This window comes from Martes martes (assembly GCF_963455335.1).
Source record: "Martes martes genome assembly, chromosome: 9".
In the NCBI taxonomy this organism is placed as follows: domain Eukaryota; kingdom Metazoa; phylum Chordata; class Mammalia; order Carnivora; family Mustelidae; genus Martes; species Martes martes.
The window spans coordinates 32,548,829-32,620,917 of record NC_137896.1 but is presented as its reverse complement, the minus strand read 5'-3'; the positions used below and the strand labels follow the sequence as shown (position 1 = coordinate 32,620,917).

General features: G+C 39.1%; 1 protein-coding gene across 1 annotated transcript; it reads left to right on the top strand.

Moving 5' to 3' along the window:
* The first annotated feature begins 16,161 nt into the window (after positions 1-16,161).
* TMX4 (thioredoxin related transmembrane protein 4) lies at positions 16,162-57,165 on the top strand. Its single transcript, XM_080813183.1, has 8 exons — positions 16,162-16,547; positions 28,234-28,349; positions 35,472-35,517; positions 37,134-37,262; positions 39,706-39,751; positions 49,278-49,379; positions 53,440-53,503; positions 54,672-57,165. The coding sequence occupies exons 1-8, from the start codon at positions 16,375-16,377 to the stop codon at positions 55,034-55,036; spliced, it is 1,041 nt and encodes a 346-aa protein (XP_080669309.1). The 5' UTR covers positions 16,162-16,374; the 3' UTR covers positions 55,037-57,165.
* Positions 57,166-72,089: the final 14,924 nt, after the last annotated feature.

Genomic DNA, 72,089 nt, shown 5'->3' with positions numbered 1-72,089 from the left:
CCAGAAATAAGGAAAATGTGTACACAATTGGTTATTTCAATGTCATCTGTGAATATATCAAAGCATTTATGAATTTCTGGGAATTATTATTTTTAAATAATTTTAATATTTAAAAACAAACCATGACAGACCTTTCTTATCCTTTAGAGATAATTAAGTTAATAGAGGAATAATTGAAAGAACTACATCAAAGGCTTATGAAAAAATTTGGAAGACATTTTCATTATTAATTTGATAGCTTACTGCTTTTATAGAACACAGCTGCAACAGGGAAATGGATAGATATTGGTTATAATAATGATGGTAAAACTGTAGACAGTTTTCTTGGTACAATCAAATAATACTTTATAAAAGAATGAATTCCATATCTTATATGACTCAGTGCCCCAAGACTGAACATACATATCTCCAATAAAAATCATTTGTGATAAAAAATATGTGTGTGGGGGCACCTGGGTGGCTCAGTAGGTTAAGTGGCTGCCTTTGGCTCAAGGGGTCATGGGTCCTGGGATCGAGTCCCCTGTTGGGCTCCTTGCTCATATGGGGACCTGCTTCTCCCTCTGCCTGCTACTCCCCCTGCTTGTGCTTTCTCTCTCTCTCTCTCTGTCTGACAAATAAATAAATAATATCTTAAAGAAATACGTGTGTGTTCTTTGGTGATGGGCCAAGATATTTTATCATATAGGAGTATTTGCATCTTAATTTGATAAACTTGAAAACCAAAATCCCTTTAAGACCAAACAAATGAGAAACTAATGTTAGAATTTCAGGCACTATAATAGGTTAAAGCACCTTGTTTAATGTCCCTACGTTTTATCACATGGGTCATTGTCTGCTTCTTGTGCAAGAATAAAAGGACCCTGCCGTCAGCACAAATAGATGTATGAGCTTCACCTCCAGGAACCTTGGGCACTCTCCATGTCACCCCAAGTCTTCTCCAGCTCATGTCCCCTTCCTGGGGCTGACAGTCACGTGTCCCATGAAACTGGAAACTTCCTCATGGCCACCATAAAGCAGGCAGGCAGGCTCATCAGCAGTTCTGACTCCTCCAGTCACCTGAAGATTTCCATAAAACTTCACACCACATGGCTTGGATTATGGCATCCCAAGAGGCAGTTGTAAGGGCCAAATGATGCCACTTGGCAGCATGGGGGGGTTAAATTCCACTGATGCAAACTTCAACAGTGGGGAAAAGATGTGTGAAGCACAACCTATGTTTTCTCTCTTTTTCCTCTCTCTGAGGGACTGGTCTGATGCATGGATTCTCTTTTCTTTGGCCAGCCAGGATATCCCATGCCAGGTAGATAGATCTGTTGCTTACTGTGGTTCTGTACCACTTTGTGCCTGATGTCCTGCCTTTCCCTCCCCCTTACCACTCCAGATTTTCACTACCCCTAAATTAAGTATCATTGCTTTCATCTTGGCCTCAGGCTCTGTTTTCTAGGGAATCTGGGCTGAAACAGTCAGCATTGACATTCCCATTTCACAGATGAGGATAATATCAGTAAAACTCAGAGAAGTTGAATAACTTGGAAGTCACATAAATAGCAAGTGGCAGGCCGAGTCCAGCCCAAACGCTAGGCCTGTAATGTATTACATCTGCATCAAAGACAAATTAGTTATGTCTCACAAAGGCAGTACATTGACAAAGCCAGGCCTAGTCTGATAATGTCCTGAAACCTAGACATCATTCCGGAAAGCCCAGTAATATACAATGGTTGAACTTAAAAATGGAAAAGTCATTAATACATTCAGAAAGAACATAAAATCCACTAATATATCTCAGAAGGAAAAAGAAAATAGGCTGTTATTAGGCAGAACTCCAAAACCAAACACAAGGATCTGTACTGTTCTTCACCCAAGGGTTTTAATCTTATTACGATCTCTCACCGGCTCCCAGTTTCCCTGTGCCAAATATTCCATTACCAAAATTAAACTGGCCATGTTTAAGTATAGCATAAAAGCATTTTTCTATGAATGTGGATGAAATAAGAATCCAGATATATTACATTGTACTTGTTATAAATTGCATACTTCTCATTTATCACTTTTGCTATTTGTGTTTATATAATCATTTTTAATCGGTGATACATTCATACGGACCAAAAGGACATTCAGTTTAAAATCTCCATCTTACTCCATTCCCAGCTATCTAACTTCCCTAAGACACTGTATTGGGTCCTTCTGGGAGGAAGACGTTAAATTAACAGCTTGAAATCTGCTTAGTCCTTTAAAGAGGACATGGGAAAGGCAGGGGAGTGGGTCTAACTTCTATCATCTGGACCTGCATGTAAATAGACCTACTGATATTTTTAGGAGAAAGAGGTATTATCTCGAAAGGGTTCTTAGCAGATAGTCCCTGGCTAAGGATAGTCTATAGGAAGCAAAGTCCACTGAGGTGGGTCTCCAGGGAGAATGTCAAGTAGGCTATCCCTGGGTATAAAATAGGGATGTTTCATAACTAAATGCTCCCACTGTGGGAGGGGATTCTGTGAACATAGAGAGCATGGATGATGTCTGGATGATGCGGTATCAGCCTCCGTGACTTCACAGACCTCTTTCAGCTTTGTTTGAACATGTGGCCCATTGCCACTTTTTTTTTCCAAAGTTTTTATTTGTTTGTTTGATGGACAGAGAACACAAGTAGGCAGAGAGGCAGGCAGAGAGAGAGGAGGAAGCAGGCTCTCTGCTGAGTAGAGAACCTGACGTGGGACTCGATCCCAGGACCCTGAGACCATGACCTGAACCGAAGAGGCAGAGGTTTTAATCCACTGAGCCACTCAGGCGCCCTCTTTTTTTTTTTTTTTTTTTAAGGGTTTATTTATTTTTTATTTTAGAGAGAGAGAGCACATGTTGGTGAGGGGGCAGTGCAGAGGCTGAGAGAGAATCCCAAGCAGACTCCTCACTGGGTGCAGAGGCCAACTCAGGGCTGGATCCCATAACCTGAGCTGAAATCAAGTATTGGAAACTTAACTGACTAGGCAAACCCCCCTCTTCCCGCCAAGACCCCTGCCATTCTTTTTTTTTTTTTTTTAAGATTTTATTTATTTATTTGACAGACAGAGATCACAAGTAGGCAGAGAGGCAGACAGAGAGAGGAGGAAGCAGGCCCCCCGCTGAGCGGAGAGCCAGATGCGGGGCTTGATCCCAGGGTCCTGGGATCATGACCTGAGCTGAAGGCAGAGGCTTTAACCCACCAACCAGGTGCCCCAAGACCCCTGCCATTCTTAATAAAGCTTGATGCTGAGAAATACCTCCATGACTCATGGCCGTCTATGGGTTACCACGCCTTCTAAAGAACTTCTATGTATACTTATAATACATACTTCCATTTGAACATTTTTAAATTCTATATGATACATACTGTTCTGTAACTTGTTTTTCTGTTAATTTGAAAATCCAAAAAAAAAAAACAAAAAAAACCAAACCACCAAACAAAGCAACAAATGAAAAACAAAAAACAAAAACAATAACAAAAGGAGAAGAGATCACTTATAACAGCACCAAAATCTGTTGGTTGTGTGTGTGGTTTTTTTTTTTTTTTTTTACATTTTCTGCATCAAGCAAGTCTTGGGGAAGAGAACGGAGTAAACACAAGCTGTGTTGACAGGGGTGGGTGGAAACAGGTGTTTTCATACATCACTTAGGGGAGCATAAGCTGAGACAATCTCTGTGAAGGACCTTCGGGCCGTGGCTGTCAAAGTCACAAACACATATTTCCTTTAAGTCAGCATTTCGGCTTCTAGCCAAAGTACAGACGTACTTGCATATATTCAGTACATTATGGGTGCAAGATTACTCACGGCAACACGGTTTAAGAAAGTAAGTTTAGAAACAGTCTAAATGCCATCAACAGAAAACCGATTAAATTTGCATAATACTGAAGCTGTAAAAAAATGAGGAGGCTCTTTATACGCTGCTCCAGCATTATCTATAAACTATGTTAGTGACAGCCACAGACGGCAGCACTTCTTTATGGACTGCTAGGAAATTGTGTGTATATACACACACACACACACACACACACACGTACATAATATATCTATATCTATATATATCTACATATATCTACATAATATATCTATATATATATGTAGATATATATAGATATATATAGATATATAACTTAAGGGTTTTGTGTATGTGTGCGTGACCACACATTTATTTTTTCCAATATGATACCCTACTACATGTGCTATTTTTTTTTAAAGATTTTATTTATTTATTTGACAGAGACACAGTGAGAGAGGGAACAGAAGCAGGGACAGAGGGAGAGGGAGAAGCAGGCTTCCTGCTGAACAAGGAGCCCAACATGGGGCTCGATCCCAGGACCCCGGGACCATGATCCGACCCAAAGGCAGACACTTTACGCCTGAACCACCCAAGTGCCCCACACATGTGCTATTTTATAACCTATGTTATTTATTACATTTTCTAAAAGGGGCACCTGGGTGGCTCAGTAGGTTAAGCCTCTGCCTTTGGCTCAGGTCATGGTCTCAGGGTCCTGGGATCGAGCCCCGCACCGGGATCTCTGCTCAGCGGGGAGCCTGTTTCCTCCTCTCTCTCTGCCTCCCTCTCTGCCTACTTGTGATCTCTCTCTCTGTCAAATAAATAATAAATAAAATCTTTAAAAAATGCATATATATTTAAAAAAATGCTGCTGCTCTCCCTGCTTGTGCTCTCTCTCTCTCTCTGTCTGAGAGAGAATTACTATTAAATATTCTGTTAAATATTTCAGAAATTTCTAATTTCTGTTAAATAAACTTCAGGAATATGGCATTTTCAAGTGCTTTAATTCAAGTAACACACACCTATGGAAAAGCACACAAACCTTGAGTGTATGGTTCAATGAGTTATCCCCAAACGAACAAACCCACTTCTGAACACCAGTGGCAATCTCTACATACACTCTCCTGATTTGTTCATGAATTCATAGCCTTTTTGGAATGAAATCCCATTTTAACAAATGGACGTGTTATCTGTACATTATAAACTTGGTATTTCAGAGATCGCAAAATAGGTTCCATTAGAAATATAGGGCCAGTTATGACTTTAATTTCTGACAATAAATCAACTGGAACGCATTTTACAGTGGCTTTCTTGCTGAAACATCACTAGATCATTTACAAATCTGAGCGTGTGAAGGGTCTACGATGGGATAATACATCTGAAGCTGAGACTATTCATATAAACTCACATGGCTACAAGTGATAAAGGTTTTTGAGGAATTAAGGGCCATGATTTCTGAATATCTTCTCAATGGTTATACCAAGCTACCATCTACTAACTTTATCATTAAATACGCTTTCAACAAGGACATATGTAAATCACCATAAAGATGGCAATGCGAAAGAAACGATTAAGGAAGGTATTTAGATACTAAATGGGACTTAAAAAACCAGTGGTGAAAATTATATGTCTTGAAAATTTAGTATTCTATAAGTATGTAAGTGTATTATTGGAAGAAAAAATCGAACATAGGGAAATTTTTTCCTAGAAGTTCTTCTCAAATTTAAGTAGTTATATTCACAAATACAAGTGATAATTACCAGATAGGTCCATGTAAGTGCTCTTGTTAGCATACTGTCTTTCTTTATGACTGGTGTGGTCTGTCAGTGTGCAGGAAAAAGCCCAAGGAGCCCATGCTTGTCAGCAAGGTTCCGATCTTCTCCCTGCCTGCTGAGGCGAAGCTGGGCTTGTGTCTTCCAGTCTTGTTTTCTCTCCCATCCTTGAGTGTAACTTTACCGACCCTTGTGAAGGAAGACAGGAGTAAGGGCTGAATCTAAGAAAGGAAGATACGCCTTTCAGGTACGTGTGTGTACCAGAGAAAGACTTGGGAGCAACTTTTGATGTATGAAGAATTGGGTGGGAGGAGATAGCCAATTTTATTTTTATTTTTACTTTTCTAAGAAGAAGTACTATGTGTCTTAAGTTTCCCTTTCTTAAGACTTGAGAAATGCTAACAGGGTTATTTTGACATTGCTTTTGGGTATGGCGCTGTACTCTTGCTTCACACATGAACCATGTGGTTTATACCTTTGCATAAATCATGAATGCAAACGCTGAACTTTATTATAAATGTAGCATTAACTAACAAATCTTTTGCAACCTAATATTTAAATTCAGTGTATATTTGTCATATCATCCAAGATATAGTGCATAAGAAATATTATACAGTATGAATTCTTTCTCTTGGGTCTTGACTGAAAGTTTGTTTGTTTAAAGATTTCATTTATTTGAGAGAGAGAGAGAGAGAGCATGAGCAGGGGTTTGTGAGGGGCAGAAGGTAGGGGGAGAAAGAGTGTCCCCACTGAGCAGGGAGCCCAATGTGAGGCTTGATCCCATGGGATCATGACCTGAGCTGAAGGCAGACTTAACCGACTGTGCCACCCAGGCACCCCTGAAAGTTTTAAATCAACAAAATATACTCTATTTCACAAATTAAGATTGAAGTGAGAACTGGTGATGTTCCATTTCTTCACCTGGGTGCATTTACATGTGTGTAAATGTTTGCATATAGTCAAAGGTTTCTGCGACATTTTGGGTCTTGACTGTGGGAGGCTGTCCTATGCTTGTAGAATTTTAGCAGCAGCCCTGGTCTTTGCCTGCTAGGTACCAGTAACATCCTCGCCCCCTCAAATAGTGACAACCGAAGCGTCTCCAGACATTGCCTGATGTCCTCTAGGGGACAGAGTCACCTCCATTCTCCATCGACAACCACCATTCTAGTAATTTTCTAGCAAAAATCTCCCCTAACAGAAGAATGCTTGTTTATTCCTTCCTAATAGCCCACACAATTTTTACTTGAGCCAGCCCCCTTTCAACCCAAGTGAAAAGTGGTGGGGTGTTTGTTGCACCTTCTCCTAGGAGGAGTATTTTCTGTCACTCTTCTGAATCCTGGGTTTGAGGCTGCTTTCATTTCTTTGTTTCTTATCCTGTAGTTCATAGACTAAGACTTTTTATTTTTTAAAATTCCAGTATAGTTAACACACAGTGTTATGTTAGTTTCAGGCCTACGATATAGTGATTCAACAATTCCATACACTACCCTGTGCTCATCGTGACAGGTACACTCCTTAATCCCCATCACCTGTTTAACCACCACCCTCCCCCCGCCCCCTGTGTCACCTTAGGTAACCATCAGTTTGTTCTCTATACTCCAGAGTCTGATTCTTGGTTCTTCCCTCTGTTTTTCCCTTTGCTTATTTGTTTCTTAAATTCCACAAATGAGTGAAATCATATGGTATTTGTCTTTCTTTGACTGACTTATTTCACCTAGCATCATACTCTAGCTCCAACCATGTTGTTGCGAATGGTGAGATTTCATTCTTTTTCTTAATGGCTGAATAATATTCTGGTGTATATATACCACATCTTTATCCATTCATCAGTGGATGGACTCATGGGTTGCTTCCATAGTTTGGCTATGGTAAATAATGCTGTTATAAATATAGGGATGCATGGATCCTTTTGAATTCGTGTTTTGTATTTTTTTTTTTTTTTAGTAATTACCCAGTCGTGCAACTACTGGATCATCGGTTAGTTCCATTTTTAATTTTTTGAGGAACTTCATATAGTTTTCCACATGGGTTGTACCAATTTGCATTCTGGAGAGGAATTCTTTTTTTTTAATTTTTAAAATTTTTTATAAACATATAATGTATTACTAGCCCTAGGGGTACAGGTCTGTGAATCACCAGGTTTACACACTTCACAGCACTCAACATATCACATACCCTCCCCAATGTCCATAACCCCACCACCCCCTCCCTACCCTCCTATCCCCATCACCCTCAGTTTGTTTTGTGACAGTAAGAGTCTCTTATGGTTTGTCTCCCTCCCGATCCCATCTTGTTTCATTTATTCTTTTCCTACCCCCCCACACCCCCCACGTTGCATCTCCACTTTGGAGAGGACTTCTTAATCACCTTCAATGGCATGATGAAATTCTCTCTTTGTGCGGCACAGAATGAGATCAATGGAGGAAGTCTTATACTTTCAAATTAAACATCTAAAAATAAAACTAGTTCACTATTTCTGGCCCATTAGTATGGGAAAAACAAGCATTCTTAAGTGTTACTTAGATTTATTTCCATTTTTATTGGCTAAAAAAAAAAGGTAGAAGCTGAAAACTTGACAACAGTGCATGTTTTGTATTACAGATGTTTTCATTACATGTTGTCTTTTATATAAGTGCATTTTGAGAAAAAAATTAACTTTGTAATTCACTAGGGTTTAGGCAGTGTCATAAATCTGTCATGGAACATAGGAAAAACGTCATTTACTTACGTTGGAAAAAGGATTGTTGCCATAGCCCAAACACCTGCACTAAATCCACCCATTTCAAAACTCAAGGGCGTGCGTGTGTGCGTGCAGCAAGATGCAAACAGTAACTCAACACCAGTTACACTTATAGGTAAGAATTCACTTAAAAGCATATATATCCTTTGGTCATTTTTTTTAAAGCTTTAAACAAAAGAAATTTGGTAATGCCTAAAAGCATAGGATTCAATCAAGTGTAGTATTTTAAGTTCATAAATATGCAAAACACATATACAGCCACTTACATTCATATTTTTAAAGTATTTTAGAGTTTTTAAATGTGTCTTTAGTATTTAGAATATTAAGTTAAGGGGACACATTTTATTAAGTGGTAGGAGAGTATTATTTATTAGTGTTTGCAGTGGGGGTCCTTGAGTCATCTTGTATCAGATTTTACAAGACAAAATAATATGTTTTCTGAAATTTTACCAGCTGGTGGACATCAACTCGGCCATCTGAAATTACTCGTGGTGGCAGAACGCAGAAAACAGAAATGACCAAACTCAACAAATCAGGGCTTCCCAGCCTCAGGGTTGTGGGTTATTAAAAATCTACCACCATACCACTGAGCTTAGCCTAAAGACCATCTTAATATATTTATAAATTTAAAGTATTCTGTTTATTCTTTAGTAGTAAATTGTATTAATGATTTATGTGAAATATAGACATTTGTTTTACTTACATTTTGATTACATTTTCTCTTACAGAGCAGACCTTGACTATTTTTTCCAGTTCCTGTCAGGAACATTCAAATTACTGCCTAACAATTTTTCCAAAGCACTTTATTGGGTAAAATGCTAGATGTTGAATTTTTGACCTGCATTATCTAATATTATAATGCTTACCTCTGTCTACTTTCGGATGTCAAATTTTTATATGATGGCAAAGGAAGAGGAGCTTGACATAGGGGAAAAGATTAAACATTGGGAGTATAAAATTAAATTTATTAATGGTGGACAGTTGTTTTTCACCTTCACCGGAATGTAAACAAAACAAAATTTTTCTTAAAAATCATGATTGTCGTAACTTGGGAAATATTTGTTTTGCATATCAAGATATATTTGCCAAAATGAGATCTGTAAAGTGAATTCTCGTATAGATATACAAGCGCTAACAGGTTAGTTAACATGTTTTCTGCCTTGGAGCAGAACAATAAACGCAATGGACATCTTTGTTCCTTTTAGTTTCTTCTCTATAGTAAAAATAAATCCTGACTTAATGTGTCAAGCAACAAATGCAGTTCCTGATTTCCCAACATTCAAATGCCTGAAGATAACGGATATTTGTTCATAATAAATATGGTTTGGATTTATTTTATTTTATTTTATTTGACAGAGAGAGATAGTGGGAGAGGGAACACAAACAGGGCGAGTGGGAGAGGGAGAAGCAGGCTTCCCGCTGAGCAGGGAGCCCTATGAGGGACTTGATCCCAGGACTCCGGGATCATGACCTGAGCCGAAGGCAGTTGCTTGACCAACTGAGCCACCCAGGCACCCCCGGATTTTTTTTTTAAGGTTGAGAGTTGAACTTTGGGGTTCTTAGTCTTTCGAGTTGTGTCATTTTCTCCATCTGCCCCTCGTGGTCATCTTTTCTATTCCTACATCCATTTCAGAGTAGCACTAAAGCTAATTGTCTTCCTCAGTATATTCTCAGCCTTCCTAATCTGAAATACTCTGGAGTGTCCAACAGTTAGTATTTTCTGAACATTATTTAAATTTTATTATTTAATGTGTTACTAGCCAATGCCTTGCACATTAAGAAGAGAGACTCTTGCCTCTCTTGCTCTCAAAGAATCTAGCACAAGGCATGCACACAATATCCACTCCAAGAAATTTGTTGAATGAAAAGAAGACACCAGCTGGTGTGCCTCAATCTCCAGGGCCTGGGGATTACTAGAGATCACCAAGCATTATGGGTAATTTTCATACTTGGATTCATTAAAGTTATTTTTCCCCTTTGTGTACCCTTTGCTAGATTTGTGCCACACAATTGCTATAGAATAAAATTTATGCCTCCCTCTTTTCCAGTTTTCATTTAATCCTACTTTAAAATTTTCATGCACATGCCAGGTTCGTGAATATTCTCTAATCAGAGAGTATAATCAAAAAGTGAGGAGGAAAAAAAAAAAAAGTGAGAAGGGCAAGTAGTTACAGAAGGAAAGCTCTTGTATTTAGTGTCCACTGAGGATTTTATGAAATCGAGGTGGTTCATCCTAATCACAGTTGGTTGAACCCAAAGGGGAATCATAGAAAATCATCAAATAAACTGTATTTGTAACTATAAAATATACTTTCCTGATCAGCATTGTACTGAAGCAAATCTTCATATTCATCCATCATTTGTATTTTTTCTTCTATAGATATTTATAATCTTTTCTATGTCCCTATTGGGTTGATGTCTTTTTCTTAATCAGTAGAACTTTGAATTTTAGGGATATGAAAACTTTGGGCATTATGTGAATTTCAGATCATTTTCCCCAGTTTGGCTTAATTTTATTTTCACTGTGTGGCAAACTTACCAGAATTCTTTTATGGCCTCAGTGTTTCATGTGTTACTGGAAAAAGCTTTGCCTGCCAGATGATTACAAAAGTATTCTCCCAAAACTTTTTATAGAGCATTCATTATTTTGTGCTTTTTTTCATTTGAAATCTATTTGGTATAGAGATTAAGGTAGAGATATATATATTTTTTCTTGATGAAAAGGAAATTGTCCTAACACTACTGAGCATTGTAAGTGTACATCAATCTTTAGTCCTAAGGACAACCACCTTTCCTAGAAATTGAGCTGTCTTAAGATTTGTTCTTGGCCAACGGACTATGAGCTGAACTGGTATGTACTAATTCTGGATTAAGGAAGCCAAAAAAGCTGCTTTTTTTTTTTTTCTTTTAAGATTTTATTTTCAACGATCACCTGGGTGACTCAGTCAGTTAAGCATCTGCCTTTGGCTCAAGTCATGATCCCAGAGTCCTGGGATCAAGCCCCACATCAGACTCCTAGCTCAGCGGGAGCCTGCTTCTCCCTCTCCCTCTATCTCTCCCCCTGCTCGTGCTCTCTCTCTCTCTCTCGCTCGCTCTCTGTATCTCTCTGTCTCAAATGAATAAATAAAATAAAATAAAAAGATTTTATTTTCAAGTAATCTCTACAACCAACTTGGGGCTTAAACTTACAACCCTGACATCAAGAATCTCTTGCTTTACTGACTAAACCAGCCAGGAGCCTCAGGAAGCCAAAAAATCTTGAAGCCTTTTACTTTTCTCTTTCTCCGCTATGATCGTGGCGGAGGCCTCATGTTGACATGAAGAGCCATAAGACTGAAGCAGCCTGTATTGTGTGGACCCTGCCCAGGCTTCAGCTTCTCTAGCGTCTCCTGGATCCAACGTGGAAAGTGCCTGGTGGAGACATGAGCTTTCTGAGTTAAGCCTTTGAGATTTGCAGGTTGTTTGTTACTGCAGTCTAAATCTACCTTTTCCTGACTAATATACTAACTTTCACATACTTATGCATGAACATATATTGTTTCTTGAGCCTTCACTCAGATCCATTTACCTATTTGCTTCTCCTTATACTAATTCCTCCGTTTTATTGTCACTTTATAGCATATTTTAATGCCTGAGGGGACAAGATTCATATCATTGATCTTTTTCAAAATCCTGTTGCCTAGTCATAAGCTTTAACTTTTTAAGACAGACTTTTAGAATTCTGTATAAAAGATCTTGGCTGTATTTTGAATTATATTGCATCAGATTTACAGATTAATTTGGGAAAACTGACATCTCTACCCTATAAGCCTATCCTGCTTTTTCTATATGTCTTGCATGTTTCTCCAGGTTTCCTTTTTTTTTTTTCCTGATAGTTTTTGTCGTTCTTCAATAAGATCTTTGCCCATATTACATTTTACAATTATTCTTACTGCTGCATAGGAAGAGAATTGGTGTGTCTATATTTCTCTTGTACGTAGCCTTCCTGAGCTCCCTAGTTTTTAAGAGAATTGGTTGATTCTCTTTTCCCAGGAGGCGGTCCTGGGATTGCTATTTCTTAGAGACTTAATCCTTCTTCTGAATTTGTTTCTAGTTACTAGCCTGGGACAATTCAGTGTATTTCCATTCTTCATGGCTTCTCCTACCATCTGTTCTAGGAAGTGTCCTATTTAAATTCTCCCTCCATCTCTTGTTCCTGTAAGGCATTTAGCAAATCTGTTTGTGTAATTAAATTCCTGTACTATTATTACTTTGTGGACTAATTTTACAGCACTACCTAGCTTATTTAACATTTCTGTATTGGTTTCACCATCCTTAGTAGGAAAACTATTGCATATACTCTTACTATGGAGTTTGTAATCTGAATATAATCTCTTTACCTCTCATTGATTATCCTCTTAATACCAAGTCCCGAGTTACCAATTTTAGCAAGGTCTTTGCTTGTTACTCTGTGTTAAAAGTTTCTAAATATATGGAATGTATGGATTGGAATATATGTTCTTATATTTTTTTCTTAAGTTCATTATTCAATGTGTAAAAAGTGTTCAAAGTACAAAAGATACTTTACCCTTAGGAGTACATTTATATAAATCTTGCCACATTTTTTAAAAAGTCTTTTCTGAATAAGTTTAACAAAAATCCTGTGAAGTCCCATGAGTCCTTAAACACTATGACATCAAAGCATGTAGCTTCCCAAAGGCTTGAAAACCATTTTTCCCAGTACTTTTTGCCCAAACACCGAATAGGGCAGATCTACTCACAAAAGGTAAAAGGGGAGAGGTAGTTCCCATGCTACTTTCTGGAAATGTCATCCCAAAATAACACCTAAGCTATTCTTGACAAAGTCATAAAAAGAAAATACTGGGTTGGTCAGTATGGGTTAGATGATCCATTAGTGACAAACAATTCCAAATTTTCAGGATGACTTTTTGATAAATGGAAGATAGCTACAATTTATTTTGGCTGTTTCTTGTTAAGGGGTAAAGTCTGATTCCTCTTCCCTTTAATCTGGGCTGGCCCTTAGTGATTTGTTTAACCAGTAGAACATAGTGGGTGTGACAAGTGTCTTCCACCATATGCAGGAATCCAAGCAAAAACCACCCAACCAATCTCCTCAGCCCCCAGAACCATGAGACTTTCTATTGCAGTAGTTATGTAGTAGTAGCTAACCTAAATAGGTTTATTATCATGAAAATGTATATCTTGCCTAGGCAAAATCCACTGAGAATCCAGGGGACCATCTAAGGCAACTATTCTCCATGAGGCATCTTATCAACCTAGCCTTCTCTCTTGTGTTGTATAATCCTAGATCATGTCTTTTCTCTAAATGTTTCATAGGAGGAGCTTCCTGCTTCCACTGGAAGGTCTCACATTTGTGATTAAAAGCTTCAATCTGCAAGTGGTACATACAGATGTTTTCTGCTTGCAGAACTTTTACATTGTTGGGTTAACTTCATGAGGAGTGTAGAAGCATACTCCTTTGTGGGCTGCAAAAGAGGAGGGCACTGGTATACCTCGACCACTTGTGATGCTTCGGTGAGAAACATGCAGATCTGGGATTAGAGGAAAAGGGGCATTTGGCTTTTAACTCCCTCTTCAACCCTAGAGAAAAAGGGGAAGCAAGGCAGGACCTCTTGTCAACCTGACTTCAAGTTACATCCTTGAAGACTTCACCAGGGTTCCTGATGTGTTTGGGGAATGGGGAGTAGAGTTACTGGAGTATATGGGGTTGTGGGAATGGCAGCATGGAAAGTGGGCAAAACTGAAGCTGGATTGTGAAGGGTTTTGTGTACCATGAAAAGCAAGTTTGACCTGATTCTAGGACAAATAGAGAGTCTTAGAAGCATTATAGCATGCTGTTGCCTCCAGATCATAAGACAAGCTTATTTAATCTACCATGTGCTAGGCATTATATTTACCCCATTTACCCTTCACAGTCCTCTTATGCAGTGGGTTCTAGTACTACCTGCATTTAAACAAAACCTTGGTGTGAACTAGTTTTAGCCCCAAGTTACATAGGTAAGAAGTGTCAGGGCTCAAGATACTGATCATTGGACAGCAATTGCCCCCTTACCTGGCTCTGTGTTATCACGAGGCTCTTTTGCTCCCCTACGTTCTTGCTATGTTCCTTCCTACTGACCTTACTTTGAAGGCCAGGAAATGCAATCCTTGAACACACATTTTGCCTTAGAAAGAGGAAGAGCCTTCAGCAATGGGTTTCCGTTGGGCCTCAGTCATTTTGCAAATTTTTCAGCATACACAAAAGTAGAGAAAAGTGAAAAATGAACTTAGCTTCAACGCTGATTGACACTGTCACTTATGTTTATCCATTCTCTTTGCATACCACCCCCCAATTTTATTTTTGGAGTATTATCAAGTGAGTTCTAGATACCATATTTTTAAATACATAAATATTTTACTATCCATAAGCCATAAAGACTTTTTAAAAATATAGTTATGAGACCATTATAACACCCCAAAATTAATAGTTATTTCTTTTTTTAATTTTTAATTTATTTTTATTTATTTATATATTTAAAGATTTTATTTATTTATTTGACAGAGAGAGATCACAAGTAGGCAGAGAGACGGAGAAGCAGGCTCCCTGCGGAGCAAATAGCTGGATGCAGGGCTTGATCCCAGGACCCTGAGATCATGACCTGAACCAAAGGCAGAGGCTTAACCCACTGAGCCACCCAGGCACCCCGTGGGTAATAGTTATTTCTTAATACAGAATCTGTTTTAAAGAATTTTTTCTACCAATCCCAAATCATATACAAAGCTGCACCAAAAAGAATGGTAGAATCCCTGTGTGTATTTCTTTTTATAAGCAAAATAAAACGTTTTCTATTGGGTTTATAGGATTGATTTGTATGCAATACCAGTGATCCTTACTAACACTTATTACAAGGACATTTTCCAAATTTACAATGATTTGTAAATGTGAGTCTTATATTTTTATGAGGGCTGGCTCCAGATAGCATTGAGCTACTGCTAATTAACACCTAACTCAAGTAAGATCTCCTCTGGAGGCAAAATTAATCTTTCTCTCCTATAGGATTAGAGATTAATCTCATGTAAACAGCAATACTGTTAGTTTTATAACGGTCTTTGTTTTAAGCCCAGGACAGAAATCACACTTTTTCATCATGTGTTGACCATATTATCTAGTTTTATGCTTTGCACAGCTAACAAATTTTTATAAAGCACACTTCTAATAGTATTTCAGCCATACAAACTCAGGATGTACTGTTCTCAAGGTACAGATGCATCTAATGCGTATCTGGAGAGAGATATGGAAATCATTTACGCTACTCTCATTTTAGATCTAGGGAACTGTAAGCCAAGAGAAGGGAGAGAGCCATTTAATTGTAACTGCCAATATTCTTTTATTCCCTGACTCGTTTTATGTTAGCACTCACGTCTTACAAAAAGTTTTTATAAAATTAAAATTATTTAAAAAAATTACAGAGTCTTGTTTCACTATTATCTCCAATTAGGCAGTGATACTTATATTCAGGGGCAGAGAGTAAATTTTCCCCTTCCTTTTAGCAAGAGATGGCCAAGCATCTTTCTGTTTTCTCATTATACATAGCTTTACTTTGCAGTCCATTATTACTTCCACTACCATTGAATAGGGGATGAATTTTTAAATTAGCGGCCCTGTTTCTCTTTAGAAATCCCCCACGCACGCCAACCCCCGTACTGGAGCCTGGGCACACGCGGTGCCTGTTCCAACTTAAGCAACATTGGGTCATCTGTTTATTTTCGGGGGGAGGAGGGGGGAAGGGCGTCAGAAAGAAAGAGCGGCCGTTGCCCACGCAACCGACACCCTGGGCAACGGCAAGGCGAGGCGGGAGGGGGCGTGGCCTCGGCGGGCCCGGGCGGATAAGAGGCGGCGCTGGCTGCTCGCCTCCGAAGCTGGGACTGTCGGTGCGGCCGGGCGGAGGCGGGGCGGCCCGGCACCACCTCCGACTACCTGGAAAGGCCGGGGCTGGCGGGCTAGCGAGGCCCCGGGCCCGCGGCTTCCTTTCCCCACGCCCCCTGCCGAGGAGCGTCCCTCCGCGCCCCAACATGGCGGGCGGGCGCTGGGGTCCGCTGCTGACGGCGCTCCTGGTGGCCCGAGTCGAGGCGGCGGCGGAGGGCGGCCCCGAGCAGGCCGCGCTACCGGAGGAGCGGAGCTGGGTGCGGCCCATGACCGCCTCCAACTGGACGCTGGTGATGGAGGGCGAGTGGATGCTGAAATTGTGAGTGTGCCCGCCCGCCCCGCACGCACACTGCCTTCGTGGGCGCCGCCCTCCCAGAGCCGTGCGGGTGTCTGTGGATCCTGCACTGCCCGTTGGGCTCGACCACTGCTCGCTGGGCGACCTGCGGCGCCGGGGCCGGGCTGCTCACGCTGCGCATGCGCGCCAGGCCCTCCGCGGTGACAGCTGCGGGTGCCGAGCATCGCCTCCCTCCTCACCCCACCCCGCCCTATTAGCCACCAGCTTTGGGGGGAAAGAGTTTGAGGGATGGGGTGGGCAGCTTACCACGGGGAGGGGGGTAAATGGGCAAAACCTGTGAAAAAATCGCGTCCTTTTGATATAGGCGTGTACATAGAGAAAGGGCTGCCATTCGATGACATTTACATGTAGTACAATTATGTAGCACGGGCTAGGCAAGGTATTTGTTGAATGAATAATTCCAGCACGGCGGAGGGCAGACCGGTTTGTGCGAAGTGGCTTGGTTTTCATTTTGAAGACCCCGGGATGTCAGTGTGAAAAATAAAACAGGAAGATGCGAGTGTTTTTGAAGTTTTTAGAACAAGATTTCAAATAAATGTTGATGTTGGTTATCATTTTCAGACGTAGAGATTTCTGGGTAGATATCTTAATTGTGCTAGTGTAATAAAAGGATCTTCCTAGGTTGCCCTTTTTGAACATAGAAGGTAATTGTACGTAGTTCCTTTGCTTGAAGGAGACGGGAAAAATACAGTTTTGAGTTAGGAACAGGCAAGTAGCTTAAAATTAACTTCTAGGAAGAAATTGATCATTTGGAAAAAAAGCGTTGAGGTAGACAATGGGCAGATGTCTGAACAGGCTTCAGAGACCATCATGGTGGGCTTGCCCGGCAAAAATGAAGAACCTCTGGAGAAATGATCTCTGAGAACTTAATCTCTGTAGACTGTAGTTTCAGGTAATATACATACTTGATCACTACTGTTTGCTGATTAATCTTACTTGAGGACACAGACACACAGAATTGGATCTTTTCTTATTTGTCCAAGGCCAAATTTTGATTCTTTCAATTTAGATTGCAAACAGATGCCTGTGGAGTGAAAACCTCACTGTGAGATCAGGACCAAAAGTTGCAACTCCCTTAGCAGATTACATTGTTCAGAAAACACAATACCATGACCCCTTCAAACATGCATATACCTTTTGGTCACAAAGAAGGGGATATTTTAGACCTCTGTGTAAAATGCCTTTGATATCATAATGAACCAATGAAATGATTAAAGAGAACTGTAGACTTGAAAGACTTATTAGGCTATTTAATCACTTTGGATAAAGATGAGGTCATTTTCCATTTAAGGGGAAAACTTCTAAGTAAGTGGAGCTTTATTCAACACTGTCACGTTTGTAATAATTGTAAGAATTTTCGACTGCATCTTGTCAGCTAGTACTACAGAAAGTTCTATGTAGGTGCTTACACAGTGGAGCTTTCTAGATGTCAATTTTCTGAATAAATCTGACTTTGTGTATGTGCATGATGAAGGTCAAAGCTGAAGTCCTCAACTCCTTTATAGCTCCTTTTTGGAATAGCTATGATTTTTTTTTTCTTTAAGTAAAAGAACTAAGCAAACTAAAGGAGAGTGTAAGCCACATTACGCTCATAAATAGCAACAAGCAACAATTCCTGTGTTTGGCTATGGTGACTGTTCAAATTGTATTCTTCATAAATGTACAGGCCCAGACATGGTAACAAATTGCTGTAAACTTGCCACACGTCCATTGCATGGAATACGTTTGGGCTGTGATACAAGATGAAACTTGTAACCCGGAAGTAAGCTGCCCTTGAGATCATTTTAGTGGAAGTTCCCTTTTCATCGAGTACACTTCAGAATAGTTCAATATGAAAGGAGGCTGTAAAGGAAAAAAAAATACTTAAACCGTTATATCCAGATTTTTCTATCTACCAGAACCTAAGTCCTGAAGAAATATTGTGGCTCTTATCTGTTTGTAATTTGTACTACTCTGTCTCCTCCCTTTGACAAAAATCCAACACTTAAAAAACATAAAATTCATTATATTCTCTACCATGATAGGCCTATAAATTTCTAAGAATTCACTCAAATAGCCAATATTTTGTCAGGTTTTTTTTTACTGGTGTATATAACAGAGAAAAGCCAAATGTGTTAATATTAGCTACCATGTCAATCCCTCTTTCAAGTGAACTGATCATAATAAACAGATTGTTAGGGGTCCACAGCTGATGCATTTAACTTTCCTACAGAAGCAAGTTAGGAGGCTTTCTGATAGTATTAAGATTTTGACATTACTTTGAATGACAGTTCTTTATTTGTTCATTTGCTTATATGGAACTTCTGGGAATTTTTTCTTTTATATCCCACTTCATACAAAGCTCCTATAATACAATTCCTAGTTATATTGGGATTGATAATTTAACTTATTTTTAAGAACCTAGCAGCATTTTCTGCTTCTGTTGTAAAACCTAATTTGTTGTATCTTCATCTTTAAAACAGTTTTTTTGGTAACTTGCAATTGAATTTTCAGTTTTTTAAAAAGATTTATTTATTTTAGTGATAGAGAGGGAGAGAGTATGTGCATGGGCAGTCAGGGGCAGAGGGAGAGAATATTTGAGGAGACTCTCAGAGTGGGAACCTGAGATCATGACCTGAGCCAAAACCAAGAGTCAGTCGTTCAGCCAACTGAGTCACCCAGGTGCCCCTGAATTTTCAGTTTTAAAAAAGCACTGCTCTGGGGGCGCCTGGGTGGCTCAGTGGATTGGGCCGCTGCCTTCGGCTCGGGTCATGGTCTCGGGGTCCTGGGATCAAACCCTGCATCGGGCTCTCTGCTCAGCATGGGACCTGCTTCCCTTCCTCTCTCTGCCTGCCTCTCTGCCTACTTGTGATCTCTCTCTCTGTGTCAAATAAATAAATAAAATCTTTAAAAAACAAAACACTGCTCTGTTAAGGAGAAATATCAGGTAAAAATATATTTGTAGTAACTCACCGTTTCAGTTCTGAAAACTTTTTTTTTTAAACCTGAAAAATTATTCCATTACTATTTACATTTTCTTTACTGCTTATTGTATATTCATGTGTTTCTCGTCTTGTTTGCTTTTATACATTGTTTTATAATGTTATCCCTGTTGCTGCCATGTCTCTAAAATTGCCTTGCTGTGCTTTTCTTTTCTTTTTTTTTTTTTTTAAAGATTTTATTTATTTATTTGACAGAGATCGCAAGTAGGCAGAGAGACAGGCAGAGAGGGGTGGGGGGGGAGCAGGCTCCCACTGAGCAGAGAGCCCGATGCGGGACTCGATCCCAGGACCCTGAGATCATGACCTGAGCCGAAGGCAGAGGCTTAACCCACTGAGACACCCAGGTGCCCCCTTGCTGTGCTTTTCTCATCTTAACCTCTGATGAAAAGTTTGCCCTTTCTCAGGGTTAGGAAAGGTTATATAATCTGTAAAATATTTTCTGATGTTTTCTTTATTTCCATTGTTTTGTATTATCCTTCATTTAGTTACTTTGTAACCTTTTGCTATTTTAAACTTTTTTGGTTCCCATTGTATCAGTCCTTGCAAATACTACTTGTGTTCTTTTGAGAAACAACAGTATATATTCTATATACTTTTCTAGTGGTCCTTCCCACCCCCACCCCCACCCCGCCCCGCCAAGGGCAAAAAGAAGCTATCCAAGCAGCTTTATTTTGAGCTGCCTACTTTTAATCTGATATCCAGAGGCTAAGTACAGGGGTTACCTCTGTAAAGTGTATGGCTCTTTATAAAACACTACTTTTTTTACTTTTTTCTTGGGACAATCATGTTTAAACTTGAAAACAGTCACAGTGATGGAGGGAAGTCTCTTTTATTTCCCTGGGACCTCTAGGTTTTACTAATTTCCCCCCAAAATCCTTCTTATTTCTGAAGAGAACATCTTCAACATCGTCGCCTTAGCTTGTCCCTGTCAAATAATTATCATTTTTTTGCAGTTTAATAGATTATCTTGATGTGCTGATTGAATGTTTAAGAGATAGTCATTAAATGCTTGTTATGTTTCAGGTTTAGAGTTAGGGATCTGGGAAGATGAAAATGAGCTACATTCTTTGATTTCAAGGGGCTGTCAGTCTTCTGTGCTCTGAAGGAAATAAGTAGCAGATACAGCATTCATTTATTTAGCATATGTTTACTGAATGCTTTTTCTCTGTCAAGCATTCAGCAGTGGTTCTCATCAGGGCCCTATTGGCGTCTTGGCTTGGACAGTTCTTTGATGTATGGGGGTGGCCTGCCCATTGCTGCCCCTGCCCATTACATTCTAGGATTCACCAAAAAAATTTAGCAATCTCCATCCCCTATGCATATTTCCAAATGTGTCTGATTGAAAACCACTGCCCTGGCTACTGTTCTGCGTATTTAAAAACACGCAAAAAAAAAAAAAAAAAAGCTCATAAGTGAATATGTAAGTATTTGATTTCAGATTGTTTCCACAAAGGGTTATCCGCATCACCTCCATGATCCTCATCATCTCAATCACAGTAAACTTGCATTGCTCACATCACATGTCCTCTTGTTCATCAATGCTCTCTCTCTCTCTCTTTTTTTAAAGATTGTATTTATTTATTTGACAGAGATCACAGGTAGGCAGAAAGGCAGGCAGAGAGAGAAGAAGGGAAGCAGGCTCCCTGCTGAGCAGAGAGCCCAATGTGGGGCTTGATCCCAGGACCCTGGAATCATGATCTGAGTTGAAGGCAGAGGCTTTAACCCACTGAGCCACCCAGGCAGCCCTCATCAATGCTCTCTTATTTGATCATCCTAGCAGTCAGGTACAGAACTCTTATTCTCATTCTCATTTACTAGAGGAGATTAAAACTCGAAAAGGTTAAAGCTTTGGCCAAGGCCAGTAGTAAGTGGTTGGCAAGGCCAGAACTAGAATGCAGGCTTGAGCTTTGCAGTTCTTGATGCAAGCCTAGAGTAGCTGGGTAGTGAGGGAGCCTGGGTGATTCATGCTTAGACTGTCAGCTAGACATCACCATGAGCCACCTGAAAGATAACCTTTTCCCTGTGGGATTCAGAGGCCCACCCATAATTTTATCCTCTGTAGAATCTCCAAATAAAGAGCATCATTGCTATATTCTCGTTCCTGACACTCTTCACCACTCAAACAGGTGCTCTGCCTTCTGTGCACACCAACCACCTGGGAGAATTCTCAGCTTGTCTTCTTTGTATCTAGCATGGCCCTTATCACAACTTGTAATTATAAATTAATTTATATGCTTCCACACTAGGTTTTTGTCTAATTCCTCTTCTAGACAATCAGCTTTTCAGTAGGGGACGAAAGTCTTTCTTCTTTCTATTTATCTCCAGAGCCTTCATAACAAGTACTAAGTGTTCAATAAATACTTTGACTAAGTGAATGAATGAATAATAGACTAGTTATTCCTTTAATCAAGAGCTTCCTCAAGCACATCACTGAGGGAAACATCTATCTATCTATATTTTCATAGGTACTAAGGATAGTCGTTATCATCTCCCTTTTGTTCATTAGAGTAATAAATATTTACTGTGGCCCAGGACTTACTCTAGCTAGGTATGAGGCATCAGTCACTGTCTTCATGGAGCCTTCATTCTAAAGAAAGTAGTGAATTCTAATTCCTTTAGCAGGTATCATGGTTTTTGTAGAGTTATCAAGTTTTATTTTTCCTCTGCATGTGATGACAAAATGTCCTAGAAATGATCTTGTAAAGAAATAGAATCAAAGGTAAACCTTCCAACTCTTGGATCATTAAGCTTGTCCGTATTTTCTAGAGAAAGGAGTAACACTTGATGTAGATCATTGGTTGACATTTTGATTTAGTTTCATGTATTAAGTCAGAGAAAGGTGAACCTGGTGTACCTCTTTCATCTTCATTGTCACAGATTCTTTTGAGCACTTTGGTCAAAGTTAGTTCTAAGTGAAAAACCTACTGTATCAGTCATTGTCCATCTCTGTTCTGCAAGGATAAGAAAAGAGAATGTGCACTCTCTCCTGAAGAGAGTGTGTGAAATTTGAGCCAAGACAGAAGAAGAAAAATTGCCCATTATTGGGGATAAAATGTATTTTTAGTAAAATGTTATTTCTAGGACATGTTTTTAAGTAATTCCTTTCTTGTACACTTAATAGAATCTCACACCAAATTCAGTTGGTTTATGCAACCAAAGTAATCAAAGGCTTTCCACCACCTTGCATATAGCAGAAGCTCAGTGTAATATATACATAAATATGAACATGGATGACAAAAACATGCTTTTGAATTCTGTTTCCCAGAAGTGGTAAAAAAAACATTGGACTGATATCCAAGTTGATGTAATGTAACAGTGTTTTAGCTATCTGGAATGTATTTCAAATGTCTTTATGAAGCTTACTAACTATATACCACGCCGCCTAGGAAAAGTTTAAATAGAAAAGATACTATTGTATAGTTTCCATGACTATAAAGGTTCTAATTCCTCTTGGAGGCTCTTAAATGAAAAAAGGATGAATTTGAATGTAAAAGACAAAGTTATGGCAGGTCAACTCCTTTATAGTTCCTAGAAGACTGACGTTATAAACTAGTTTTAAATAATATAAATGAAGACCATATTCAGTCCTTTCTGCTGATTTTTGTCATGGATATGTACATAAAAATTACATTTATATCTACATACATACACAGAGAGAGAGAGTGTGCATGAGTACATGAAAGTCATGAGTTTCCCTTGTTTGTATTGCTTTGGCCCCTGAGGTATTTTCCTTTAGTAGGTTCTGAATTACTGTCTAAAACATAATTCTTTAGGTCCAAAAGAATACTAATCATTTAAAAAGCTGAAACAACAGTGGACCAATTCCCACACCAGAGACTCAGAGCTGACTTATTTCTACCACCAAAAGAACACACTAAGTCAGTGAATGATGTTGGTGCACTCCAACACAAATAGCTCTGATTAAATCTCAGAAATAATGACATTCATAGTCTCCAGTGGGTAGCAGCTACATAAAAATTGGAATATCTAAAGTGACCTCAATGGCATTTTTATATCTTGGGATATAAAAATGTCACCAAAATCCCAATTTTCATAATAGCCTGTCTAAAGATTAGGGACTGGGTTTTAAAAAATAAAAGATGAAGTTTGCATGATTTAATAATTACTGATAAAGTAAATATGTCCCTGAGTTAAATGCAAAGGCATAGGCCTAGGGAAACAAAGCAAAAAGAATCTAGAGTTCATTTAATTGTACTGCAAGATTTCTTCCTTATTTTTGGTAATTTCTTCTTTCTGTCTGGTTCTCTCTCTCTTTCTCCCTTTCCATCTTCCCCTCTCTCTCTTTCTCTCTCTGTGAATATTGGATCTTATTTTCCTTGGAGGTTTTATCACATAACTACCTCCATCTGGGTTCTTGTTCTGCGTGGTCTTAGGTGACCTTAAGCAAGTTCCTTTACACCCGCCTTGTCTGTTTGACAGTGATGTTGTAAGGTTCAGATGAGCTCTAATGCATCATCAAAGTGTCTTGGAAACCAAGCAGTATATTACAAATGTTATTGGTATTAGTGATTGTTCTTAATATGTGCCTGCTTTATATAAGTCATCTAATCTCCCAGTAACCTTCTAAGGTAGCTGCTGTTACTGTCCCATTTTGCAGTTGAGGAAGCTAAGGCATGGAGTGATTACTAACCTGACCAAAGTCACATGGATACTTGTGGTTGGTCTTGTTGAGTCCTTTGGCAGAACTCTTATTCAATACACTGAAATGCCCATTGAAGTACTAAATAATAAAATGTTCTCTTTATCCCTAAAGTTTACCAGCTGCTTGCCCCAGTATCATCTGCCATACAGATATTTTTTAAATATGTAAAAAATGACTTTTCTCAAAGACAGTTATTTTCTTTGAAGTTTGTTTATTTATTTATTCAGCAAATATTTATGTACCAGGTATATACTCTACCCTGGAAATGTCGAGATACATGTGTTTAAAATCAGCCATGGTCAAAGATGTCAGCAGATGGTTCCTGGTCCATGTTCTCTGGTCCATATCTCTGGGGTTTCGGGGATTACACAGTGAGCTGTAATGAGAAGATTAATGACTTTTTGGAATTATCTTGGAATTGGCTATACTAGACCCTTCTAGAGACGGATGAACAGTCCTTAGGATGAACAGTTGTGCTAAAGTCTGGCAGCTTTTGGAGCCTGGCTGGAGAGAGAAATGCATGCCTTGCTTTGGGTAGTCCTTTTTCTCCTGGGCTGTGCCCAATCTCAATACTTGTCTTGAGATAAATGCAACCTCCCATCATGTTGACTTTTAATACCCCCCCTTCCCCTTTCATAATGTGAAGGAGCAAAGTATTGCCCCATTTCAGAGATGGGTTTGTTGTTGTTTTTCAGGAAAGTTGGTTCGTATGCATCATTGCCTTGTGTGTTGCATGGCACTTATATCCACGCTTCTGCTCAGGTCAAGGTGAAAGGGTTCGTGAATGATGACCTGACAGCACCTTTGAGCCTAAATCTTGTCATAGAATTTCATCATTTAATGTTTTTCCCCCTTTATTTTCTTTCCTAAGACATTTTTTCCTGTTTGTGTTTATTTTATTCTTTTGGCAGACATTGTTTCCTGCCTCTTTTCCCCCACCGCTTCCTTCTGTTAATGTGGAAATAATAGATGCCACATTTTGTAAAAATAATTCAGGAATAGAAAAAAAAGGAAAATAAATTGGGGGGGAATCAATATTTTCACAATGTTGAGCCTGCCCATCCAGAACTTTTTGGATCTTTCCATTTAATCAAATCTTTAAGAAATATATTTGATCATTATGTTGTACCTAAAACTTATATAATGTTATAAGTCAGTTATACCTTAGTTATACCACAGTAAAACAACAAAAACTATTTATTAGGAAAATCTCATACATAAATGAAAATAGGAGTAGTATAATGAACCCCCATCATTCATCATCCAGATTCAGTAGTTGTATCAACATATTGCCAATACTAGTTCATCCATATCTCTTGCCCTCTATCCTGGGTGGCATAATTTATGTACTATAAAATTCACGCATTGTACATAAATGATTCAGTGATATCAAGTCTTTTAAAAGAATCTATTGCATCTCTTCCCTCAGCATTTTGACTTGAGTTGAGGATTTTTAAAAAATATAATCTAAACAGATTTAAGTAGATTTTTAAAAATATCTTGTCTAGTTGATGGCATCCCAATATATTATTCAAAATGCCTGGGGATGTTTTTTCCTGGAGTATCCTGTCCTATTTTATGAGCATTGATTAATTAATTTTATTTACTGCTTTTTTTCTCCTGGGTATCATTAAGCAAAATGGAGTGTCTCTCCATTTGTTTTCGTGTATTTTTGTCACATTGTTCTGTAAATGTTCGTTTTCCTTTTAATTGTGTCCTATGTTAGTATTTTAACATGGATTTCTAGTGTATATTATTGTTTGTTCACAGTATTTTATATTAAGAATAGCTCTACCAGCTCTTTAAGTCTCCATGACGCATATTTGATCCCAATTCCTTCTAATTTCAAATGATACCTGCCTTTCTGTGGAAGTTTCCTTGGACTACTGCAAATTACCACTAACTTAGTAGCTTTAAACAGTGGAAATTTATCCTCTCGCAATTCTGGAGATCAAAATTCCAAAATCACCATGTTAGCAAGCTTGGCTCCCTCTGGAGGCTCTGGGAGAGCTTCTGTTCCATGCCTCTCATAGCTTCTGTGGCTGCCAGAAGTCCTTGGCATTCCTTGGCCTGTAGCTACAGACCACCCATCTCTGACTGCATCTCCACATGGCCTTCCTCCTGTGTTTCTGTGTCACACTTTGCTCTTCTTTCTTTTATGAGAACCTACTCTAAATCCAGGAATAGCTCACATCAAGATATTTACTTTAATTATATGTGTAAATACCCTTATTCAGAATAAGATCATATGCGTGAGTATGGAGGGTTAGGACTCTATTTTAAGACACACTGTGCAATCCACTCTACTTTCTAAACAGCAGTTTTCTCTCGATTCCTGTTTTAACATCTGCATATGACATCCTGGAACACATTAGAGCTTTATGGCCCATTTATGATGTTTTCTAGCATCATGGGAGGCAAAGTGAGGCCATTAGCATATTACCAGGAGGAAGCACAGCCTTCCAGTTTGCTTCTGTCTTATCTGTCCCTGATCCATTATCCACAGAGCTGCCAGATGACTTTTCCAAAAATGTAAATCTGATCATGAGTCTTAACTTTTTTTAGGGCGTCAGTCATGGAGCTTGGAATAAAGTCCTGACTCTCTATACAACATTTTAAAGGCTGTGAGTGATGTTTTCATCCTGTCCTGTCAATACTCTGTCTTCACACTTCCTGTTCTCTCTGGTTGGGTTAGAACATTCCTTGACCCCTCTCTGGCTATTACTCTTACTTTAGATCTTAGCACAGACGCTCCATTCTCTGTGGGCTCTTCTGAGTTCACCCAGCTTCTGAGTGTTCCATAGCATCTGTTCCACATTCTCAGTCATGGCATCTGCCTCTTTGATTGTCATTATCCCCGTGCTTACCTCTTTTCATCTATGGATGATAGACTCCACAAGGAGGAAGGAGGCACCACATCTGTCTTGTTCACAAAGGTAGCCTCAGTTCTTAACATGGTCCTTAGATCATGTTTATTGAATGAAAAAATAATCTAAAACAGTAGAGTTCTGGTTGAAGGCCCAAGTATTTATTTATTTATCTTTAAAGATTTTATGTATTTATCTGCCAGAGAGAGAGAGCACACACAAACAGGGAGAAGTAGGCTCACTGAGCCAGGAGACTGATGTGGAGATTGTCCCAGGACCCTAGGATCATGACCCCAGATCATGACCCCAGCCCAAGGCACACTTAACCAACTGAGCCATCCAGGTGCCCCAGCCAAGAGTTTATTTCTAACCCTTCTTCTATTTAAGAAAGAGTCTGTGGAGCAGGCTTAGCCTGTAGCTTCTACTTTCTCTGAATGGCTCAGAACTGCCACATATCTTTGGAAATGACCTGCATTTTGGGGGACCCATTAACAATGCATCTTCTGGTCTCTACTCATCAGATCTTACTTTGATGAATCTGAAACTGGTTTGGCTAGTTTAAAGACACCCTTGTGAAAATTGTCCTCCTTTAGTGGCAAACTCAAAGCCGTTTCACCCTCAAAAATCAAAAGCTATCTGGAAAGTAGTAAAATTTGGGTCCATTGTAAGAATAACATGGAAGTAAAATATTTTATATATTACAATAATTCATAAAAATCTTCTTTTTTTTTTTAAAGATTTTATTTATTTGACAGACAGATCACAAGTAGGCAGAGAGAGAAGGGAGGAAGCAGGCTCCCTGCTGAGCAGAGAGCCCGATGCGGGGCTGGATCCCAGGACCCTGGGATCATGACCTGAGCCAAAGGCAGTGGCTTTAACCCACTGAGCCACCCAGGTGCCCCATAAAAATCTTCTTAAACTTTGGTTATTTTATCGCCAGGGAACTGATATTCATATGTTACGTTCTGTTGTGGGGGGAGTATTCTGTTTTTTCTGTATTAAGCAACTTCAGAAAAGCTTGCTTTTGTTCTTCCCTTTAGTTAAGAATTTATTTTTTAAATTTAAATGCTCTATTTCTCTACTTTGCTTTATAGATTTTTTTCATATGTTTGTATTGACTAACAATTTTTCTTTTACAGTTATGCTCCTTGGTGTCCATCCTGCCAGCAGACTGATTCAGAATGGGAGACATTTGCAAAGAACGGTGAAATACTTCAGATCAGTGTAGGAAAAGTAGATGTCACTCAGGAACCAGGTACTGTACATGTTGAACATTAAATGCAAAAGTTTGTTACTGTTTAATTGAGTTTTTTCAAGTGTATAGGAGAGTTGAAAGACTAGGATACTGAGTACCCATGAACTGACCAGCTAGAATCAACAGGTAACATTTTGGCATATCCGGGTCTGTCTATGTGTGTTTGTGTTTACATATATGTGTGTGTGTGTGTGTGTGTGCATATATATATATAATATATATGAGATATATATTTATATTGTTATTATTAATTTGCTGAATCATTTGAAAATTAGTTATAGACCCCATGATACTTTACCATCAATACTTCAACATATTAAAATCTTTCTCCTTATTTCCCATGTTTTTTTATAGTTTTTCGAACCAGGATCTAACCAAGGTTCACCAACTGAATTAAGTAGTTACATTTTTTTAATTAACTAATTAATTAATCTTTAAAAATTTTATTTATTTGACAGAGAGAGACACAGTGAGAGAGGGAACACAAACAGGGAGAGTGGGAGAGGGAGAAGCAGTCTCCTCACTGAGTGGGGAGCCCAACTCAGGGCTTGATCCCAGGACCCTGGGATCATGACCTGAGCTGAAAACAGACACTTAAGGACTGAGCCACCCAGGTGCCCCAGTTACATCTTTTCAGTTTCCCTCAATCTAGAAGATAGCCCCCTTCCTTTTTTTCATGGCATTATGACATTGACACTCTGAAGAGAACAGACCAGGGATTTGCCTAGGTGTTTCTTTATGGTAACATTTAATTTATTCTTCTATTTTGTTCAAGTTTGAATTTTGGTCAAAAGCATGATTCGGGGTAAATATTAATGGCAAGAGTACTTTATAGGTGATCCTGTGGCTTAAATTGTATTCTCTCAGAAGACACATTATCACCATTAATGCTGTTGAGTTTGAGCACTTGGTTAAGGTGATGAGGATAAACTTCTCTATTATAAAGGAAATACCCTATTTGTGATTAGGGAATAACCTCTGGGGTGATACTTTGGGGATTTAAATCCATGATGATCTTATCTGAATCAAATATTTCATAATGGATTCCGAAATGGTGAATTTCTAATTCTGTTATTCCATCTACATTTATTAGCTATTAATGATACAATTTTTCAAAAGGAAGAGGGAAATAAAGGAAATTTTAAATTCAGAAAAGATGCAATTTGTATTTGTAATTTAAAAATAGCTGTGTAGGGACGCCTGGGTGGTCAGTTAATTGTCTGCCTTCCGCTCAGGTCATGATCCCAGGGTCCTGGGATCCAGTGCTGTATCAGACTCTTTGCTCAGTGGGGAGCCTGCTTCTCCGTCTGCTTGCCGCTCTCCCTGCTTGTGCATGCTCTCTCTCTCTCTCTCTTTGACAAATAAATAAAATCTTTTCAAAAATAACTGTGTATTACATACAAAATGAGAAGAAAAGTTGGGCTTTTATGATTCAAATTTCAACTTGGATTTTTTGAAACTTTATTAGTTATTTTTTTTCCTGTTTACATTCAATTTCTATCTTCTGTATCCCTATACAAGGGAAAAAGAAGGCATGGAGGTGTAGCTATTACTTTTCTGTAATAACCGTGAGTGCAAAAACACACAAAGTAATGCATTACCAATTACTTGGACAACAAAATGGATGGTGTCTGTTAAATTGGATGTGTTGACAAACCCTTGGAGAGAGATTTCTGTTAAAGCCATTAGTCCTCAAGCCTCTGCCTTTCTAATCATTTGAATCAAAGCCACTTCTGCCCATCTGCTGTTTAGAGATAGACAATTATACTTATTAGTTTGTGGTTTGAACTGTTAGAATGAGTTATTCTATTTGGATGTCAAGTCATTGCAATTATTTTTTTTGCTGTAAAGTTGTTTTTGTCTTTTAGTAGTTGAGTCCAACAAAATCAGGTGTAAGCCTTGTTAATTAGTAAGCACCAAGCACATTTTATGATGAGTTTCTTAGAAATGCAGCTGGTCTTTCACGTTTCAGTCATTTGGTATACCTGCAGTGAACTCACAGCATGATTTGAATGAAAAGAATTAAACAATTAACTTTGTGATGGATTCATAGATCTAAAGGCTAACTGAATACAGTCTTTCCATCTAAAATGTAGATTTATGGCTATTTTTCCCATTGTTAATGGATTGTGTGCTTTTTTTGATAATGTAGAGAGGAATTTATTATAATGAAATATTTTAAAAACAAATTTATCATTGCCTCATGCTATTTATGCAAATGTAAACTATATATATTTGAAACTTTTATTGAAGAAGGAGGAAAAAAGTCTTTGGTCCAGTATTTTTTAGGAATAGTGAAGAAACAAAGTCCAGAAAAGAAAAGATAAGAGAAAGAAAAATGTACCAGGGAACTATATTTTGATATCCAAAAACACAATAGAAATGACTTAAGTTTAGTACTTAAAAAGTGGGGATAGCTGCTAGTTTTTGTACTACCGTTATTAGCTGTGTTACTTTGGGCATGTTACTTAACCCCAGAGCTAGTGATGTACATTTGAAGATCATCCTTGTAGATGGTATTCGAAAGGAGGGGAGGAAGGAATTGAGGATTGTTTTGAGGATTGAAAACCAGGGCACTCTAGCATTTTGAAGGAGAGATGTAGTTCCAGCAGAAGTAGAAGAGAAGCTGGTGAGGTAGGAAGGAGGTGGAGGGGTCTGGGTCCTGGAAGCCAAATGAAGAGAGGGTGTCTTATATGGTATTAACTCACTGGCAAGTCTCTGGGGCAGCTTGTCCCTATTCTTGAAAGCTCTTTGGGTATTTACTTCATTTTTACAAAATCTAACATCCTGAATGAGCAGTGGGGAAAAACTGAAATGATACTAGTTTTCCTCAAATTGAGCACTTTCCTGGATATTTCTGTATACAGATTTCTATCTGGTTACGGATCTCCATTAGTATATTCTTTCATTAGGACTGCCTTGCCATGAGTGCTAGTAAGGCATAATTTCATGTCTTTTCTCTGCAAGTAAACTTTAAAAAGAAGTGAAAGCAAGAGTTTTTGAAGTGTTTCTGCGTAGTCTTTAGTTATGCTTGTAACTCTTCCATTGGTGTATCTCACAAGAGATTTTTCTAGGTATTTTGAACAGAAAATAAATTTTCAGAATTATAAAGATTGGGGATTACACATTGTATTTTACAGCTGAGATGTAGACGTCAAAGAAAGGAAAGTCCTTAGGTTAGATTACATGGTGTTGCCTGCTTACTGCATCGACCAGGTGATATATCAGTTGTGTGTTTTTTGAGAAATTAAATGTAATGAGCATGTATTTGAACCTTCTGTTCCATGCAGATGAGCTTAGCTGTCAAGGACAGGAAAACAGCGGCTGCTCATAGAGCACACATGGGTGATGGCTAGTTCACTGGACCAGAGGTAAACCAGATTCCTACCATAGCCAAGAATAAGCATTGTATTTAAACCACTAATTAGTTGCAAAATCCAACTTCGTTTACTGTGGTTCAGTTAGTGTTCATATTTTAATTTTATAATTGTAAAAATTAGCCTTTTGTATAATACTGACAACTTTATTTCAGTCTCAAAAGGTAAGGCTAGTTCTACTTTTTTTCATTGCTTTCCTTCTGCTACTCTTTTGGTGATAAAAACTAATATTTAATTAAGCATTTACTTCAGCCTGTAGTTGTGTTAGGGACTTAGATACATTTTAGTTTCATAACAACGCTAGGAAGAACTGTTTATATTACTCAGAAAACTGAGGCTCAGAGGGGTTATGTAACATGTCCAAAGTAACACAGCTAATAACGGTAGAACAAAAGCTGGCAGCTATCCCCATTTTTTAAGTATTGAACTGAAATCATTTCTATTGTGTTTTTGCATATCAAAATATAGTTCCCTGGTACATTTTTCTTTCTCTTATCTTTTAATTCTTTTCTTTCTTTTGCTTTACGTGTTTAAGATAAGCTTGATACTAAGAAATTAAATGTTGCCCTGCATTTTGGATTAATGCCCTTTTTATGTTGCAGTCCTCATTTTAAAGTAGAAGTTTCCCTTAAAGTAAAAAAGATATGCAGAAATTTTGGGAGACCTTGTGGTCAAACTTCATCTCTTTCAGTTAAAGTTTAAGTATGTACTTGTTTCTTCTACACTTGGTGAGTTTTCTTGCAGTGAATCATTATGCCAACCTTGACATGAGCTGTTGCCCTCTGTTGTAATCCTTTGCTGAGATCCATGCTTGCCCTTTTTTAGTCCTTGACCTTAAAGCCCACAACCTCAGATGGTGCTTCTTTGTTCCAAGTTGGTAATGTTTTAACTTTTCAGGTAATGAGAGGCTCCCTTGATAGCAGCATCAGTATTAAAGGTTAGAACACATTTTTGGAGTGTGTGGAGTGACATGAAACCCAAAGCTTTCTAACATTTGTTAGCCTCTCAGAAATGACATTTATTTGAGGTGAATTTCCTAGGGTGTGAGATCTTCAAAGGACTTAGTAGTAGGTCATAGTCTAAGGGCTACTTTGGTTATTCTTGGTTTTGTTGTTGGTTATCCTGAAGACATCCTCAGTGACAGTGTATTTATTATTCCATTATTATTCAAATTGAACTCATATCTGCATTAGATGCTCCGATCTTATTATTAGTATTCTGCATGGGTTTTCATTAGAAGAAATAAACATAAATAAGTTTTGAGAATTACAATTTATTAATAATCTTTATTTTAAATGAACCTTAAATGATGGTCTTATAAATTGGTACAATAATCATGGAAAAAAGCACAGCAATTCATATCAAGAGCCAGAAAGTTCTCATACCCTTTATTCTAATAGTTTCGGCAATGAGCGGCCTTTTAGTCTGAACCAGAAAAGTAGACTCTCAGAGACTATATATATATATCACTGTATTTTCTTTCTTATTTCCTCTGTATTTACCTTTTCATGGGCACATTTATTTGTAAAAGTATCTTCTCCAAAATAATGTATGATTTCCAAAGCACTTGACACTAAATTACTTTATTGCATCCTACTTTATTCCAACTTTGAGCCAGAGCCTTAAAGAACATATTCGCTAGGGTGTATTTAGTACTTATTCTATGTCAAATACTGTGTCCTATGTGCTTTATAAATATAAAACCATTTAATACTAAAAAATAGTGAGATAGAAATTATGATGCCCATTAATGAGAAAACTGATAGTTTAAATTTACTGACCAAGAACATATGAAGGATTTTTAATTTTTTAAAGACTTTATTTATTTATTTATTTATTTATTTATAGAGCTCAAGCAGGGAGAGGGGCAGAAGGAGAGGGAGAAATTCCAGCAGACTCCACACTGAGTGCATAGCGTGATGTGGGGCTCAGTCTCACAACCCTGAGATCACAACCTGAACCAAAACCAAGAGTCAGATGCTTAACTGACTACACAACCCAGGTGCCCCTGTGTGTTCCATTTTAAAAGTCTGTTGTAAATAAAGCATAATTCCCTAACACTGTGAGTTTCCTTATATAAGATTTAGGGCGGTCATAAAAATCTGTAGCTAGGAAAAAAGTGGGATATGAAACTTTGTAATTAGCAAAACATATAGTAATTTTCAAGCCTTTAAGATTACCAGTAGTCCTTCCCTTGGCAATTTAGATTTGGAGCTATACCAAAAGATGCCTTTGTTCCAGGGTAGAGTGGAGTTTAAAGCCTGTTAGAGGTGAGAATGACCTGTAGGCAGAGATGCTTATTCCAATCCTCAGCTGACTTCTTGGGTCACTTTTGTTTCTGTTCCTGCCAATACAACCTTTTAAAAAATGTACAATCATAAATGTGTGAAGTTTATGTTTCTTTTTGTAGCATTGACTATTACTGCCTTCAGAATACTGTGTTTGCTTTTAGGTGCCATACAGGTGTTTTAAAGTTAGTTGCTTGGATATGAGAAAAAATAGAGAATGCTTCTTTGGGAAGACTCGTCATCATCAATCAATAAATTATTTTGCCAAGTATAGATTTACTTTATAAAATGAGTATAAGCAAACATCCCTTGTTATTAAAAATACACCTTCAATATTGCAAACAGGAAGTCATCTCAGAGATGTAAAATTTGAGCCACTTTATTTAACTAGGGATTGATTTTGTCTAGATTGTTTTTAAGTGGGAAAGGCAGAAATGATGAGAAATGTAAATGTTATCTCTGCATGTTTTCATGTGGGCCAGGAGGATCCTTTAGCTTTCCTTCTTTTTGCCAGAACTGGACTGACTCACTCTTGGTGCCCACATAAATATTATTTAGTTAGTAGTAAAGAGCGGAGATCTGTTCTTTACTCCTGGTGTCATGCAGGTTTTTGTTGCATGCCCCTTTCCCTGATATCATCCATCTCTGTTTCTGGTCATGATCATTTGATTAAATTCTCTCCCTCTGCCACTAGACTATAACTTCTATAAAAACAAAGAGTGCACGTTTTCATTTTTGCTTTGTATGTCTTGAGCCATTGTCACAGTCCCTGGAACAAAGAAGTTGCTTAGTAAATATTTGATGAATGACTAAGGGTTTTATTTATCCTTATCTTCACATGTACCTAGCATAGCCCTTGATATGTGGTTATTGTTCAGTAAAGTTTTGCTGAGACAAATTGAAAAAAATCTGTTTAATATACATAGACTTCCTTGACAGAAATTATAAATTTTTTAAGTGTGAAAAGATTATACATGATCTTATTATTTCATATTCTTCATTCTTTTTAAACCTATAACTGATCTAATCTCACTTTAGACTGATTCAGGCAGGCTTTAATATACCCATTTTACAGAAAGGTTAAGTAATGTATTTATGGTCACAAAGCTAGTAACTGGAGAATTTAGTATTTAACCTGGATTGCATGACTCTACAACCTGTCCTTTCAGCCACCATACTATTCTAAGCAATACACAAGCCAGAAAACTTTAGTGTAATACATAAAAAATAAGCAAATTATATGTCAGTGACCAGAAAGTGGTAGGTAAATAAAAATGGAAAAAAATATGATTTCTTTAAGTAAAAAGAAAAGAGGTAAATATGATTAAATAAATGGAACAATTTTAATAATGTGGCCATGAAAACAAGCTCAAGGCTGCTTGTTCTTACAATGTAAATCAGATGCTTGGGGTAGTCTGAGTTTGACTTGTAACTTTTTTTATTTATGACTCTTGTAGGTTTGAGTGGCCGCTTCTTTGTCACTACTCTCCCAGCATTTTTTCAGTAAGTTTAAATAATTTTCTGATTAGAAACTTAAGAACATGAGAAGAAATTCAAAAACAGTATCAGGAATTCTAAATTGTTTTCCATAACCATTGCTTATTCAGTTGAACATTTGAAGAGAGTGTGCAGTGTGTACTGGTGTGCAGTGAATGATAGCTGGTAGAAGAGAGGGGTGCCCGGAGTACAGCAGGGGAAATGTACCTGATGTCAGACAGTGAGTAGGAGGGGGCAGGATTTCTCTGATAATATGAAAGGTAGGAATTGGGCTAAGCAGACAGAGTGGAGAAGCCCTTTCCAGATACAGGAGCTATCATGGAGAAAGCTGGGAGAAAATGAGAAAATGAGATACCTTCTGAGGACTGTGACTGTGACTGGTTTTGGGCCATAGGATGCAGTTGAATCATCTTGGGTGATAAGGCTAGTGAGGCTCAGGTAGTGATGGGGGAAGAGAAAAGGGAAGATATTTAGGAGGTGGGATCACTGGGACATGGTGACTACTTAGCAATAAGGTAGGAAGAGCCTATGATGACTACCAATGGGCCATGTAGAACTCATAAAAGCTATTGAGGAGCCATTAGAATAAGATGACGTTTGGAAGATAGAGGCCAGGATGGAGAAGACAGTGTGAAGTGCCTGTTAATTCCAAATGGAGAAGTTTAAGTAATAGTTTGATTTCAGGATCTCAAGTACAGAAGAAAGATCTCGACTGGAGAGATGTATTGGGGATTCCTCAGCATTGAGGTAGACAAACTTGCAATGTATCTAGGGAGAACATGCACAATAGGACTAGAAATAGGTCAAGGATAGAACCTGGGGTTGACCAACATTAGGACATCTGCAAAGGAGGACAGGGTAGCGAGGAACTGAGCAGAGGTGGTAGGAGTAATAAGAAGCCAAGGGAACTCATGTCATAAAAGCCAATGGAAAGGAGAAACGAAGAGATGTTGAGTCGAGGACAGTGCCAATGACAGACAAAGAAAAATGACAGAAAAGTGCTTTATGGATATGGCATTGAAGAGCCATTGGAGACCGCCAGTACTAACAGTTTCTATGGAGTTGTGGAAGCAGAACCACCGATCACATGAATGCTGAATGAGTAATACATGGGGAGAAAATGGCCAGTGCAGACCTTCCCTCAGGAAGCTGGACTGTGGTGAGAAAGTCAGAGAAAAACTGAGGGATCTGTGAGAATATAAGGTGTTTTGTTAGTTGAGGCAGGGCGGAGGGGAGCTTGAATAACATAAATTTGGAAAGCTGGATACAAGTTTTTAAAGCTTGATAACAATTGCTCTTTTGCCATTGTAAGAGAAAAATTGAAATAATTGATAGCAAAAATAATAAAAAGTAACTTGGTAGATTAGACAGTGCCAAGAACTTTGCTTATGGCCCTAAATAGTGCAGTGATAAAAATAAAATGTGTAATGCCTGCTGTTTTGGAATTTCTAAACTGTAATAGATTAATATTTATGCCTAACTATAATTTTTTTCTTCAGTTGAGCCAAGTGAAAATTCAAAGTGAAGTTCACATGTAAAACTAATATTTGTTTTAATTTTTATTATCTGTAACACTTGTTATTTTAATGGATTTATTCTCTGTTTGTTTTCCTAATTTATAGTGCAAAGGATGGGATATTCCGCCGTTACCGTGGTCCAGGAGTCTATGAAGACCTGCAAAATTATATCTTAGAGAAGAAATGGCAATCAGTGGAGCCTCTGACTGGCTGGAAATCCCCAGCTTCTCTGACGTAACTTGTTATTTTTCTTATGACTAAGTATTATTTATAAAATGGGAGATATTAACTTAAACAGCCCATAGGCCTTGCAAGTCTATATTTTTCTTCATATTCAGTTCTGATTATCCAGACTATACATGACCATGTTTGGCCAATGTTGTGTTTCTGGTTTTATGACCCACATGTTACAGCTAGTTGTTAGCACACTGGGAATTAAGTATCCAGATTCAGGTAGGTTACAAAAGCCTTTCCTCCAACTTTTGTACTAAGCTATATTAACTATTTTCTCTTTACAAAATATGATATTGAATAACATTTGCCATTCTTTCTTCTGTTTAAATTATTGATAAGAAAGAAGAGTTAACTCTTTCTTGAATTATAGTTTATGAAGGAATTGCTATTGTATTTATGTGGAAAATAAAACCTATGGTGTCTTTAGCTGCCTAGTGGAACACAGATGGAGGTAACTTTTGTCCGTGATGTCAAACTGTGTAATTATTGGTGAAGTAGATAAGGCCAAACCATAAAATTTTTCTAACAGTTGGTTTTAATTTAGAATGAATTGTCATAATTGTAGTTATTTATATTAGTGTATGTAAGAATAGGGAATATCCCTGTTGAAATAGAATCAAAGTATGCAATATTTCAGGAATAAATCATCCAGTAGCATTTATGTAATACCCAGGAAATCTAGAGCATACTCTAAAAGCAGCTCACTAGGGTGCCTGGGTGGCTCAGTCGGTTAAGCATCTGCCTTGGCTTAGGTCATGATCCTGGGGTCCTGATCAAAATCTGCTGGGTAGAGAGTCTGCTTCTCCCTCTGCCCCTCACCCTACTTGTGCTCTTTTTATCTTTCAGATAAATAGATAAAATCTTTAAAAAAAATAAAGCACCTCACCTCCGGTGTTTCATTTTACAAATATTTGAGCACTGGTTTTATGCCAAATGCTGCTCTGCGTGCTAGATATTCAACAATAAGCAAGACAGAGTTAGTCCCTCTGCTCTCTTTAGGTAACTTAAATTAAGACAGATTAAGGGTAACTACTGTTAAAAACAGACAAATCTTTAGTAAGGCAGGAGGCATGGGCCTCTATCGGATGAGAGTTGGAGCAGCAGAGAGAACTGAAGGAGAGAATGACCTAGCTGGGTAAAGAGGGTGGGGAGGAGTATTTCCAACAATGGGGATAGCACGGCTATAGGCCCCCACTGGGGAGAACTCATGGTACTGAAGAGCAGAAAGATGGGTAGCATTGAGCACAGAGAAAGGAAGGGGGAGCGGTATACACTAAGAATGAGAGGCAGGCAGGAGCAGGATCATACAGGTCTGCAGCCTTGGTTTGGAACTTGGATGTATCAGTGCATACAATTAGAAGATGGCTCTTAGGAGGAGAGGTTGGAGAAGGCACCAGTGGATGAGGTGAGATAATCAGAAGGCTGTTTCACTGTACCTGTTAAAGGTACAGTGAGGAAGAAGAAACAGTAAGCACAGAATACTCTTTGGAGAAGTTTGTGAAGCTGGAGAGCCATGTGAGGTCCAAGAATGCACTTTTTAAAAGAAAGAGAGGGTAGAACATGTTTTTGTGCAGAAGAAAATGATCCCGCAGAAAGTGAGAAATAGCTAATGCAGGAAGAGGGATGACAGAAAAAGCCAAGTCATTAACAAGACCAAAGGGTTGGGATCCATGGCATAAGTGGAGGAATTAGGCTGTGGTAGGGCAGATCTCCTTTCTCTGTTGTAACAGGAGGCGGCGGATCAGGTATACACCAGGCTCAGATTTGGTGGTAGGAAGATAAGAGAGATCACATGGTGGCTTCTGATTTTGCAGTGATGTACAAGGAGTATTTGTTAGCTGAGCAGGCATGGGAAGGGGGGGAGGGTGTGGAAGGTCTGAAGAGAGGGAAAGACGTGAGCTATCATCTCAGGTAGAGCCTAAAACAATACAGTATTGAGTGCTCCCTGAGGTTTGTGACTGGGAAGGGAGAGTGATCAGCTGGTCATGTGGTTTTTCCCCAGAGACATGCAGCTACCCAAGGTTGGGGTTTTTTGTCAGGTATGTACAATGGAGGGAGAAGGGGGCAGGAGGGTTGAACATTTATAACAGGAGTTGAAATGAAGACTATGAATCTAAGCTTTATGTGAAGAAAGTGAATCCAGGAAAGAGGTTAACATTACAAAAAGTAGAGGGGCAGATCCCTGTGACCTGAGGTTTTTAGGTTTTTTGGGGTTTTTTTGTTATGTTTTGTTTTATTTGGGTTTTTTTTGTTTGTTTGTTTTTAAAATAGTTTTCACGCCCAGCATGGGGCCCAACACAGAGCTTGAGCTCATAGCTGTGAGATCGAGCTGAGATCAAGAGGCGGACACTTAACCAACTGAGCCACCTAGGCCCCCCTTGTTTTTTCATAGTATACATCACCAGTGGTTCTCCTTCTCTTCATTTATTCATTTTTCTTTTAGGATGTCTGGAATGGCTGGTCTTTTTAGTATCTCTGGCAAGATATGGGTGAGTAATCTTAAATATATTTTTTGTGACTATCTTTGCAGACAGGTTTTTAAAGAGTAAAAATGTAGCTTCTAAACAATAGGAAAGTAAACATTTACAAATACTTGTATAATGTCACTTTTCTTCTTAAGCCACACAACTGCTCTCATGTGGGGTCTCCAGTAGAATTGCGTCCCTGTGTAGAAGGGCATAAATTGAACAAAGACCCGTAACTACTGTATCAGTCATATTTTCTTAGATCAGTGGTGAGTCCCTTTATTAAAGCTGAAAGGGCTTATGTGGTTTAACTTCATCTTATTTTCCCATTGTCAGAATCTCCCTATAGGTCAAAGATTATCTAAGCCTGAAAGTGATTCTGTGCATCAGGGATCCACGAACTATAGCTTGGGGGCTGGCCACCTGTTCTTATAAGTGAAGTTTTATTGGAACACAGCCATGTTCATTCATTACCTATTATCTAGAACTGCCTTCATGCTACAGTGGTAGCGTTGAGTAGCTCTGACTGAGACCACGTGGCCCACAAGCCTAAGATATTTGCTTTCTGGCCCTTTAAGAAGAAGTTTGAATGCCCCTACTATAAGCAATTTTATCGTTTCACTGAGTCATTTCAGTGAGTTAGAACTGTTATTTAGGTTAAAAATGTTGAACAATTATATAATCTTGAATGTGTTACATAATCTTTTACTTCCCTTTATGTGTAGGGTGGGGTAAATACTGCCAAATTTAACAAACTTGCTGTGGAATTAAATATATATCCTTAAAGCATTTCAAAAAGTCTTTAGAAGTGAGTCCTTATATTTGTCTTTTCAAGGCTATGATTCTAAGTCATGATGTCCTATTTGGAACTTAATATTCAAGGAGTTCATGAAGACTCTTCTGTTTCTCATACACATTGATATATGTTTAGGGAAATTTAAGAATGGTCTTTTGTGTCCCAGTTTTTCAGTTATATTTTATTTACTACCTTGTAAGTTGGAATACTAACTCCAGTATTTTTAAACAGAAACTAGGTTTGTCACTTGGATTCAGTATTTCTTTGTTAAAGTTTGTTAACTGGTTTTTTTTTTTTTTTTTGGCATTTGTGTATGATATTAAACAGTAACTGGGATTTTCCCTCTCTCCAGATAGTCTGAGTTTCATGTGATTTCCTTCTACTATTTTCTTAACACTGATGAGAAGTTTATTCAGGGTTGGAGAATTATGAATTGCCAATTGGGAATTGAGAGTAAGGATTTTGCCTTTTGCAGTATGTTGACACTAAAGGTTGACAGAGTCATTTATTCTGATAGCCATCTGAGAACCTTGTAGCCTTATAATGTCTAATTCAACAGGACAACCATTATAGGTGGATGTCAGGAATCCTAAGAGTAAGTTCTTAGCATGGAACCTATAATAAGTGAAGGTCAAGAGATGAATTTGTATAGTGGTTTAAGAAGAGCTTAGATAGAAGTTGATCATAACTTTCATGCATTGTTAAAGAGGTATATTTTCAAATATAGTATCTGAGGAGAGAAATAATTGCTTTGACCTCATATAATTTGGCATTTTGTGCTTTGATAAACAAGAGTTTGATGAGGAGTTACAGTTTTTCATTTTATCATGCAAATAATTACAATGTGTGGCGCTGTCGCATCAAGGCCAGGAGTGGGTGTTTTATCTTTATATGCACAGTGCTCCAGCCGTGGGCAGCATGCAGATTCTGTGTGTATGCATCAGACTGCAAAGAAAAGGCAATTTGGAGAATAGAATATGAACCATCTCTGAATAACCAATGAAGATGTTCTTCCTTTTGTTTTTTTAAGATTTTATTTATTTATTTGAGAGAGAGTGAGCAAGAGATAGAGAGAGAACATGAACAGGTTAGGGGGGAGAGACAGTGAGAAAAGGAGAAGCAGACTCCCCACTGGACAGGGACAAGACTCAGGCCTTGATCGCAGGACCTTGGGATCATGACCTGAGCCAAGGACAGATGCTTAGCGAACTGAGCCACCCAGATACCCCAATGAAGATGCTCTTTTTAGTGATTGAAAAGTAGAGAATATATGATGTTTATATACATATGTATACTTAGAATGTCTTTCCAGATATCTAAACAGGGAACAAAAGAAGATAGTTTTTTTTTTTTTTAAGATTTTATTTATTTATTTGACACAGAGAGATCACAAGTAGGCAGAGAGGCAGGAAGAGAGAGAGGGGGGAAGCAGGCTCCCCGCTGCGCAGAAAGCCTGATGTGGGACTCAATCCCAGGACCCTGAGATCATGACCTGAGCTGAAGGCAGAGGCTTAACCAGCTGAGCCACCCAGGTGCCCCCAAAAGAAGATAGTTTTATAGGATAAATTGTTAAATGTGATACACAAACAATTAGGTTTTACATTCTATTGAGTCACTTTTATCTAGTATTAATAACATATTTTTTCCTTTTTGGTCAGTTTTTGCCTGGAATGTTTTCCCACTTTCAACCTTTTCATTCTTGTTATGTTATAAATGAGTCTTGTAAAATGCATATAGCAAGAAGTAATTCTTTTAAATGATAAATTTAGTCCATTTATATTTATTGGCCTTACTAATGTATTTACCCTAACTGTAGGTTGTGTGTGTGTGTTTGTGTGTGTAGCAGGGAGTAATATGACTAAAGGAACATAAGTGGTAGCTTAGTAGGTTATTTTGATCTCTCCATGTGTGTGTATTCATTACCTTAAAAATCTGTGAGAGAAATCTGGTATCACCCTCTGTATCAGCATCTAGCTTCTCCAAGCCTCTTGACAACTTTTGTAGTTTCTTCTTTTCTTAGAAACAAGTTTCCAGGCTTCCATGAAATCTCTGGGAAGGGCTCTCACAACCTGTTTCTGTAAATCTAGACCTTGTCCTCTTACTCACAGTGAACGTGATTTCCAGCCTGGTGAGAACCAATCGTCGGTTGTCTGTCAGGTTTCCACTTCAACTTTGTGGTGCAGTCTTGCCTGGTTGCATCTAAAGAACCACTTACCGAGCAAGTCCTCCTAGCTGACTATCCCGCTCACTCAGCGTATTTAGCCAGCCCTTCTCCCTTGCCCAGGATCCTTCCATCAATGTTGAATGTATCATTGTGGGGATAATAATCTGTTTGTAACTCATGTCTAAACAATATAAAACTCCAGTGCAACCATATTAACAGTGAACAAAAGAAACATAGCATGTGGTGAGAGAGAGAGAGAGGGAAAGAACATGGCTAGAACCAAATGAGTGTAAGGTCTCCAAGAGAGAAGGTCCAAAGAGCCAAACAAGAAAGTGGGAAAGACACAGAGTGGCTAATGTCAGTGAGGCGAGGTTACTGATGCCCATCCACAGTCTCTCTTATCCTACTGTGATGTTGTGGATACATAAACAGACAGAAGTCAGTGTTTCTTCAGCAACAGCCTCCCCTGGTTGGGTGGCTGGTTAGGCATAATACTTCTATAGGGAAAATTGCATGCTATTAAGTGGGGGGAAAGGTAACAAAGCAGTGTTTGTAATGTTATGTTCGTCTGGTGTTTTCATGTGTGTACGGGAAAGTGCCTGGAAGGAGATTAATCAGCTGTCAACAATAGCTATCTCTGATACTGAAATTATGGCTATAGCTAAGTCTCTTATCTTTGTCTGTATTAATTTTTTTTATGTAATGAAAAAGATAAAGTAAAAACAAGAGTAATATCTCTAAGATGAGCCTACTGAACTAGTCCTTAAAGTCCTTGAGTTTCTGCTGTAGGAGTAAAGCCAGCTTGCTGGGTCTGGCATTCTGGAAATAAGAGCTTGTCCTCAGGATGTCAGAATTGCTTGGTGAGGAGGCACCCACACAGCTGAGTTCCCATGAACTCAGGGGTTTTGTTGTGTTCTGCATTTGGCTTCCTTAACTCTACACCAACCTTCCATATGTTCTTGGTTGACTAAACCCTTGAGGTGAAGAAGTTCCTAGTACTGTGTTATAAGCCAGATCCTGCGAGCTTCCTGCTGTCACCTGGAATCCAAGTGATCCTTAGTAGGTAATTTGTACCACAGCGTGGGGGAAGGGTGGATAATCTCAAATGTTCTATCCAGCACTAAAATTCAGATTGTCTTTCCAATCCAGTCGTGATAGTATTCACTGATGTGTTTTAATTTTTATATAAACTTGTAGAAGTCACTGCCACTTTAGCTCTAACACCCATCCTCATATATAGTCTTGGCATTTGCCTACCTCATAAGAGTCACTGGCACTTGGAAGACAGCTCAAGGAGTTTCTCAAAGGTGGATAGACATTTTCTAGATATGGAATCAGCACTGATTTTATATTTATAGTAGCAATATCAAATTTCTTTGAAATTCAGCTTAAAAGAAGTTACTTATCTTAATGAAAAATGTTAATAATCTAAAGGATAGTGCAAGGTGAAGCTAATGCCATGAAAGCAGTGCACAGGAGATTGAACTTGGAGAGCACTGTCACTGAGTCTGGTGCCACTGTCAGGGTTCAGAATCTTGGGGCTGACATGTTGTCTGTGGCCCCTATATGGAGACACTTTCCAGCCTTTCTGTCTTCTCATCTTTTTTCACAGTTGGCTACAATGGTGTAGGGAGGTATTATCTTTCTCTCTTCCAGAGAGACAACTCATTGTTCTCCACCCTTTGTGTGTATCTCTGAACCCATGAGTTTTCCCTGCTGTAAACTGTTGTCACCAGAACATTTTGAGTGCTTAGCATAGAACCTGGCACCTAGTCAGTACTTGGTAACTGTTTCCCGTTAGTTGTATCCATTAAGCATCGTTGTCATCATTATTTTACTTTTTACCTCTCACTAGTCAATAAGGAATGCTTTTTCTTTTTATTCATTTACTTTTTTAGTATATGTGCTGCCGAAGCGAGCACTCATTTACTTTTTTAAATCCAGGCTGATAGCAGGATTAAAATACGGTTTATGGCAGTTGTACACTGTGTATTTTTGCTAACTAGGTTTAGCATCTGAATGCATTTCAGTATTATTTTATTTGATTTGGTGAATTTGTGCTGTTCACTGAGCTAATATAGTCTGTAACTTCCCTCAACTCAGTGCCACTGTTGTTATTCAAGGACACAGACCATAAGGTAGGATGCATCCTTGCGGGGACAGTCTGTGTGGTGGAGAAGATTTAAGACTTTATAAATACCTCATCATGAGGATTTAAGGACATGAGTGTTTAGACTAGAGAATAACAAGAGAGTGTTTCTTTCAAAGTGGAATACTTTTTTAAAAATTTCAATTCCAGTGTAATTAACAAACAGTGCTATATTAGTTTCAAGTGTACAATATAGTAACTCAACAATTGTATACTTTACTCAGTGCTCAATATGAAAAGTGTACTCTTAATCCCCATGACCTATTTCACCCATACCCTCACCCAACTCCGCTCTGTTAACCATTATTCTCTACAGTTAAGAGTCTGCTCTTTGGTTTGTCTCTCTTTTTCTGTTTGTTTTGTTAAATTCTACATGAGTGAAATCATATATTTGTCTTTGATTGACTTATTTTGCTTAGCATTATACACTCTAGATCCATCCACCTTGTTGCAAATGGCAAGATCTCCTTTTTTATGGCTAATATTCCATTGTGCATATATACCATATCTTCTTTATCCATTCCCCTGTTGATGAACACTAGGTTTCGTCCATCATTTGTCTATTGTCAATAATGGTGCAATAAGCACAGGATTCATATATCTTTTCCAATTATTGTTTTCATATTCTTTGGATAAATACCCCATAGTTAAATTACTGGATCACACGGTAATTCCATTTTTAAGTTTTTGAGGAACGTCCGTAGTGTTTTCCAAGGTGGCCGCACCAGTGTGCATTCACACCAGCAGTGCACGAGAGTTCTTTTTTTTTTTTTTTTTTTTTTACAGAGATCACAAGTAGGCAGAGAGGCAGGCAGAGAGAGAGAGAGGAGGAAGCAGGCTCCCTGCCAAGCAGAGAGCCCGATGTGGGGCTCGATCCCAGGACCCTGGGATCATGACCCGAGCCGAAGGCAGAGGCTTCAACCCACTGAGCCACCCAGGCGCCCCGAGAGTTCTTTTTTCTCCACATCCACACCAACACTTAACAAGAATATATTTTAAAACTCCCCGAACGTCCCTTTGTGTTTTAGATAGTGGCATCTCTCCTCTTACTGTTTTGAGTTTTTTTCCTTGTAAAATGATCTAGAACCCTATTACAGTGAGATGGTGTACCCCCACAGAATACCTCTCTTAACGCCTACAGGAGGCTGCAAAGTTGTGTCTTGTTGCAAGTGTTGAAAGGGTAAAGCATTGAGGGTGAACTGGACCCTTGGCTATTACTAGAGAAAGTCTTTCTGAGCTGCTTCCACACAGGGAGGATATTTTGAGGATTCTGATCTGTGTTTGAAAGGGATATTGGGTTTGTCCCCAAACTCCTCAGAGTATATTCTGTGACACTGGCGGGATCTAAATCCAAAAAGTTCTCTGTCATTTAGGGTCAGCCCAGCTCTGAATGAGACTATGCAGCACTGGGGTCCCTGAGTGAGTGCCCCTGGGCAGCATTGAATCTGACCTTCAGTAGTTCCGTCCCCAGAGGGAATACTGGGCTCCCTGGAGAGAGAAGGCTCTACCTCTGTCCATGGATGCTTTGGCCTTGCTCCATTCCTTAAATCCAACTGAACACCGGGTAGAATGTTTTTCTCATTTATTCTACTGTAATGGTGTTTTCCTTTAGTCTCTCACTCAAATCTGTATGTAGCCAAAAACTACCTCTAACTCCATTATCTATTACAATGGTACTGTGTAAGTTGTCAGGCCCATTAGGTGTTATTTTTGTGCACTTTAAGGAAACAGAGTAAGATACTTCCCTATAACGAGCACATATAATTTTGAACAAGGATCAGTATTTTCCACAAGTGAAAACTGTCACTTTGCCTGGCAGTTAAACAAAACACGGGAATCTAAAACTGAGTTAGATCAGTTTGAATCAGTTATTACTCAAAAACATATATACAACAAGACTTCACGTACCTAATGCCGCAAACCCCAACAGTTTTAAAGGTATTCTAAAACCACTGTGAACTCTGACAAAGTAAACAGATAAAGATTTATGTCTGCAGTTGTGAAAACACAACTTGGTTAATGGGGCTTTGGTATTAATCAACTAAAAGACCACAAGATGGCAGGGTTTCTCTAAGAGGCTCACATAGATCTTTAAAGAGTAAGTTGATGTGAGAAAATTGAAGCGGAACTCACTACAATAAGCAGATATTTTGAATCCACTAAGAAGTGTGTGACCCAGAATGCAATGATTCAAAGTCATATAACTTACTGAATTCCAGAAAATAACTTGTAAAATTTCTTAAGGGTTCCTTTAATCATTTATTTTGCAGAAAGGGTGTGAGACACTATGCAGGACTTAGAATGGGACGTTATTCCGTTATTCATTCCAGCCATATGGATGGATATTATTTATAAAACAAGCTCCAGAACACACACCTCTATGGGTCAGCACAAAGCCAGACTGGTTTTCTATATCTTCTAATTCTTTGGCACATTTCAGAGTTTAATCCTGATGGTGGCAATGAGTCATCAAGAAAAGCATAAACTATGTATACATAGAATTTTCTAAAGTGGAGAAGTGTATGCTACATTTTAGAACTTACACTGAACAGAATCTGAATGAAGCAGCCTTTTGATATCCCAAATACCTCTTTGCCTACTGGGCTGCAGAATGTTAGATTACTCTTAATAAATAATTGCCCTGGCTAAAGATAAAATGATGACCAATGGATCTTCTGTTGATGGATGGATGGAGGATAGTTTTACGAATCACAAGTTGTTTGCATTTCCCATGAATAATTGAAGGATATGCTAGTATCTTTTTTTAATTCAATAAATATTTATTGAACACTTGGTGTACATAAAGTATTTGCTGAGTCTTTAGATCTATGTCTTTTACTGAATAAGAAATTGGAGAGAAGAGAGCTCAGATTATTCTAGACCATTAACAAGCTTTTTTGTTTGTTGGTTTATCATTTGGAATTAAGCCAGAATAAAATACATTATTTAATTGAATTAACATTTATAAACTGAGAAACCAATGGGAGATACTTGAGTAATTTGGGTTTTGAGAAATATTAAATTAAAATAGAAACTAGGAGTCATTTTCATCCACCTCATCAGTTCTAGGTAAGTCGTTCTGTTATCTCTGCTTGCTGGTGGCACTTAGCTTGGAGCCATCATCATGGGCCCAGTAAATGCTTGGATTATGGTGAATGACTGGTTTTGGAGCTGTAAGGGCCTAACACAGATGATCACTAAGCCATCATGGTGAAGCATGGTTGCTGCAGGCCCATAATTCAAGTGGGCCTTCACTCCAGACTGGTAGGTTCATACCTGCATGAGTTAGCTTGTAAACAATTTTCAGCAAAGATGGTATCTCCTCACTCATTTTTTAAGTATTTGATGGGAATAGTAAGCATGAAGGGATGTGGGCTGTACTCAAAGACTGATGGAATCTCATTCATTCCTAATGAATTAACTAGAAAGACTTTCTTCTGCATAGTATATTTTCAGCTTTATGGTGATTTAGGCAAGTTATTGAGGATTGGTAGGGTAGAGAAATCATCTGATTAGGAAAAGGAAGTATGGAGACATTTCTGTTTTGTTTTATTATTTATTTATTTATTTAAAGAGAGAAGGAGTGGGGGTGGAGGGGGATAGAGAGAGAAGGAGAGAGAATCATAAGCAGACTGCTTGCCCATCACAGAGCCTGGCACGGGGCTCCATCTCACAGTCCTGAGATTGTGACCTAAGCCAAAATCAAGAGTCAGACGCTTAACCAACTGAGTCACCCAGGCACCCCAGTATGGAGACATTTTAAATGATTGATGTTCTGTAAGTAGTAATTTAGTTCCACTTAAAAACTGACAAAGTGGGGGGTGACTGGGTGGCTCAGTCGTTAAACGGCTGCCTTCGGCTCAGGTCATGATCTGGGATGGAGCCCTGCATCCGGCTCCCTGCTCGACAGGAGGCCTGTTTCTCCCTCTCCCACTCCCTCTCCTTGTGTTCCCTTTCTCACTATGTCTCTCTCTGTCAAATAAATAAATAAATTTTTTTTAAAAAATTGACAAAAAGATCTTTAAAATCTTTTTAAAAATTTATTTAAAAAATAAGTAAAATCTTTAAAAGGAAATTTAATTTTTTTTTGGATGCCACATGATGAGTAAAAATTGAAGTATATGGAATTATTAGGGGAGAATGACCAAAAAGAATCTGTTATGATGAAAGAAGGGTCTAGAAAAACAATTCTGCCAGAGTTCTACCAGATCATGAACAAAGAAATATAACTCTTAATAGATATGACTTTGATTAGTACCCTCTAATTTTTAATGTTGTAAAATTTGACTTTTCCTTGAAGAATTACATAAATGCAGATTGGGTGAACTTTGTGGGAACTCATACATGTAGAAACAGTTGCAGACTTCAGTTCTAGCAAGAGAGGGAGATTCAAACATGTTTGGTAATAAGTAAATATTTTATTTTTTCCTTCTGATTACAGCATCTTCACAACTATTTCACAGTGACCCTTGGAATTCCTGCTTGGTGTTCTTATGTCTTTTTCGTCATGGCCACCTTGATTTTTGGCCTTTTCTTGGGTCTGGTAAGAGATAATGCCATTTTTTCTCTTTCTTTAAAACCACAGGGGTTTTATGCAAAACTAGAAAGCAGCCAAGAAAGAAAAGATGCATAAATAAGTATCATTTTGTGTATAATCTAAAGTTACTTTTTTGATACTACTTTCAGTGGTAATTTGAGATATAATGGAAAGTTCATTAAATTATCATCTCTTAATACTAACCTAAAATATTGTGAAGATGTGTGCTACCTAGTCAGTTTCCAAGGCAACCAAGTCAGCTGTGATTTCACACATTGCTTCCTTGATTGGAACACTGTGGTGATGAGGCCAAATCTGTGAATTTGTTCCTTGAGAGAACAAGGTGATTTTTTCCTTGTTCATATCCCCCAACTGAACCTTTAATCCTGACCTGCTGCTTATACATACACTCTGGTTATCCTAAGGTGGATTTTGTGAGATAAGGTACATAAAAAGCACAGTCCTTATTATGGGACAAAAATAAGATGCAAAGCACATTACTACGTCTTCTTTAAGTATAAAAATTAATACCCAGTAGGTATTTGCGCATTTTCTCTATAGATGTTTTGGGTAAGAATTGAAATAATAAATTTGTTTATTTAACTATATAAGCAACTGTAAGTGTTTTGGCAATGTTTTACTCTTTTACATAATTTTTAATCTTTCTTTTTACCCATACTTGATCAATTTGATCAAGTTTTAAACTCTAATTAAGGAGTTCTTAAAAACCATTGTGCTACATATTAATCACAAAGCCCCTAAACACTGTATGATAGGAATAATTGATGATTACTAAAAATTTATGTAAAAGGACAGATGTTGAAGTTAGATTATCTTGAAATCTGTCCTTACATTGTATAATGCATTTCAGCTTTTTAGTAAGTCCCTCTTAAAAATAAGCTTAAAATGTTAGCAATAGTTTTTATATATGTATGTGTGTGTATATGTATGTATAGCTATATATTGATATATAACTTGTTACGACAAAGCTATACTTCAAGAAGCAAAGGAGGCTTGATTTTATTTTGCTGCAAACATTCTTACTTCATGCTATGGCTTATATCTGAGGTCTGACTGCTGGTGTTAACTCCACAGGTGGGACTGGAACTCGAGATATGTCGTTCATTAGGTCACATTAATCTTATTTCTAACCAACATGACCCTGATGGTCTGGCCTAAAAGGATTTGACTTTGGATATAAATTTGACTGGATATAAATATGCTTCTCCCATCTACTGTCTAGTGCTAGATTTTTCTAGCAGTGTATTTTAAAGCCCATGAGTATGAGGCTTTTGTAGGGGGAACACCATGAGATCCTGGGTGGTTCTCAGTTGGAGTTGTAGAGAATGTAGGTTGAGTGTTAGCCTATTAAAGACCACTGGAAAGTCTTCTCAGCATCATGAGTTTTTGAATTTTATCTTTGAGTTTAACTTTAAGTTCAAGAAATCAGGTCAGGCCTATGCCCTAAGTTCATTCGGAAACTTTGATTCAAATAATCAGTCCAGGAAGGTTGTTAACATTTGGCCTAAAGAAAGAAGAGAGTTGATTCTAGACTATTCAAGTGATTAAAGGATATAGAATATTATTCCTTAAAAGAAGTTGGGAGGAGAACTTTCTTTAACAAAAGGATAATGATTTCAAAGCAATAAGAGTCATATATTTTCTGGTAATCTATTTCCATAAAATACCAAACATATATCTCTGATTCCTTTTCTACAACTGTAATATATATTTTAAAAAGTGCACAACAGCTAGAATTTTAGCCTTCAGAAAGGTCTGCAGCTGTGCCTTCTGTGCTCTGTGGCACCTTTGCCATTAACTGAGGGCTGAAAGCAGAGCCCAGGTGTGCAGTCGTATGGAGCTTGGTCCTGGTGTCCCTGGAAGTTCTTCTCTCTATGAATCTTTCTAGAGTTTAACTTACACAGTGGCCAGCAGGAGCATGGTATTTTCCATAGAGGAGTGATTTCCTGATCAAATTACTGTTCCCCATAAGCCTAACTATTCTGTTTCCTACTTTTTCCTCATTTTAAAAAGATGAGAAATCAAAACAAGGCTGCTAGTTTGGATTTTTGTTTGTTTTCTTGATTGAAACTTGTTACAACTGAAATATGTTACTGAATGTTATTTTTCACTTGTAAACAAAGGTCTCAACCTCTAATTCTATATATTATCTTACTCTAGTGCTTTTTTTTGTGGGTTTTTTTTTGTTTTGTTTTGTTTTTTGTTTTTGCTTTTTTCAGTTCTGAGCCATCTGTAAACTTGGTATTTGCTGAGGATCCTGCCAATCTTCTGGGGGTGGGGCCTGGTGCACCCAGTTGCACCTCTCCTGCCAGGGCTCAGTGGAAGCACCTTCCCTGTGCTCTGTGGGACTTTTGTTCCCTGAAGGCTGTTCGCACCACTTTAGGGGATGAAAAGAAAGTAACAAATGGCAGCTCCCTGATCTCCAGCCCCGTGGCTGAAAGATCACCGCCGCTTCTCTTCAGTGCACCCTCAGGGAAAGGCAGTCAGTCCCTTTTGTGTGTACCAGACTCCCAGACTCCTAGGGTGCTTGCCCCCACCAACCCTCCCAGTAGGGAGGAGTGTCCCTCCAATCCCCCACCCCCAGGCCTGCCACTGCTCTGGAGCATTTGCCTTATGGCTCGGCCCCACAGTGCTCCTCCCTGGGGAAGGAGCCAGATCTCCAAGGAGTTGTCACTTGCTTGGACCCCTGCTTGGTGAGCGGTCCCCCGATAGTCAATTTGGTGTAGCTTAGAAGAGCTGGCAGCTGGTGCTACCCACCCACTCTGGACCATGCCCATGGCCTTAAAAGCTGCCTCCTTCAAGTGGCCATTCTTGATCCTTCCCAAACCTAGAACTGGTTGTCGTATCTGTATCTCGTGAATATCTGTCAAAGTGCTTTATTCATTTTGTCTTATGGAATTCATGTTTCATATTGCTTTATAATTAAACCGCCATTTTTTTCCTTTTTTTTTTTTTTTTTTTTTTTTTTTTTTTTTTGTTTTAACTTCTCCCTGCAGAAGTTGACATGATACCTGGAACCTAATGAACCAAATTTTGAGTAAAAAATGAGTATACAGATGGTAATAATTCTGGACACAAAGTAGGGTACTCATTTGATGTTTATGAAGTTGAATCAAAAGTACTATGACTTCTTTAGGTTCTTTAACATTTTAAAGCACCTTTAAAACACTAATGTATGAAGTAGTAGTATTATTTTAAAGCCTGGGCAATTATTCAAAGTAAAGGCACAGTCCAGGAGTTAGCTAGGTATAAGAAGTGGATTGACCTTCTAAACAGGCAGCTTCTCTCTGGGTGGATGTTTGTGTTGTGGGGTGCTGTAGGGGAAGGTGTGAAGAATGACTGAACTTATTCCCAGTCAGAGAACTGTGCCCTTTTTGACACAATCTGTAGCCTCATCACCGTAGCCCATGCCAGTCCGGGCGCGGAACAGGGATTGGACCATACCTCCCTCCAAGGAGCTTGTAGTTTATGAAGGGAGAGGGATGCTTATAGCAAGTAGAAAGTGAGTCATACTGCAGTAAGGTTGAAGACGAAGCCAAGGCAATCACTGTCTAAAATAGGGTTTAGTTCATATCATCAATGGCTTTTCTTACAATTTATTTCTGTAGAAATTTCTTATGGTACTCTTAAGAATTCTAGCTCCTGACATCGTCTTTTATTCAGTCAGTGGTTACCCATGGGTGAGAGGCAGCCATATGCAGACTAATTTTGTTTGGCCAGAGGAGTGTTTTTAAAAAAGGCCATTTTAGGCTTGGCTCAGAGTATCTATTTTCCTATACCTGTTTGATATACCTATTTTTAATGGGCTCTCTATAGACATTTGACTTTGTGACCCCCTGACTCCTGTTATATATTCATAATATTTTCCTACATTGTTTCATTTGAAAAATAGGAGATTCTTAATTGTATCCATGTCTTTTTTGAGGACTTTTGACCAACTGCTAATTAATTGTCTGTGAATATCTGATTATAGAACCAAGGCCTACATTTGAGGTTCTTTGGTAATAAATATCTAGTCACTGTAAAATCACATTTTTCCTTCCAGGTCCTGGTGGTAATATCAGAATGTTTCTATCTACCATTTCCAAAGCATTTATCTGAACACACTGGTAAGTATGACAAACTCATGTGATAGAGTATTTTTGGAGTTCTGTGGTGTACCCTTGACTCTTCCCCCGCAGTTCACTAGGTGTCCAAACCATCACCACTACCAAATTCTTTGAAATGTATTCTCTACATCAGATTTGAACAAAAGTTCCTTTTTTTTCTTCCTTAAATTAGGGAATACATCATTTTGGCAATTGCTTTTTCCCTTTAAGTGTATGCCCTTCATCAATTAGTTGATACCTTTTCCTTCATTCAAACTAGAATGAAGGAGGGGAATTCATATTTATTGAGTCTCAACTGTGTACCATTAACTCTCCTAAGTCCTGTAAGAACAGTCTTCCCAAATCCTTGCACTACCCCACACCATTTGTGGGACTCAAGAGCCTTGGATTTGCATGCTTTTATTTCCAGTTTTGATACTTTGCGTGAAGGCTTTTATGAGACTTTATAATTGTTGCATTTTATGTGGGAGTTTAAATAAACTTCTGTTTCTTTTGAGTTCTTGAAGTTGTCAAGGCTTGGAGACTTTCATAGATAATTAGAAAATATATTATGTTTAGAATTCTTAAAAATCACAGAAATCCAGTTTAAAGTAACTTAGGGAAAAAAGGAAAATTTATTAACTCACATAATTGTAAGATCCAGGGATGTTCTGGCTTCACGCACAGCCCAAGGGATGTTGGGTTTCCACTTCTCTGTGGCTGATTCAGGGGCTGTCAACAACCCTAACTCACATATTATCAGCTGAACAAATCCTGTGGGAAGAGAGAAGGCTTATCCTCTTGACTCTGCCTGAAAGCTCCTGGGAAGTCCTGTGATTGGCTTGACTTAAGTCACATTTCTCAACCAATCACCTGACCAGTGGGTGGGTCACAGAGTGTTCTGTAAGGTACCAAATATAAAGCATGAAGGAACCTTTGCCCTCTGTTCTCTACCAAAGTCAGCAGGGTCAGGGAAATCTCCAGACAGGGAAACCCCAGATGGAGCTAGGACACTATCAGCCAGAGGTCCAGGCTGTGGGATAGCACAGCTTCAGACTGGAGAAAACTGTCACGTACCTGCCCCCCCCCAACCCCCCCAACTCGGGCTTCATTTCATGACTAAACACACTCGATGGCCTGCTGAGTGATCAGTTTATTGAGAGGACGTTCCCTTCTCTTCCCTCCACAGAGCAGACCCGGAAGTCAGAGGAGGCTCACAAAGCTGAACAGCCACAGGACGCAGAGGAGGAAAAAGATGATTCGAATGAAGAAGAAAACAAGGACAGCCTTGTAGATGACGAAGAAGAAAAAGAAGACCTTGCTGATGAGGACGAAGTAGAGGAGGACGAGGAGGAGGACGGCTCTGTCGCTCCTGCGGACGAGGAGAGGAATGATGCCCAGGACCAGGGGCCCCTGAGGGAGGCCCAGGAGGAGGGCGAAGCTGAGCCTGTGGAAGACTTGCCTGAGCCGCCCAGCGCCGCCCACACTGAGGTGGCGGAAGACACGCTGAGGCAGCGCAAAAGCCAGCACGCCGCTAAGGGACCACAGGTCTAATGACAGTATTTCCGAGCATTCAGACCGAAGGAGTAGGTCAGCTTCCCTCGGGTCTGCAGTGTATATCAAATCCTTATTTTTTCCTGAATGAGCAAGCTTCTCTTAAATAAGCGATCTCTAGTCATGTAGTCTCTGGCATTGAGCCTCATATATGCTAATGAGAGCGTTTCAGGCACGACAATCAGGAAACGGAGAAACAAACCGGGTGTGGGGATCCGTGTGGGGATCCGTGTGGGGATCCGTCTGGGGACTTGGGATGGGCACACCGTCATTGGCTTGAGGCTAGAGAGTCCTGACCAGGGAAAGCACCCCGCAGGCGCCATAACACGAAAGCCAAGCACCACGACCATCCTCACAGTGCATGGGAGGCCTTGCAGAAGTCTTCTGTGTTACGTATTTGTTTTTGTCAAACTGTAAGAGACATCAGCCACCGCGGTACGGAGACGCTTTTCCAGAGATAGAAACCACGAGGGCCCTGGATATTAGGGTAGAAGAGAGCTTGGACGCCATCCCAACTCTCTGAACCTCCTTTGTTATGATTTACTTCTTACTTTTAGTATTTGCAACTTTCCCACCACGGGCCTGCAGGCGCCCCACGCTCTTCACAATACTTCCTCAGTGAGCGGCCGCCGACAGCCGCCGCTTCCCATCAGCCGCCTTCATTCTGACTTGAGGGTTTACATAATCCAGAACCAAAGCCCACGGAGCCGTGACTGCCAAGCGTCTTGAATGAAATGTTGTAACCTTCGGAGATTCAAAAGGGAAGCAGGGATTTTACAGGAGAGATTTTTGTTGTTGTTTGCCAAAACGTAGTAATTTTTTTTTTTTTTTCCATAAGGTTCCTTTAGCAATATTCTTTTTGAAGCCAGAAGTGCCCTAAGTGTTGCCCAGGACAAGGTTGTCTTGTGAAGAGAACTTGAATACTTTGTTGTTTTGCTTCCATCTCAAGGGGTTCCCTGGCTCTTGAACCACTTTAATATTAACTGCAAAACCATTTCTGGTTTTCTTTCAGTGATGTGCTTTTGGTGAAAGAATTAATGAAAGTGAATATCTGGAAATGAAAGATTTGGTTTCGTTTCCTTCTTCCTTAATCTTGTAAAGAATTTTATCCCTGTAAATCTCTCAATACTCAATCTACTAAAAGTACCCAAGGGGCCCGATTTCTTTTAAAGAATCCATCCATCTACTTCTGCCTTACCTGATTTATGTCTTAGAATAAATTCATAAAATTAGATTCCAAGCTTATGAAAGATGTCTAAAGTTGATCCTGCACCCCTTGGGTCCAGACAGAAAAACAAGTAATACAGGTTTATGAAATTCAAAAAGTTTCTGTCATCTTTATAAAGAAATATGCTATATACTCCTGTCTGGCTGTTTTGATAACCCTTACCTTGTATTAACTTTGAACACAGGCTCCCTAGAGGAGGGGGAGGTGCTGAGACCCTCCACCCTCGAGTGGCTGAATGGGCCTGTTGCAAGCCTCATACAAAGGGAGTTTTTATTCTGACAGAGTCCAATTTTTAGAGATGGTTATTTTTCATCTTTCTAACTCAGTTACCTGACAGTCTCATCCCCCAGTACTATGAGGTTCATGAGGAGTCGCCAATAGTTTTTCTCTTCGCAGCAACAGCACCTTGAGTTTGAGGCCATCACAGAACTGACAGACTGGGAAAACCTTGACTTTGGCTCATTTCCTGCCCCTCCTGCCATGTACGTCTCTAACACATCCTCAGCCCAAGCACCATGGTTCTGATGGTGGCAGCTCCATCTCCCTGATCATGGAAAGCTTTTCTGGTTCATTCCTGAGCGGGGCCTGCGCTTCTGTCACTGGATTTCTTTCTCTTATAATCAGCTGAAACAAAGTTTTCAAAGATCATTAAGTTCAAATTCAAAGGTATGGAATAAGAAAGTTTTCATAGTTTGGCTTTTCTGCATAATACCACCCCCCTTTCCCACTCCTCATATTAAAGAAAAATTTTTTTAAAGTGGAGTATTTGACCAAAAGGGAAGGGATGAAGAAATAAAATCTATTTTTGCTTTTTATGAACATAAGGCCAATTTTCTACTGGACCCCAAATAATACCTAATTATATAACAGGAGAAATGTATGTTCTTTCTCAACAATACTTAAAAAAAAAAAAAAATCAGAGGAAAAAGAGAAAACAGCTTAGAGAAGAAGATCCACTAAAAGTTGAAGCTTCTGTGGCTACAGGAACCATTTTTTTTTTTTTTAATATCTTGGCAAAAAGTGGGGTTTTTACTAAATGTTAGCTTGAAAAGTACACATCTAATTTAATTTCTTTTCACTTGAGGCCTGTAGGTTTGTTTCCAGTATTTACTGAATAAAAAAATTAAAGGGAAAAAAGTCAACCTAAAATAATTTGAAATTAGATTAACATTCCAATAGGCTTTTATGGATTTTTTTCTGGAGATAATCTATTTAACCCAGAAGTCAAATGTGTGGAAACATGATTTTGATTAAAAAAATAAAAAATAATCATGCTTCCCTATGTTGCAATATCAGTTTTCTAATTATAGAATAGAATTTTATGTAAATCAAAATTAGGAAAATTAAATAAAAGTGACTATAGACTGTACTGGGGTGCAGTGCATTTTGTGTGAGTAGTCGGAGCAGGGTTCTTTTCTCTAATGAGAGGGAAAGTCTGAAACTCCTAGCTACCTTTTCATTAGTTTCTTTTATCATTCATCTCTTGCTAGATCTGCTCTACCACCCCAGCTTGCTTAGAGATCTCCTATTGGAGCTATGGATAGGCAATCCCACTTCTTTCTTTTTCTTTGAAGTCTATGCACTGAATGGGGTAACAGGCAGTACTCATTCACTTCACAGGTCCCCGAACTTCACCTCACGGGTGCATAGTTACACCTTATCTGGTGTGTAAGGGTCCTGTTAGCACAGGTCTCTCTAACTACAAAAAGAAATCCAAACTAACAACTGTGATAAAAGGTAAACAAGCTTTAGCCAGGTTGGCTTTTAGCAGGAGAGAAAGTCAAATTTTGACCTTTTTATGGCCCAAATCCTTGTTGATAACTACAGCATTGCTACGTGATTTGAGGATATGTAAGTCTGCAGAGCCGGCATCCGGTAAGACCTTTGGGAAAGGACGAGAAAAAACGTCTTCGAAGGCGAGCACTTAGCCTTTATGTTTTTTTATGACCAAGTCTTTAAGAGTGGAGCCTGTATGCTGCTTTCCAGGATGGCAGACATTAAAGAGCCCAAATATATATGAACAATAAGGTCCAACGAAGATTTCAGTATAAAATGTTAAATTGGCATGAAGGGAGAGAAAGAAGGGAAAGACTGGTGCTTTCACTAATGTGTATCAACTCATCTCTGTCCAGCTCAGTATTGAAGTGTTATTTCTGCTAGTATTATAAGTGCGTAACAGACCCATCCTGTCAAATACAACATTTTGAAAAGTATTCATGTGAATCTTTTGTGCCAACAGAAAAGTTCCTTCTTGTTCAGTATCTTTACCTTAGTCTGACGTTTCGATCCTCTTTGGATCAGTTCCTCTTGAAAAACCAAATGATGATGAACCTTGATGGGGCAACTTTTTGAGCAGCTTTTCTGAACCAGGAGATTTGGTTAGAAGGCCTTTGGTGGTTTCAGACCGGGACATGGCCTTCAGATGGCTTCTTCTTGGTCAAGTTTCATGGGAACTGTGCCCCTGCATATGTGTGACTCAGTCATTTTCACATGTTTCTGATGTAGTTTCATTGTATTTGTTACTAAATAGCTTCTTTGTGCAAATGCAGTTTTTACACTAAAAATGCTGTTTATTTGTATTGTAATATATTATAAATTTGTTATTTATATTGTTTGTAATAGTCTTAATTATTTAGCTCAGTGATGTTTAATTATTTTTCTCTTCATCCATGTGATCTTTGCTTCCTTAGAGAGCATCTGCAGCATCTGGAATGGGGAATCAAAATACGAGTCTCAAGCAGTACACTGCTTCAATTACAAATCACCTTATCACAAAATTATATACAGTCTTTGATCATATATGTTTTTATTTTATTGTAAACTTCTGTTTGCATCCAAGCCTAATGATAGTGCTAAGTAAAATCAAAACAGTATATTGCTTTTCATAGGAGTATTTTCACTAAAGTCATTTGCCTAGGCAGTGAAAAATACTGCTTTGTTAAAAAAAATAGTTTTCATGTGCCCATCCTCTGTCCAATCTGTTTGCTCCCCCGTCTTTCTTTTCCTCCCTCCCTCCCTTCCTCCCTCCCTTCCTTCCTTCCTTCCTTCCTTCCTTCCTTCCTTCCTTCCTTCCTTATCTTTGACTTGATGAAATGCAAACCATGTGCCTTTTAGTTGCTCCGGAAAGTGCTTCAAACCAAGAACAAGTGCAAAGATCCAAGATGTCCTCTTTGTTATAGCCATTGTGTTACCTACAGAAACTCAATTTCACTCACTTCTTAGGTTTCCCTCAGCCCTGAGGTCTGGAAGGTGGTCAGGGCTGGTGCAGATGGCTAAGAATGCTGCTAATACTTCAAGACACTGGGACTGACCTGGTGGTCTAAGGCATTCAGAAGACTGGTCTACACCTAATCCTTCCTATCACCATAGCATTGGAAAGGCACAAAGGAGAGGAGGTGACTCTCTTAAACCCCCTATGGGACTGAACCATGGATATTGGATTTTTCACTTTTGAAAGATGGTAGAGGGAAGTGGAGTAAGAAGAAAATGATTGAACTTGCATACCACCCAGTCATTCCCTCAGACAGAATGGCTCAGTAGGCTCATTTGTCTATATAGAGACGACTATCCATTATGCAGTGTCTCACCGTAGGTGAACTTAGTCATGCATCCTTGGTGGGAACAAAACTTGCAGCTTTTGAAGTCAAAAACCCTGAATTGCAAAATGCAATCCCCTGCTTTGCCCCAATCTCGAAGACTCTGGAACATATTCCAAAATAATAGGAATTCTTTCTTAGAACATGTGGATTTCTCAAGATTGATAGTTATTAGAAAGTCTAGGCTGTGTTAACAGACTCCCAAATCTCAGAGGCTTTAAGAACAAGAATTTTATTTCTGCTTCTCTTAGGTCAGGTTAGCCATCCCAAATAACAGTAGCTGTGCTTTGTGCAGGTTTTTCTGGGACCCAAGTCAAGAGAGGCTTTGCTGTCTAACATGGTGGCTTTGAAGGCCACTATGGCCGTTTTCATCTCACCAGTCTGAAGGGAAGAGCATATGGAAGAGTTTTTCTGGGAGATTTCAAAGCCAGGCTTCCAAGGGGCACACACGCATTACTACTTTTCTCATTCCTACAAAAGGACCTAGTCACGGAGTCATGGGGTCAAGCCTAACCAAAAGGGAGACTCAGATATGTCATCTTGCCATGTGCTTAAGAACAGAGAGATTAGAGAGCTGGCCTCTTTGTCACAGGGACTTTATTCTACTTACCTGTGCCACCTGCCTGTCTCACGAAGAACTGTCAGCCGAGAACTGTCAGCCACGTGAATGTGCAGGTGGCAGGAGAGGGAGCAATGCACATGGCCCTGTGCTTTTTGGCTTCCTTCTGGACTTTGCTTTATTTGATCCTCAAGATACCAGACTTTTCAAATGATGAGTGGGGTGTTTCAGAGATTTCATATTTTATTTAGGAAGATGGGCATGAATAAGTGGGATAAGAATTACAAAGGGAGAAGTTAAGGGATGCTATATGGGCTTATGCAAAAGGAACCCGATCTAGATGAGAGTTTAGGTGGTACATGGAACCAGGAGCATGATGAGGGGTTGCTGAGGCAGAGATGGATTTGGCACCCCTCCAAGACATGCACACGTGTAAGCTGCACAAGTGGAAAGACAGGACCAACATTGATCTCAATGGGAGGTTCTTTGCTGAGCCATCTGGATAGATTCTGGGTTTCAGTTTTCCTTTTGTATGAGAGAGTGATAGAGAAACAGTTTCTTATACCTTTACCAGGCTGATGATATGACTCTCCAAGGAGTATAGTGTTTCCAAGACTTACCTGACAAGCACTGTTGTAGAACAGAAAATTTGAAAACCCTCCCACAATAACAATTCAAATGGTGGCTAAAATATAACTGACCTCTTTTTGAAGGCCGAGCTGACTGCAAAAGAAAGAATTCACAGTCACCCAAAGCCATGAGGTACATAAAGTGACATGGTAGGGGGACTGCCTCAGTGGGGGTGATGGTGGTGGCAGGGGACAGCTGCAGCCCTGGGTACACATGGATTTTACTGGCCACATTGGTCTAGGATTAAGGTCTTGACTCTAGCGAGGTTGGAAGTTGGAACTGAAACTCCATGAACTTCCCAGCTACATCCCCAGTGGGAAAAAAACAATCTCTTCTCTAGCACAGGACCACTGCAATAAAGCTCATTCATCTCAACCTGGTCTATGTGCCCAAAACTAGACTTCCCTGAGAAGACATAACCATGGGCCCAACACTTACCTATTGAAGTTTGAATTTACACTAATTTCATAGTCTCAAAAGTCCATAAACTAAGAGATTCTAATAAAAAGCCTAATGGGGAAAGGTGACATACTAGCAGAAGCGAGCACTAAACTAAGTGCTCTTAGAAACACCCTCAACCTGGCCTTAAGATTCTCATAGATAAAGCCCACTTAAGATGAACTCACAATCCAAAATGACAAATTATACAAGGAAACTATTAATCAGCAGAATAAGATTTGCCCTAATCCTTGAAATCCTATCAGATAAAAACATTAAACTTTCACAAATCATTTAAAAAATAAAAAGAGGAACATAAAACACAAAAGAATAAGGCGCTTTTCTCCCCTCAGAATAATGTATTTTCGGGGCATTTGGATGGCTCAGTCAGTCATGCCTCCGACTCCTGGTTTTGGCTCAGGCCATGATCTCAGGGTTGTGAGATCCAGCCCTGTGTTTGGCTCTGGGCTCAGCGCTGAGTCTGCTTGGGATTTTCTCTCTCCCTCTCTTTCTGACCCCTCCCCTGCTCACTCTTTCTCTTTCTCTCTCTCTAAAATAAATAAAATCTCTAAAAAGAATAATGTATTTTAGGTTCATCTGTACTGCATGTTTCAGTAGCTCAATCTTTTTTACTGGCATATCTCGTGTGAATATGTAACACATTTATCCATGTAAGGTGTTTCCCATTTTTGGCTGGCCCTTTGAATCTTCTGATTATGAGACATTCCCAGAGCTATTTTCTCTCAATCTTTGGTAGAAATACTGGAGTGAATGTTAGAAATTTATTCCTCAGGATTTTCCAAGATTTGTTCTCATATCACCAGCAAGCAATGTGTATTACCCTTGTAGGGAGCAGATGCTTGAGAAAACAGATGTTGGTGCAGGTCTCCCTGGGTTGAATTCCGGTTCCATTACTTGCCGGTGATGTGAACTTGAGCAAGTTACCTAACTTCTCTGTGCCTCATCTTTACAGTGGGGTGGTAAGGGACTTCCACATCCATTAATGAAGCTTTAGATAATTCTAACCAACCCTCCTAAATAGAACAATTAGAAAAGCTACTCTAAAATACACATACACACACATATATACATATATTTATTTATTTATCATATATTTTATATAGTTATATATACATATATATTTATATATACATATATATTTATATATGTGTATGTTAAGATATTAATATAAATTTTAGACACACACACACACACACACACACACAGTGCTTGAAGGCATCAGCATTTACCAGATGGTGAGGGAGTACCAGGCCAGAATCTAGGGGAGCTGGAAAGGTCAGAAATGCCAGGCTGGTGTTCAGGGCTGCTTTTCTGGGGGTATTTGTTGTTTCTAGGAGCAGGGGTAGAGAGTGTGCTGAGGCTGAGTGTTGCTTTTGACAACTTTGGCTGGCTGAGGGAACAGGGATTGGCTGAGGATGGGAGGGCCTATGAAACTCCTTGTTTGGGTTGGGTCTCTGAAAGAACTCACACTGAAAATCAGGATGAACCAGGAGTAGGCGGGCCCCACAGCTCAGCTATGATCTGCCCAGCTCCTAAAAACAGGAGGAGGTGAACCTGGAAGCAAGTGCTAATGCTAGGAGGAAGTAATTTGGTAATGATTGAATTCTTCTTAAGTTAACTGGGGGGTTCTCTTACCTCTTTTACGTAGCTGTGAGGTGTGATTCCATGGTCTTAATAAATCTTGGGACTTATATAGACTTATCTTTTTGGATCATTGCATCCAAAAGACCATCATCTAGCAATCAAAAGTCAACATTGATTTCCTTATTTTCCTTTCATTATCTACCTCTTTTAAGCCACAGAACAATTCCTTCCCCAAGCCAGCACTACCTGCCTCTTTCATTCTTTATATATGCTATGGTATCCCCAAAATGTGGGCATTAATTGCTGCCTTTCCCTTTTCATTTCCCTTTTACCTACTACCTTTCCATTTTCCCCTTTTCTGGAGAAGGACCCTTCCTCCACAGATCCTTTCCAATTCAGTTAACCCATCTTGGCTCACAAGTTTCTTTCACTGTAAATTAGGCCACAGAGCTCTAGGAAAATAGTAAATACCAAAATGACATTGCCAGAATTCTCCTTGATTGGGAGGAGAGGTGGGAGGGAGGCCATGAATGCCCATGTGTCAAAAGAAATTGTGCCTATGTGCCTATTACACTTTCCATCTGCTGCCCCCAACTTCTCTAGTTTATTCTGGGCAGATCAAAATCCCTGTCAGCTATCTCTGACAAGAGGAACTGTCAGATTCAGCTGCCTCTGCCAAAATTAATCATTGTCCTTTCCACAAACACTGGAAGCAAAGAATGGGAAAACTCCCTGATGGCCAGCATGTCAGATATAGTATTTAACCATCCCCCACCCCTGAGAATCTCCCCTCCTCTCCTCCAGTTCCCCTTTCTCATGTAATGAAACATTATTCCTCTAATAGACACCTCGAGATAGAGATTGTCATGAGATGTTCCTCTTCTCCACAACAGAAGCAAATATTGGCTACGTCCGGTCCTCTAAGTTTGACCAAGCACGCTAAGAGTGATCCCTACATGGACTCACCTGTATTGGGTTCTTTCAAATCTACTTTCATCATAGGAAACCTACTTGCATTTTGCTGCCCAATCTGCAAGAAGAGCTGTATCTCAGGGTCCCTGATTAGGATTTGGATCCTATTTAGCGCAAACATGGGAAGAATTGAATAAGATGGAGTATCCTTGCTATAACTTCTAGTTTCCTGAATCTCCTCAACTCCACTGGTGCCAGCCGCATTAGGTGATCCTGAAAACCATTACAATTCATTCTTTATCCTCCTCAACCTCGGTCTGCTTCACCAATAGCGAGAATCCATGAGACTCTTGCTTTGGGATTAAAACCCAGCAAACCATGGCTCACTCACCTATTTACTCCAAATCCAAGTAGATTTGCCAAACTTCATTCCATCATCCCTGGTGCAATACACTTTAGGAATTCTTCCAGCCACTTCTTAGGGGCACGTCCTCTCAAAAACAACCATAGCATTAATGGCGGCTTTTTAAAATTTTAGCTTTGACTTCATAAATCATCCCTGGTGGGGAATGGTAGATGCTAGCATCTCTATTTTTGTGTCTGTGCATATTTGTATCATTTTGGTGGATGATCAACTCAGGGTTTTTTCTTTGGCCCTTTCTTGGCATGGCATTTCCCATAAAGTTCTCAAGTTTCTGGGAGCTATTATTCTGTTGCACTGGTTCCAAACCCTGCTTGAAGTTGACTTCCATGACAGCAGCCAGAAGCCCCTGGAATGAATCTGTTCACCACCAGTGGAGCAGGAAGGTTTTGACCACTCCAAGCGGGACTGAAGTAGGCCACCTTTCTCTACTGAGAAAGGAATATAATTTCTTAAGAAGTTAGATGGCCATTGAAACCATTTTAAAACTAATGTCCCATTTGCAATTTCACAAAGGAAGTTTTTTTTTTTTTTTTTTTAAGACAATCTCAATTTAATTCATTATATTTGCTTCACAAATCTGATTTCCAAGCTGGAGCTGTTTTTCCTTCTTTCCCTCCCAGTTGCTGTTTTCATTTCAGCAAAGCCTCAGCCGTATTGCTATGACCTCTGGAGTTACTTCAAAAACCCACTCTTTGGTTCCCTCTCCTTTATTTCATTGTTCCAAGGGTCTGGCCTTCATACCAAAATGCACCATTGACTCAGGTGATAGTTGAAGTCAAGGTGCAGTTGGAGATCACATCACAAATTCCAAAGACTTGGAGATTCACGCTCAAAATGTAACCCAGCTACATTTAGTGACTCTACATGGTTCAGTCTTTCCAGCCAATGCAACACAGCACAGGAACCAGAAACATAAATAATTCTATCTCTGGAAAAATCCTAAGGAGGGTCCAATTTATTACCCATAAAACTTTTGTAAAAGTCCCACTCCATCTCTCTGTTTTGACTACTCTTCACCTTCTACCCCTTTGCTCATTCTCTTCCCCTACAAACTTTTCCCTGGACTCCTTATTTTTTAACTCCTCTTTCCCCTTTCCTTCCATGTCTCATTTTTTTTTCCCCTCTTTTCACAGATCTCATTTCTTTTCTCTTTTTATCTCTTATTTTCCTTTGGCCCCTTTCTTCATCTGACTGCTTTGAGTTTATATAATAAAGTCTAGGGGAAGGAAGAAGACAAAGGAAGAAATGGAATATAGTAAAGCTGTTCCTTGCTGGGGGGAGATCATCAAATACTCATAAATTAATACATTGTCCCTGTCACATTACAGTGAAATAAAAATAAATTACAGTGGATATAATTTGTTTCCTCTATGGACCATATTTTCATCCATCACCTCCCCCCTCACTCCCCCTTTTTTCTTTCTGAGTTTGACACTTTGAGTCTTCATTCTAAAAGTAGAAATAAAACAATTGTTCTTTCTTTCTTCCCCAACATTTACTTATAACAATTTTCACATTTGAATGAAAGATGCTCTAATGGGTTCCAAGTTATTGATATTAATTCAATTCAGTTCTTTTCATTTGCTCAGAAGTAAATTAGGTTGTAGAGGGGTGCCTGGGTGGCTCAGTGGGTTAAGTCTCTTCTTTTGGCTCAGGTCATGATCTCAGGGTCCTGGGATCGAGCCCCATATTAGGCTCTCTGCTCAGCAGGAAGCTTGCTTTCCCTTCTCTCTCTGCCTGCTTCTCTGCCTACTTGTGATTTCTCTCTCTCTGTCAAATAAATAAATGAAATCTTAAAAAAAGAAAAGTAAATAAGGCTGTAGAAAAAGAAAATCTCACATTTACTACCTCTAGCATGGGAAAATTTTTGCCTCGGCCTCTGTTTTTCTCTCCCTGTCACCATCATAATTTCCCAGCAAAGAGCATGCAATGCTAATGTTTGTTTGTTTGTTTTTCTGTATGCAATTTAATTTTTTATGTAAAAGCCTTTCCAGAGGCTACATAGATCTCAGCAGGACACCATTGTCAACTCAAGGAAACAGGCTCTCCATCAAAGGAAACATCATTAATTAGCTTTCTTTTGGAAAAATGACGCCAACAGGAAATTAGAATTTATTGTGAAAGCTCACAAAAACTTCTCTAATGTAGGTAAAATTCAACAGACTTCTATTAATTGACCTAACTCCATGTGCATGGAAAGATGGGGATTTCTCATAAAAGTTTCTAAAACGTACATCCCTTCATCATGTGAAGAAAAGGAAGGCAATTTGACTAAAAGATTGGGATATATTTCCATTTACAGTAACAGCCATGAAATAGTAATGAAGCCTTCCTTCCCAAATCTGATTCCTCAAGCAATTCAGTTCCCTCATACACATTGAACTAGGAGATTTACAGATACTTTTATGTGTGTAACAGTTTCAAAATCCTCAAAAATCATTCTCATAATTTACCTTTAAATTGGAAAATATTGTCATCTTAATGATGAAAAGTTAATACTTTAAGCTTTTCTGTTATAAAACCTAATGGGAGGGGGAATCTGGGTGGCACACTCAGTTAAGCATCCAACTCCTGGTTTCAGCTCAGGTCGTGATTGATCTCAGTGTCATGAGATTGAGCCCACCTCAGGCTCTGCATTCAGCGTGGAGTCAGCTTGATATTCTCTCTTTTTCCCTCTTCCTCTGTCCTGCCCACTTGTTCTCTCCAAATAAAATTAAAAAAAAAAATCTTTTAAAAACCCTAATTGGAAGTTATTATTTTAAAATTTTCTTGGAAGTTTAATACCTATTACAGCAGATACAGTCTTTGAAATATATTTAGTGAGAATTCTGAGTGTAACTCAAGAGGTTTTAATTAAGTAGTTGTACCTCCCATGTGTTCTGTAGAAGCAACCTGTAAAAAAAAAAAAAAGTGGTATCAGCACTATCTGGGGAATAAGAAATTTAGGTTCTAGCTTGACTCATTCCTTAGGTAATAGTATGCAAATCATTTAACCCTTCTGGGTGAGGATTCAGACTACCTACACAGCTTATTGTCTGTATTAATATGACTTTATTATTCTATTGTCTTCATCAGTTTAACTTTACTACTCCTAGAAACACTTGCACAGGAAGTTAAAAGTTACAAATAATTTTATGCTATTTCCAGAAACTTTCTAAAAGGCCCACCAGACTCTTCAGTAGAAGGCATCAGATGGCGTGTTTTAAGTCTTTTTGGCTTCCTGTGTTCACCACCCCTGAACTATTGTGTTCTGATTCTTACCCGGTTCCAACCAAGCCTGCCCTTCCCTCCTGAGAAAAAAACTACCTTAATTGAGACTCCCAGATTTCAATTAATACTCCAAGTTCATCCTTTCCCTTCTGAGATGTTACTGAGACTGTACTGAGGTAGTGCTCTGCCTTACCAGAGTAAGAGATAAATTCAACTTTGTCTTACTAAGAGGTTGTTTCAGTGATGTTCTGGGGAGCCAGCATTGGACATGGGCCCCAACATGCTTGTTTACAAAGTGATACTGTTGGACTATATCAGAGGTTCTCAACTGTGGCTTTACACTAGAATAACATGGCTTTTCACATACCACAGACACCAGAACACTGCCCTAGATGAATTCTTTCAGAGTCCTCCATCCCAAGGGGCTCCATGGGAATCCGACTTGTACAGTTCTAGAGGGCCTAAGCTTAAAAGGGCTCAAAGCTTAATTTAGCTTAATTTAAATGTCACATTGTTGGGGTGCCTGGGGGGAGTGCCTGACTCTTGGTTTTGGCTCAGGTCCTGGGACCGAGCCCCGTGGGTGACTCTGTGCTCAGCACTGAGTCTGCTTGTCCCTCCCCCTCCTCGTCTGTTTTTCCCATGTTGGCACATATGCTCTCTCCCTCTCTGAAATAGATAAATAAAAATCTTTAGATGTCATGCTGCTGGTTCAAAATTCTAAATAATGTATGACTAAGTGGCCCTGCAAATTATGTAGCTGGCCTGGCTTTGGGAGATAAAGTACAAGCATTTTAAACTTCTTTGGGTGATTTTGACATGAAGTAGGTTAAGGAGCACAAGGCTAGGGTTTCTCTTTGAACCAAAAGCAATAATAATACGATAGTTGGCATTTAATGAGTGATTGTATAAAGTGATTTACATGCACTCATTAATCTAAGAGATTAGATTTGAATAGAAAAAGTGTTAGTTTATAAATTCTGTGCTAAATCATAATTACATCTGCAAATATCTATTAAATGCATCTATATTTATTTTCTACAGCTGTTGTAACAAATTATTACACATTTAGTGGCTTAAAACAATAAAAATTTATCCTCTTACAGTTCTGGAAGTTAAAAGTTCAAAATGGGCCTCAAGGGGTTAAAATCAAGGTGTCAGCTGGATGCTTCCTTCTGCAGGTTCCAGGAGAGGATCCATTTTCCTGACTCTTCCAGCTTCTAGAAGCTGCCAGCATTCTTTGGTTCCTGGCCACATCATTCCACTCTCTGCCTTTGCTAACACATCAACCTTCTCCTCTGTTGGCCTCATTACCTCTGTCTCATAAAAACTCATGATTACATTTCAGCCCACACAGATAATCCAGAATAACTTTCCCATTTTAAGATCCTTAATTTAACCACATCTGTAACGTCCGTCATTCAAGGTAACGTATGCACAGGTTCCAGGAATAAGGATGTGAACATGTTGAAAGGGTTGGGGGGAGTCGTTCAGCCTACCATAGCATCCTATATGGCACTCTCCACTCTGGACACCGGAGACTCCACTGTGGAAAGAGAGATGAGCCTGTGACTGCAAGTTTACGTTCTAGTGGGGGCACCAAGACTAATAAACAAATGGAAAAAGACTTAATTTGAGATTCTCATAAGTGCTATGAAGAAAATAAAGATACGGAGCAGGATTAGGGAAGGAGGGTGCAATTAAATGGGGTCAAGGAAGTCCGTTCTGAAAATGCACCATTTGAATGATTTCTTCAATAAGGAGAAGGAGCCCGCTTTAGAAAAATCTAGAAGGTAATCGCTTCTTGGAGAAGAAAAGCTTTTACAAGGGCTCTGGGGCTATAATAAGTGTGATATCTTCAAGCAGAAATGAATCCAAGGTGAATAGTTGTAGATGAAGTCTTGTGTGTGTGTGGTGGGAGTGGGCAAATCCTGTAATGCCTTGAAGGCCACCTGACAAGAAGTATGGCTCTTCTTCCAAGAGGGATGGAAAGTCATTGCAGGGTTGAAGCAGATGAATGACATGATTTGACCCGTTATTAAATTCATCTTTGAGCCACCATCTCCAGTGAGAGAAGATGGTAGCTTAGACCATAATAATTGAAACACAGGTGCTGGTTAGTGATGGGAATTAGGATATAATATAATATGAAGCCAGTAGGAGTTGCAACTAGATTGGATGTGGAAGGGGAAAGGGAAAGAGAAGAATTTGTAATGTTTCCTAGGTGTTTGGTCTGAGCACTTGAATGAATGATTCATGAAAGATGAAAATTTGGATTAAGCTACAGTTATGGACTGAATATTTGTGTCCCCACCCCCAACCTCATATGTTGAAGCCCTAACCTCTCGTGTGAGTGTATTTAGAGAAAAGGTCCTGTGAGGAAGTGATATGGTAGATGACTTCAATAGGGCTAGAAGGCTTAGAAGAAGAAGAAAAGACACGAGAGCACTGTCCCCTCCCCGCTGGACGCAGAGAAGAGGGCCATTTGCAGACCAGAAAAAGAGCTCTCCCAGGGACCAAAGCAGCCAGCACCTTGATCTTAAAGTCCTCAGCCCCAATGAGAAAATTAATTTCTGTTGGTTAAACCACCAGTCTGTGATATTTTGTTATAACACCCCAAGCTGACTAAGATACCTCCCAATCATTAATAGTGAAGACAATTAGCTTTTAATTCCAGAGTGCTTTCTACTGGCTTATATGTTAGAGGCAAATCTAAAGATATGAAATGAATGCCTCTTACATTCATGAACTTGTAGAGAAATTCAGAGACCTTATTTAGCAATTGCTTATGCTTTTATGTGTTGACCAACTGTTTACCTTATCAGTAAGGCTCCTGGTCAACAGTAGACTACTAGTAGTTAAGTTTTTAGGGACTCAGAAGTTATCCTCAGATTTTCAACTGTGCAGAGGGGCAGCTCCCCTAACCCCCACATTGTTCAATGGTCAGCTGCATCATCATTTTGTAAGACTTGTTGAAGTAGATAAATAGTGAAAGAGTGGCCCATTCTAAGAAAGCTTTTACCTAAAATTCTATACACACAAACAGCTTAATGGGAGAGGCTCATTCAAAACTATTTTACTACTCATTTTCTTGAAGTAGTAATTCAAAGTGGTGCATTTGAACAAGGGTCTGAATTTCTAAAATTTCAGACCAAGCTGAATATTTCAGAGGTGCAATATTTCAGCAAGATACAGATATCCCCCACCTTTTTTGGAAGTCCGCCTTAAGCCACTTGGCATTTATGACAGACCTACATTAATACCTGTTTTCTCTAACCAAAAGAAATTCAGAGATGATTTTTGCTTTAAAAAAAAAATGTGAAATTCACAAATAGCTTCTAGGTTTTTTTTTTTTCTTTTAAAGATTTTATTTACTTATTTGACAGACAGAGATCACAAGTAGCCAGAGAGGCAGGCAGAGAGAGAGGAGGAAGAAGGCTCCCTGCTGAGCAGAGAGCCTGATGTGGGGCTCAACCCAAGAACTCCAGGATTATGACCTGAGCTAAAGGCAGAGGCTTTAACCCACTGAGCCACCCAGGCACCCCAGGGTTTGTTTTGCAGCAAGCTCTTGTAAAGGCAGCTCGTACTCCAAGCACTGAATGTTGCCCTGCTAAGCTCCTGCCCCCACCTACACTCAACGTTTCAGCATCGAGCCGCCATAGTTTTGAATGTGTGTGTGAGCATCCGTGGCTGATTGATTTTGTGTATCCCTCGGCAAGGTCCGAAGGTATCAGGAAAACCTAAAAGCGGTTATGTTTTGGCTCTGAATCCACTCAAAAATTTTTCGATATAAAATGGTAATTGCGTCTTAGCTTTATTATGTCCTCTTGGCTTTTGAAGGTTTCATGGGAACACTCTCGTTTTGGATAGTGGAGGAGACGTGTATCCCTAAAAATGCACCTTCAAAGAGTATAAGCAAAGATCAACAGAAGAAGTGCTGTTCAGAGCCAGAAGATGATTTGTCGGAAAGTTGCAATTTGAATGATAACTGAATATTTGATGACTTATAGCAATTTTTGTCAGATTTTATGTATGATAATGGTATTGTGGCTATGACTTTTTAAAAAGAGGCTTGATCTTTTAGAGATACACAACGTGTATCTAGAATTTGCTTCAAAATAATCCCACGGGAAGTTGTGGGGAAACAATGGAAGAGATAAGACTAGCCATGATTGGCAATTGTGAAAGCTGGGCAGTGGTTAGATGGAGGAAACGCCATCACTATGTTCTCTCTACAATCTGTCGGAAATTTTCCGCAATAAAAAGTTAAAAGATAGCCATCCCTTTGTTAAGGCAGTCTGGGAGGGGACTCAGGTCTCAGAGTCTCTGCTCAGTGGCCTGTCCTCATTACCAGCCTTTCCCAAACTTGTAGTATCTTTTCTAAAAAATAGATACACATGTCAAAAGATGATTTCACCAGGAGATAAAAGACCCTGGGGATTCACAGACCAACA

Excerpts from the sequence above, each read along its gene's own strand:
- TMX4 (XM_080813183.1), top strand. The coding sequence starts at position 16,375 with ATGGCGGGCGGGCGCTGGGGTCCGCTGCTGACGGCGCTCCTGGTGGCC. Across the intron at positions 16,548-28,233 it reads GGCGAGTGGATGCTGAAATT|TTATGCTCCTTGGTGTCCAT; the intron begins GTGAGTGTGCCC and ends TTTCTTTTACAG. Across the intron at positions 39,752-49,277 it reads GTATCTCTGGCAAGATATGG|CATCTTCACAACTATTTCAC; the intron begins GTGAGTAATCTT and ends TTCTGATTACAG.